At 37.8% G+C, this 70240-nt stretch overlaps 7 protein-coding genes across 29 annotated transcripts in view; 4 read left to right on the forward strand and 3 right to left on the reverse strand.

The window, feature by feature from the left end:
- The first annotated feature begins 4711 nt into the window (after positions 1-4711).
- Positions 4712-11475, forward strand: LOC112186960 (BEL1-like homeodomain protein 2). 2 transcript variants are annotated; one of them, XM_024325541.2, is made up of 5 exons: positions 4712-5082; positions 5389-6801; positions 7904-8289; positions 9142-9202; positions 10546-11475. In XM_024325541.2, exons 2-5 carry the CDS (start codon positions 5458-5460, stop codon positions 11200-11202), a joined length of 2448 nt encoding a protein of 815 aa, XP_024181309.1. In that variant the 5' UTR covers positions 4712-5082; positions 5389-5457; the 3' UTR covers positions 11203-11475. The 2 variants fall into 2 exon arrangements, with proteins under 2 accessions (XP_024181309.1, XP_024181311.1); XM_024325543.2 differs by lacking the exon at positions 4712-5082 and adding an exon at positions 5096-5216.
- A 4851-nt stretch (positions 11476-16326) lies between these two features.
- On the reverse strand, positions 16327-20696 carry LOC112187158 (BTB/POZ domain-containing protein At3g50780). 5 transcript variants are annotated; one of them, XM_024325830.2, is made up of 4 exons: positions 20454-20696; positions 20174-20295; positions 19185-19947; positions 16327-17597 (listed from the first exon to the last, which is right to left on the reverse strand). In XM_024325830.2, exons 3-4 carry the CDS (start codon positions 19833-19835, stop codon positions 16632-16634), a joined length of 1617 nt encoding a protein of 538 aa, XP_024181598.1. In that variant the 5' UTR covers positions 19836-19947; positions 20174-20295; positions 20454-20696; the 3' UTR covers positions 16327-16631. The 5 variants fall into 5 exon arrangements, with proteins under 5 accessions (XP_024181598.1, XP_024181597.1, XP_040370512.1 ...); XM_024325829.2 differs by having other exon boundaries at positions 20174-20306; XM_040514578.1 differs by having other exon boundaries at positions 20174-20327.
- A 3529-nt stretch (positions 20697-24225) lies between these two features.
- Positions 24226-25196, forward strand: LOC112190156 (transmembrane protein 220). The gene is made up of 3 exons (XM_024329573.2): positions 24226-24375; positions 24466-24777; positions 24866-25196. The coding sequence occupies exons 1-3, from the start codon at positions 24285-24287 to the stop codon at positions 24943-24945; spliced, it is 483 nt and encodes a 160-aa protein (XP_024185341.1). The 5' UTR covers positions 24226-24284; the 3' UTR covers positions 24946-25196.
- A 46-nt stretch (positions 25197-25242) lies between these two features.
- LOC112190154 (histone-lysine N-methyltransferase SUVR5) lies at positions 25243-36268 on the reverse strand. Of its 5 annotated transcripts, none has more exons than XM_024329569.2 (12): positions 35846-36268; positions 33449-34008; positions 32567-32869; positions 32283-32393; positions 31330-31440; positions 28226-31054; positions 27466-27627; positions 27095-27211; positions 26893-26996; positions 26672-26809; positions 26157-26244; positions 25243-25887 (listed from the first exon to the last, which is right to left on the reverse strand). In XM_024329569.2, exons 2-12 carry the CDS (start codon positions 33938-33940, stop codon positions 25780-25782), a joined length of 4563 nt encoding a protein of 1520 aa, XP_024185337.1. In that variant the 5' UTR covers positions 33941-34008; positions 35846-36268; the 3' UTR covers positions 25243-25779. The 5 variants fall into 5 exon arrangements, with proteins under 5 accessions (XP_024185337.1, XP_024185338.1, XP_024185339.1 ...); XM_024329570.2 differs by having other exon boundaries at positions 33449-34022; XM_024329571.2 differs by lacking the exon at positions 35846-36268 and adding an exon at positions 35763-35840.
- Positions 36269-39838: 3570 nt separating this feature from the next.
- Positions 39839-42973, reverse strand: LOC112188855 (proteasome subunit beta type-3-B). Of its 10 annotated transcripts, none has more exons than XR_002931595.2 (7): positions 42847-42973; positions 42050-42336; positions 41758-41851; positions 41445-41529; positions 40797-40891; positions 40440-40597; positions 39839-40145 (listed from the first exon to the last, which is right to left on the reverse strand). XR_002931595.2 is itself a non-coding variant. In XM_024328088.2 (7 exons), exons 4-7 carry the CDS (start codon positions 41805-41807, stop codon positions 40025-40027), a joined length of 351 nt encoding a protein of 116 aa, XP_024183856.1. In that variant the 5' UTR covers positions 41808-41851; positions 42050-42168; positions 42273-42336; positions 42847-42973; the 3' UTR covers positions 39839-40024. The 10 variants fall into 10 exon arrangements, 4 of the variants coding, with proteins under 4 accessions (XP_024183856.1, XP_024183855.1, XP_024183853.1 ...); XR_002931596.2 differs by having other exon boundaries at positions 41416-41529; XR_002931594.2 differs by having other exon boundaries at positions 40440-40600; positions 41416-41529.
- A 1695-nt stretch (positions 42974-44668) lies between these two features.
- Positions 44669-45256, forward strand: LOC112185949 (defensin Ec-AMP-D1-like). Its single transcript, XM_024324279.2, has 2 exons — positions 44669-44784; positions 44910-45256. Exons 1-2 carry the CDS (start codon positions 44721-44723, stop codon positions 45080-45082), a joined length of 237 nt encoding a protein of 78 aa, XP_024180047.1. The 5' UTR covers positions 44669-44720; the 3' UTR covers positions 45083-45256.
- A 22999-nt stretch (positions 45257-68255) lies between these two features.
- LOC112190386 overlaps positions 68256-70240 on the forward strand; it is a 5405-nt gene continuing 3420 nt past the window's right edge. Inside the window, exons 1-4 of one of the 5 annotated variants that reach the window (XM_024329822.2) lie at positions 68256-68750; positions 68860-68938; positions 69648-69720; positions 70169-70240. The exon at positions 70169-70240 is cut by the window's right edge and continues 12 nt beyond it. In XM_024329822.2, coding sequence (XP_024185590.1) covers positions 68862-68938; positions 69648-69720; positions 70169-70240 — 222 coding nt within the window. In that variant the 5' untranslated portion in view covers positions 68256-68750; positions 68860-68861. Of the gene's footprint in view, positions 68751-68859; positions 68939-69062; positions 69477-69647; positions 69721-70168 lie in introns of those variants that run through there. The other 4 variants (XM_040515380.1, XM_040515383.1, XM_040515382.1 and 1 more) reach the window with 4 other exon arrangements.

A 70240-nucleotide genomic window follows, 5' to 3' on the forward strand; every position in this document is an offset into this window, starting at 1 on the left:
ACTGGCACTGCCTACAAAGATTAAAACAACTCACTGGATTTCAAAAGAATGCGGCAAAAATTATCGCAACGTTATTTAAATGAGAACCAATTAATTGATGAATTAGATCTCGCTCGATTTTTTATAAATCCAAGTTGATGAAAACAACAGATGCTTTGGTGCCCGACAAGCTAGTAAATACTGTAAATGTGATAGATAAATTAGATCTTGCTCTAACAAAAATTAGAAAAAAGGGAGGAAATGTATGCATGTTATGATAAATATCGCCCTCATTATGATCATGAACTATCACATAATTGTAACTTGTGCTATAAACCCCATCATTCTTTTCATTATCAAAATGAATTTACTAGTTCATAGAGCTAGGCTAGGAGCCAGGGAGCGATGGATATATGCATGCCTATTGCTTATGATGAAGATTGATGTCGGGTAGTATTAGTTAATTTATGAGAGAATGTGCTTGATCGAAACTTGTAGCTAGCCATGCATCACAATTAAAGTTGTTTAATAGGTCCCCTACATAACTAAGTAGGTCGAAAGTTTAATATGTAGGAGAAGATGGTCGAGCGTAGATGGAGGAGATCTATCAATTGATGCTGGCTTTTCTCCATCTGAAAGGTGCTTGATCTTGATCGATGTTATCATGCTAGTACACTAGTACATGATGTGCGTTGTGGGAAAAGGGTGGTAGTTATATAGGTTGTTGCTTCGAATGGGTTGAACCCATTTTAAAGCCAATATATATTCTTGATATCTTATACGAGATGTCATTTTCCTAGATATTGTTTGTACTGATCTGTAGTTAGTTTTCTCATATTGATACATAAATTAATTTTGTAATTCGAACTTGACATGCTTCTCTTATTGTCAATAGTTACAAATATATATCATTGTCGTATTCTCAGAGTGATTAATTAAATAGCAAATGCATTTAATTGATTCCTACAGTTTCATATATAAAATATTTTTTTTTCTTCCTTTCTAGTTGTCACCAAACAAATTTTTGATACAATGGTTGTTGGATGATAGGGCTTTTTGGTCGATATTGTTCTTGGTTAAAATAACATCAAAGTTCTTATAAACTCTAAAAAAAAAAAAAAAATCAATAAAATGCATTTTTTTAAGACGGTAATCATAATCAGACATAGTAGTAAATTATCACATTTGTAGAGAGACTAATTTAATAATTGTGCGGATGCGCTTACTTATATTAACTACAAGATACCTAATGAATCGGACTTGCTATTCTTCCTTCATTAAAATCATTGAACATACATAAGAGGGATCTAGAAGGTTTTTGTCATATATCTATTTATTTGTAAAGCCAAAGCCGAAACACCTAAACTCTCCACAACCATCTATACAAAGGGTGGCTTCTATTCTCTCCCCGTCTTCCTCCCATCCTTTCCCACATTGATCCAACGTGATCTCCATAAAAGAAGAAAGCAAGCAAAAGAGAGAACAAAAGTAGTGTGTAGGTAATTAGGCAATTGGCAACTTCTCCGAAACATTAAACATGCTCCATTCGAGTACCAGACTAAGGTAGCTGCTGCAGCAGCATGAGGTTGCTGGTGGTAGTAAAGCACACGTGCACGACCGACTTTGGCACGTGACTGGAAAGTGAATAATAATTAAACTGTAACAAGCGTGTAAGGGACTAAGAGCTTAATTTGGTGAATTCACGTGACATCATATCCCAAAAGACGACAGATGGTAGAGATGAAGCTGGTTGGGCTGTCAATTATCAATCCCGTTTGCAGTTGGAAAAAGAAAGTTTCAAATCTTCTTCTCAATCCAGAATTTGATGAATTTAAAAAGAGGTCTAAGATTTTTAAGTCGGAAAATTCAGAGAAAATTTCCAACCTTTCCCCATTTGTTTGATTTATAATACAAGTTACTTGCATCCGAAGCAAACAACATTTAATGGGAGGGGATTAAATGATCTAAAATAGATGATTATGTATTGCTTAGCAGCCTAACAATATAACATGTTTAGAGTGTTAAATATGATTATCCTAAATCAGTAAGTATTGAGTTTTTTAAATTTTTCGTCGATATATATTAGATTGAGATGGTGCTAGTGGGATGGCAGTTAAAACATTTCCATCTGAGGTTGCCTGACTCGAATTCATTATGCTTATCTCACAGATCTTTTATATAGACGACGCATATAGCATTTGCATAAAATCTTCGATGCATTTGTGTAACAGAAAGTCAACAGAACTCACAGATCATTGGAACGTTTAACAAAGCTATACAATTGCAATTCTAAACACAGATGAGAACCTTTTTGGGTTATTATGCTTCGTCGGAAACACTGATTACTTGAAAGCTATGCCATACACAGTCTGCTTTACTTTGTGTTACAAGGAAAGTGATCAAGGCTCGAAGTAGGGATGTGACCCCAATCTTTAGACCTGTAAATCTTCGTAACAGTCAAATATGTGAGTTGTATTATGTATACAATGTATACAAGTCACTAATTAAGTGGATTTCGTTAAGATATTTGATTGGAAATGGATGTTTGGTCATGGGCCTAGTTAATAATTTTTCGTATTATACGCGAATAAAACAAGTACTTACTTTTTTTTCAAAAATACTTTCATATTTCGTATTTTTGAAATGGACTCATTAAATTTCCCGTACTTTTGAAGCCAAAAGTATTATACATGTACTATACACGATTTTTCTTTCTTTCTATTTTACACATATTATTGAATAAAAATGAATATAAATTAATATTTTTAATTAAACATTTTAATTATTTAATTAATTAAAAATATTTTACCGAACTTTTCAACGAACTATTTGATAAAATGTCCGAATAATACACGTACGTATTTTTCGCGTACCATTCATGTCCTTTTTTACTAACTATGGTCATGGGGCACAAGCTGAAGCACGAGTACGTGCTTATATATTTGTCTAAACTAACCAAGTTTATTATGCCTTACTTCAGCCAATGATCACTATTCATATGCATGGAAGGCACTTCTGAACAGAAACTCCCAAATTAAAGGGCACAAACAAAGGTATTGGATTATTTGTGATTAAAATAAACTTTAGGGTTTGGTTAATAGAAAATATGCAGCCGCAATAATACACACATGCACGTTTTGGAGGGCAACATCAGACGATCGGAAAGCATGCTCACATGGCCAAATCGAAGCTCCATGCTTTGGTAAGTTGATATTGAGAGAAACGAAAATTTATATTTGCTTTTGGCACCAACATGCAAGCATCTTCAACTTCAACGTACGACCCTAAAATATTTCTCTATCAAACAATTTTATGTGATTGAATACACTAGCTAGTACATTACTTTACTATATAAAGAACATTCTACACTACAAACCCATAAAATAATATTTTATATGTGATTTTTTTAAGCTAATTTAACTAAGTTGTAGCTATAACTCCATTAATCTGTTGGAGAACATATTCTAGGTCATTTTCAGACACAACTATTTGTTATTTCGAAGGATTTCAGGGGAAATGCTGTTTACCAATCTCGATTGTTGCCTCATTGGTAAGGATGCTAGACCTAAAAGATGCAATGGAGCCGAGTGAAGGCAGGCGTTTTTTCTCGATATCTACACAAGATGATCGAGCAACTCATCAAGCGTAGATACAAACTACTCGCTAAAATATTTAACCAATACCGCCTGTTTTTTAAAGCCGACAAAGAAGGCATATATAAAGACAAGGTAACAACCCCTTTAAACCTAAAAGGATAGAAACCACAAATAACATCTGTGGAGATCAAAGGTCACGCCAAAAACCAGTAATGGAATTTCCCCATCTTGACATTGCCAATCCCACAAAGGCGGTTAAGTGTGATTTTCAGACCCAGAAATTTACCCAACTCCTCTTCAAGCCCAACTTCTCGCACGTGCCACCCATCCTTTGCGTGCACGCTTTCCTCGTTAAATAATTTTTTTTATTTTTCATATCCTCCTTCATGATCTCCATCTTACCATGGTTGGGTTATAAATGCCAATGAGCCATCTCAAAATGACCAGAATGCTCTTACCAAACTTATGGTCTTGCTCCCTCAACATAATCATTGGCATGAGTATCATGGTCATTTGCACACATCAAAGGATACCACCGATCATCGAGATGACTTCGTACTCACCTTATCTCTTAATTTATTCCGTAGTTTGCGTTGGTTTCCAAAGGACACCAGTAAATTACAATAATAGGCAGCATCCCAAAAGGGCATTTCGGTCATTTCATCTTAGTAAATGCCAAATTCGAAAACTCAAGTAAATCAAAAGAATTGCTCATCTGAAGAACAATTTTAAGAGACAAATAAATTATAATCACATATATTTAATTTAAATATTGAATTTATAACAATTTAAAGCTCTACATTTATCTTCAGTTGTTAGATATATTTATCTCAACACAATAAATGTAAGATGCAATCATGCAAATTCCACACAAATGAGGACCAAGACTTTTCTAAAATATATGGACGAGAATACCCTTAGTCTATATACTCTAGGCCGGGTATGAAAGGGTCATTTGATAAAAAGAATATTAAATATATTTTCAACCTCTTTTTTCCAATTTTGTTTGATATGCAAATTTGTTTAAAAATATAAAATCTTCTGGCAATTTGAAGAATAAAATAAAATACAATAATGGGGTGGAAAAAAGAGGAGCCTGAAAATAAATAGATGAAGAACAGCGACCGGTTCTCTTTCTCTTTCTCTTTCTTGCTCTCTCTCTCTTGGAGCTTAGCTGCGTTGTTGGCTTGAGAGAGAGATTAGTACTACTCCTACTCTCCCAAACCCAAAAACAAAGCCACCATTTTCAATTTATATTTGCTGAGTTCCATCTCTAAGCTGCAGAAGAAAAAAAAAACACTACTCACTCCTGCAAAAGGAGAAAGAAAAGGAGAGAAAGAGAAAGAAAGAGACGACAGAGAGTCCAGAGGCGACAACACAGAGAGTAGTGAGAAATTAAGAAAGAGAGAGAGAGAAAGGAAAGGGAATTGAAGAAGCTTTCAATACCACAGAAGGGAAAACGATGTCTGAGAGCTTTACATCCTTTCATACTCTGCAACTCCAAGAGGTATACATATAAATATATATTCATCATGATATATGAATATGAACAAAGCTGAAAATGATAAAGGCAGGATGAAAAGAAGAAATTAAAAAAGCACATATATCACCAACAACAAAGAGTAGTAGTAGTAGTAGTAGGTACTAGTACTACCCCCATTGTTTTCTTTCTCTCTTTATCTCTCCCTTTTCATTTTTATTTCTCTTATTTTTATAACCAGCTAGCTTCATGAATGAAATGAAAGACTCAAAGCCCATGATGGGTAATGTTTGTTTTGTTTGTCTCTGACCCGATCCGTGCTCAATTGAACAGTAAGTGGGTGGTACAAAGCGAACAAGGGGGAGGAGAGATGATGAAGAACAAGATCATCACAAGTTTGATATGGGAATAGCAACAGTACAACCACTCTCACCAATATTCTTCTCATCATACTCATCAAAGGGTACTCACAATAATTCAATCCCGGAAAAGTACTCCAATTCAAGTAACTCTATGTCCCAAGACTACCATCAAAGCATCTACAGCTTCCCCAATGGCTTCGAAAGATCGGCGATGACCACCCACCAAGAGCAGCAGCAGCAACAGCAGCAGCAACACCACTTAGCACAGCAGATCCGGAGGGAAAAGCTGAGGGTGCAAGGGTTCGAGCCACCTCCTCCGCCATTGGTCGGGTTAGACGAGGAAGAATCCGGAGGCCTCAATCCAGTGTATGAAACAGCTGGGATGTTGTCGGAGATGTTTAATTATCCTGCAGGAGTCGCACCACCTGCAGAACTGCTTGAACATCCGATGGCTGCCGGCTATCGAATGGCTCGGCCGCAGCAGCATCAATCTGCTGCGGCCGAGTGGTATGGAAGCAGACAAAACATGGTGGGCGGATTGGGTCCATTGGGGGATTCAAATAAGAATCAGAGTGGCCGCGACAACTTAGCAGCTCATCAGCATCAGATTTCGACCATTAATGCGGATTCAGCTGCTGCCATGCAGCTTTTTCTAATGAATCCACAACCAAGATCGCCTTCTCCTCCAGCTCACTCAACTTCTTCTACTCTTCACATGTTGCTCCCTAACCCTTCATCCACTACTTTTCCTGGGGCAGGAGGCGGAGGCGGAGGAGGAGGAGGGGCTTTTGGTCAATTCTCATGGGTGAGTCCAGATACTCATGGCCATGAAGGCGGTTCCACAACTGGTCCTGCCCACCAACTCAACACCAGCAACATTAACCCTAGTGATCACCACCAGCAAGGTCTTTCATTATCTTTATCCACTTCATTGCAACACTTAGAGGCAGCCAAAGCCGAAGAACTACGAATGGGAGATGGTTCCGGATTGTTGTACTACAACAATCCGGAAGGGTCTTCCAGCAGTGCACATTACAGCCAGTACAAGAATCTCGTTGGTCATCAAAGCCAGCAGGTTCACGTCGGGTTCGGGTCGTCATCTTTCGGGGTTGTGAATGTCTTGAGGAATTCAAAGTATGTCAAGGCCGCCCAAGAATTGTTGGAAGAGTTTTGCAGTGTTGGTAGGGGTCAATTGAAGAAGAACAAATTGGGTCGACAGAATAGCTCATTAAACCCTAGCTCCAATCCAGCTGGCACCAGCGGCGGTGGTGCTGGCGGTGGCGCCTCTTCATCTTCATCAAAGGATGCGCCTCCTACTTTGTCAGCCGCTGATAGGATCGAACATCAGAGAAGGAAGGTCAAACTGTTGTCCATGCTTGATGAGGCATGTATACTCTCTCTCTCTACTCTACTTTCTCTCTCTGCCAACACCCCTCTCTTCCTCAAGAGTCAAAGTTTTTTATTAAAAGCTCCATTGCGTTTATTTTTTCCCGAGTCACCGGGACAAACAAACAGAAAATTCCGGCCACTTACATTACACAATGATTTTTTATTTAACTATTTTAAAACTTTGCAGTCTAAAATAGGGAAAAGCCGGCTGGTGATAATAGGGTTCTTTTTTCCTCATAGGACCTGTAGTTTGGTTGCTAGGCTTTTGGTTTAAACATTATTCTATTCAATTCTATTTTATTTCATTGATTGGCTTTGATTGGTGATGGTGAAGTGCCAAGGTAATAGTACTATCGTAGTAGTGTCATCGCAATAAGCAACATAATTTATTTTCTTTGTATTAGGCTGATCATCTCCCTATACACCATCATTGTAAAATTGCAGAGAAGTTAGTTGACCTCCTGTGGGCTAATTCATTAATTTGATATCTTTCTGTTCTTTTTGTTTTTAGTTTTTGAACTCAAGCGTGTTGGCTCTAAATGGACCCAAGAAAACTGATATATATTTCCATTCATAGTTGCCAGCCATTAACAATCATTTCACTGTACCAAGCAGCACCATTTGATATATGCATTTACTCTTCTACTTTGCGCTCCCTTTTAAGAACCGCACATAAGCTTTTAATAAACTGAAAGAGGAGGAAGATGGAGTTCTCTCTCTCTCTCTCTCTGTCTCTATCGGTCTGCTTGCTGGTTTTTCTGCCACACTCATTTCGTATGTTGCAATTTTCTCTCTTACTTGATCTTTCTGGTTTTTAGTCACCTTCTCCTTTTCTTCTGTTTTACTTTTATTAACTACGTACCTTCTCGATCTAATCTAACATGACCTTGACATTTTATCTGTTCCTATGGTTGCTTATTAAAATGCGGCCTCCTTTTAATTGTATTCCACGCTAGCAATATCAATATTTCTTAAAAAAAACAAAAAAATTCACCAAAAATGTGAGCGTTTAAGCCTTAATTAAGTGATTGTGACTAATTAATTAATTAATTAACAAACATAACATTTAATGTACATGCATGGCTATACTAATGCAGGTGGATCGAAGATACAACCACTACTGCGAGCAAATGCAAATGGTGGTTAACGCATTTGATCTGGTGATGGGTTTCGGGGCCGCGGTGCCGTACACAGCCCTAGCTCAGAAGGCAATGTCACGGCATTTCCGGTGCCTGAAAGACGCGGTAACAGCGCAGTTGAAGCACAGCTGTGAATTGCTCGGAGAGAAAGATGGTGCGGGGAACTCAGGTATAACCAAAGGAGAGACGCCGAGGCTAAAGATGCTAGAGCAAAGCCTGAGACAGCAAAGAGCATTTCATCAGATGGGCATGATGGAACAAGAAGCTTGGAGACCCCAAAGAGGCCTTCCCGAACGATCTGTCAACATCTTGAGAGCCTGGCTTTTTGAGCATTTTCTCCACCCGTGCGTTGCCTTTTCACTTCTCCTTTTTTGATCTACTTGCGTTTCATTATCACAATCATAATCATAATTAGACCTAATCATTATATTAACTATTGATAATGTGATCATACCAATTATCTAAGTTGATAGTTTGACAGCATCTTAAAATGTTTAGGGTATTATTTTTTAGCCAGATATTTCATATGTTAGGTTGTGGTCATAAACAGCTAATAAGATTCAAAGTCTAATAACATACAATATAGAGTTTCTGATCACCTTTCCCTTTAAATAAAAGAGGCAAGTAAAGGAAATAAAAATCCTTCTGATCACAAGAAAAAGAAATAGATAGACAGTAATAAGTTGGTTCATTCATTTTCCAAGTTCTAATTACTGCCTAAAAGGACTTAAAATGACTTGTAAATTAATGTGTAATGTCCTTTGGCTGACCAACCAAAACCTCTGGGAAAAAAAATAGTACATTTATTAAAGCATGCATGTGAATATAATATTCATTTTCCAAGTTCTTTTTTTTTTTTCTTTCTGATATATATATATATATATATATATATATAAAGAAACTATTATTATTAAAACTAGCTACCAGAGAGATATGAGTGAAATTTTTTTGTAACTTTGTGCAGTACTAGTCTGCTAGCTCCTGCATTGCTGAGCTAGCAAGTGATCTTTCTAGCTATCGTGTCTTAGATTCTCACGCCCATGCAGAGGTAGTAAAAGAAGAAAAGGTTTTGAAGCTAGGCAATAATAATATCTGATATATAGTAGACTAAGGGCAGCATAGAGGGTACGAAATAGCTTTAAACAGTTAAGGGGCAAGGACTCTAATGTCATTTTCTCTTCTGGTCTCTTTCTCAGGTACCCAAGCGATGCAGATAAGCATCTGTTGGCACGACAGACTGGTCTGTCCAGAAACCAGGTTGGTACTCTCTCTATCGCTCTATCTTTCTCTATACTTGTTCTCGATCTATCTCTACCTAGCTAGCTTCATGTACATAAATACACGCAGCAACACACACACACATATATGTGTGTGTTATGTGTATGTGTATATATTCCATATAGATATAGATATATATATATATATATAGAGAGAGAGAGAGAGAGAGAGAAGAGAGAGAGAGAGAGAGATGAAGCCGCGAGTGATGAGAAGGAAGGAAGGGACCAGCAGTTAACATTGTTTTGGATTATATGTATTTCTCTGGTCTTCTCAAGGCTTTTCTGCTGGCTGGGAGAGAAAGACAATGTGTTTTTTCTGCCCCCGCATGTCCTTTCCGTTCTTTTTTTCTTTGTTAGACTTTGGATTCTTTAATTACTCCTTGACATAAATTCTGATAACAGTGTGAAGGGAAACCCCACAGACACTAATAAAAGAGCTGTGCCATGCAGAGTACACAGTAGATGAGTCTCATCTTTGAATCTCTCTCTCGCTCTCTCTCTTCTCTCCCTCACTCTCTCATATAAAATGAAACCTTCCTATCACATCCATAAACTAGTAAAGATTGATGAAAATAATATAATTACTCTCTCATATAAAATGAAACCTTCCTATCACACCCATAAACTAGTAAAGATTGATGAAAATAATATAATTAAACTTTCTGTATTTCAATACTTAAATTATTGTTACCACTGAGATTATGCCTTTACATGACCTAGTAGCTTCATCTACTGTTTCATTAGTTGGGCCATCATTATGCATTGACTAATATTCCTGTTTCCATCTCATGTGCGTTTTCATTGTACCTTTGCATGAAAAGCTATCATAAAATTTGTGTACTACATGTCTCATCTTTATGAGCTATGTACCTTACCTTTATGAGTCACTGGAGATTATTTCGTGTTGCATAGTTTTCTTCCTAGGTTAAGTTTTCATCTAAAAAATCTGAAGATAAATCTATAATAACTATAATTCGGCGATTCTGACAATTAGGAACGCGAAGAAGTTGTCTCATTTAGCTACCCTCAGATACAATAGTATTGCTGAAGTATGTAGTTAATTACGACGATTTATGCACGTATCAGCACAATGTAATGTTCGGTTACTAGAGATCTGATTTATAGTACACAGATCGCACATTCAAGCAGCGATTTACCTGGATAATGGTGATTGCATGCATCAGTGGCCCAGATTAGCAAACATGATTAATGAATACACGTACATCTATAATATTAAAGCGGGTGTCCTATTTATGACTTCGATGATTTGATTTGTGCAGAGACTTTAATCAATCAATGTGTTTTGTTTAATTGGATCTGCAGGTCTCAAACTGGTTCATCAATGCTAGGGTTCGATTGTGGAAACCCATGGTGGAAGAGATGTACCAGCAAGAAGCCAATGAAGAAGGTGGTGGTGCAGCTGCAGCAGCAGCAGTATCAGTAGATCAAGATCAGAGATCAGAACAACGCAACAACCAAAACAACAACACTAGTGACCACCACGCACAGACTCCAACGCCTCCCACAACGACAACTGCCATGTCAGCCACAACGACAACAACAGCAGCTACAAGATCCGATATCAATGCCTCCGAAAGTGACCCTTCACTCCTCGCATTCAATAGGCAACGATCCTTCTCGGAAAACCAATCCACTACTCCTACTTACCCCATCAACATGTCCACCAGCACCACCGCCACCGCTCTGGTGGCGCCGCCTGTGCCCTACGCCACCACCGCCGACGACACGTGTCGCCGCGGCAGCATGGACTACGGGACCACCTCGGGCAACGCATCATCATCAGCAGTTGCAGGAGATCATCAAAGTCTTCATCATCATGCAGGGTCTACGCTTATAACGTTCGGGACCACCACGGCGGGCGATGTGTCTCTCACTCTAGGGCTCCGCCATGCCGGAGGAGCAAACATTCCCGAGAAGAACACTTCTTCCTTCTCCATTAGAGACTTTGGGGGCTGTTAATTGATTAGTATAACTAGTTAATTATTTAGCCTCCTAATTAAACTTAATTCTCTCTATAGTATAAGTAGTTTAAACAAAACAAAAAAAATATTTTTACGTACCTTCCATTCTATGAAGAAAGATACATGGTGATAAGAATTAAACCTAGCATTAAGAGTAGCTTAGCTTTATGGGGTACAATATTGTAATTGTATAGTAGATATCGTTTCTTGTTATTTTTCTTTTTTCATTCTAAAAATTACTAGAATAATATCATGGAAAATTATAATTTGAGGGTCGGGATTATGGTATTATGATCATAATATTTGTTATTTTTGAATAATGAATGCAGAAGGCCATGGAGGTGGGTTTATTAATTTGTCTCTTTGTTTTACTTGTACATCTAACATGAATCATTATGTATATGATTGAGTATTGACAAGAAACAATTTATGATTGATGGTAAATGATATGCTTAGCTAGAAAAAGAAATTGTACCTCCATAGAATCACATGGTGGAGACCATAGGTGTAAAGACATGTCTAAGTTTGTCGACGAGGTCAACATGTGGACTATAGCGATGTCTTTGGCTATAAATATATAGCTCCAAATTTGAGACTGTTTGTTTCATCGAGTCATTTCTCTTTCATTGGGCAACCAGAAAATTTATTGCCTTGATATGAAGATGGACAAAAATTATGTGGTAATACTAAGCAGTGTATTTGATGAATTGGGACTGTGTGCTAGAGTTGCGAAGAGTAAGAAATCATTTTGTACGCGTAGCTAGCAAATAGTCTTTGTTTTGGTGGTGGATGTCAATGAAAACATTGCGATGACTTTTTGTTTTGTTGGTGGATATCAACGCAATTAAACATTGCGATTACTTATAGATGTGAAATATTGATAGGTTTTGTTGGATCCGGCTCGTCTAAAGTGAGTAAGTCATGAAGTTGGTGAGTTTCATAAAATCTCCGACCTTCATTTAATCTAATGGCTCAAACATATCCACGTTAAAAAATACCAACTATTTGGATTATTTATTCATTTTTATATAAGTCATGTTTTTCTCTATCAAAAAGAAAAAAATATATATATATTGGTTGCCTTTATGATCAAGCGAATTTTCATATCTGAATCCATAAGTTTAAACATGAAGCTAATTTTCTTAGGATTGTTTTCAGCTTTGAATAGCAAAAGCTTTAATTTATTTCTTGACTATCAAATTAATAATTCCAAAGAGATTTTGCAGTTTCCTCTACCATTCATTTATGGGCTTTGTAGTTTATATCCTATATTAATTACTGGAGATGATGGGTTTCCAATTGGCTATTTTCTGGCTTTTGGTTTATAAATTCGTTGGAGTAAATCCCAATTGTTCATGAACTGCAATAATTTTATCTATGTGGAGTATGAAGGATTGAAGGACTCATGGTTTTCTATGAGATCCATGGAAGCCTGGGTTCTTAGAAGCAGAGAATTACGAAGGTGAAGACTGAATAAAGAAAAAAAGAGGAAAAAAAATGCATAGCATCAAAGTTAATATGGAAAAGAAATTTCTAAAATCTTGTTAATTGGCGTGGAAATTTTTGAGCCATTAGATTAAATGGAGGTTTGAGATTTTATGAAATTCACGAACTTCATGACTTGCTCACTTTAGAGGAGCCGGATCCGGTTTTGCTATCTACCTAATAACAAGCACCAGAATGGTTTCCTTAGATCCCAAACAAGAACATGCTAAGCAACAAGTACTGTTTACCTAACGCATGTGTTGTTTTTTCTTTGAGAAAGAATACATAACCAACTGAAAACAATACGTTGGATTTCCTAATTAGTTGTTCTGCTGCAACGACCAAGTACCTATTGTAATCCAGCCATATGATTCCATGCATGTGAGAATGCTATGGAGAATCTTACTATGTAAAGATTCAAGGAAGATATTTGTTAGAATCAAGATTCAAGGAAGCAAACACAAGCTCATTGTTTTATTGTCATATTTGATTTCACTCTCATATTTAGAAAAACAAATAACAGACGAAAGAACGAAATATATGCTATCCGCACTTTGAATTTGTTACCTTAGCTCGGAAAAAGACCTTGAAATGATTTAATAATTAAGTGAATAACAGCACCTAGAAGATAATTAAACTCAAACTTACTTAAAAAAAATGAATTAGTTATTTAGTTGTGCAAGTGAACTATTCACTTACGGATTTTGTCTGTCTCTGCAGATCGACAGGTAGTTATATGTAGGTTACACGTTCCATATGACCATATTGAATCCTATGACTCTACGAGTGGGGTCGCTGAAATCTATAATTTAGAATTGGCGTGTTCATATCAGTAGAACTGTAAAAATTAACGTCTGAATCAGAATCTGGACGAAGTTGATGAATATTCAAATTTAAGTTTTTCACTCTCTTGAATTCATGCAAATATCCAATGTATAAAGGTTGCTTTCTAACGGGGGTGGGGGTTGGGGGGGCTCCTTTCCTGTGAGTCTGTGACACTGTTCATTAACATCCGGACCGACACAGAGAGAGAGAGAGACGTTAAGGCCAAATCAATTCAAGATTCAACTATACTAGGCACTCAATTAATTATAAGGGTTTTGCAGCACAGTGTTCCAGAATCAACTTTTTGTCTTGTATGGTCACATAATCAAGTTACAGATATTAATGTGAAGAAACAGACGAAAATTCTATGCAGCTACTTAATTGTATTTCAATCTTTCTTTGTCAATTAAAGAAGGCCCCATTTGTTTTTCCAGCTACAATACTGCATTTCGCAGGACATCAATGGGGTAGTGGATTGAAACTGCGATGAATCAGTGAAAATATGGTTTAGGGATACCTCATCCTGTTGAGTAGCTATATAAATTTGAACGGTAATTGGAGATGTAATATAAACAACTCTAAATCTAAGCCGTGTCTATCTATATATGAATCCAATTGACCCAGCTATAAATCCAAATTATGTTAGCATACGTACATCGATCTTTATGCAACAGTCTGTAGGATACAGATGTTTTCAGTTACCATTAAAAGCATTCAAACCATTACAACAAAAATATGAATACTAGAAACATGATACGAACTACCACAAAAACAGTATGAGTTACCCGAAAAACAATTCGAGTTAACAGAAGAATAATTCATTTTGATCTATCATCTACATATCTAATGTCTATAATTGAACACAAACACAATATCAACACAAAGCGCGAATGGGGCGTGTCGACAGTCGACTCTATGAATGGACTTCAAATTTTTTGTTGCCCCAACCCACATGGTATGGTAGGGTAGGAATATGTGCTGAATCATATCTATGCAAGATGCTGATCGATCAGTACTGAGCTTGTAATTTAATGTGATAACAGGAAACGAACAATAAGCAGATTGATCTAGGTGCAAATTTCTTTGTCGGAGACATTATGAGTTCCCAGTTGGATTTAAATGTGCATGATATGGTGGCCTTTACTACGGACCCTAGCTCATCACCACCTCCACCACCACGGCAGGGCATTATATGCACAGAGGATACGAATTACAGGCGAACATTCAATCCTGATCCAGCAGTGTGTACATGCATACGTTGGACCACTGCTGCCATTGTTATGGTGCAATAATGGCTTTTTTCTTATTTTGCTAGAACTAGAAGTGGATAAGGAAAACAATGGGATTCCAATTTTCTTCTACCATCTTGGTGAATCCACATGGGAGAACTGGGTAAACAAGTTATCTCATTCAAAACTTTTCTAGCATAAGCAAATACAGGTTTACTCTATACCACATGTGGGATATTCAAGTGATTGGATGAATTTAGAGTCTGATTACCGCAATGGAGATTAACATGTCGAAAAAACAACCTCCTCTAATTATGTGATTCCGAAGATTGCAATCCAACTGGACGACTAAATTTCTGAACCAAGAGCATTTCCATCAGAGTATAACCAAAATCAACTTGAAGAAATATTTGTCTAGTATCTGGAAGTACAATTGAGCTCCATCCGACTAATCAAGATCTCTATGATCATATTTTGGTCTTCTAACATCTTCCGTAAAAGGAATAAAGTTGCAGATGCTTTATCAAACTATGGTTTATCTTCTTTTGAAATGGTGTGGTGGGATTCACCTCCTTCATTTATCCTTTCGCACTACGAAAATGATCAGTTGGGTCTTCCTCAATTTCATTTTCGATAACTAGCTAGAATTTCATTATGCTTGTACTTTGGATTGGAGGGTTTTGGTGTTTAGTCGTCCTCCTTTATATTATTTTTTCCTTTAATCTCATAAAATGATGGAGAGAATCCTCCTCTTCTATCTCTCTCATTACCATAATAAAAAAAAACAAAAAATGACCACAGCTATGTTTGGCTGTAGTGTCTATCCAAAATTTTTCCCATGTTCTTGTCCGTCTGGCAATGTGTCCAATTTTATTTATACACCGCTGGAGACGCTCATATTGTACACGATATGATAGTCACCTTTATTTCAGTACTAGTCATCAAATGAAAGCAACGTCCCTTCGGGGACATCCGATAAAAATGAAAGCAACAATTACAAAAATCAGTTGTTGAAGAGTCTTTTTTTTTTGGATAAGAAGTCATATTTTATTATTGTACATGATGTGATTGTGACCTTTTAATTAGTTTTGTACTGACTTGGGAATTTGAGAAAGCAGCTATATATAACAAGGCTCCAATGACAAATTCTGTACAAGTCACTAAGTCAGTAAACCTTTTGGTCAAGTTCAAGTATGGTTTCAGAATTGACCAATAAACCAGTCACCTAGATCGAAATCAACGTCTCTGTTAAAAGCTGATGGAAACTGGAAAGTTTGATGCACATTTACTTGCAAAGTAAGCACAATTTGCTACCCTAGTTGCACGGAAGAGTCAAATTTATGCACGTACCTGACCTTGATGACAAGTTACATCCACGCAATAAAGCATGACACATGGATTGAGGAAATTGAACAGTAAATCAGCTCAGTCATCTAGTTTGATCTTGTAATATAACAGAAATAATTTCACCAGCAAATCAAAATTTTAAGTGATAAATTTCCTTTAATAAAATCATATTTGGCACTATACAAGTATATATCATGAGCTAGAAACAAATGAATAAACTCACAAGAGGCAACAAGTTCAGTTAAATTTTCTTTCTCCAGATTTTCTGCATAACCAAATCAATCCACATTCATCATTAACAGAAGCAGTATCTTACATCACATAAAGCATTCAATTCTACAAACTTCTCAGTACAAGTCCACCCACTACCAGGTCACTCTTTTGCCCCTTTCACAAAAATCTGCCATGTTAGCCTTCACAAAATGAGAAACATACCAAGTCTCTATTTTCAATTTGAAGTGAACCCACATACTTGTGGAAAACAGCACCCACTAAATTTACATACATTCTTATGGTATTTGCTTAGTCTTTGGTAGGTCTACTAGGATGTCATTGAGCTATCTGACTGGAGTGAATTACCTTGTTGTCCTTCCACATATGGTCTAACAAAAGTTCTCCTCCACCAGACTTCAAAGGCCTTCTGAAGATTTGGGCAGCTATCACCAGACTTGAGAAAACTTCCCAACCAAGAAAGCATAATACTTTGCTGGTCCTCTAGAGGCAGAGTGAGAATTGTCCTACCGATCCCTTCTTCCACAACCTTTCGGTCAAATGACCGACATCCATGTTGCAGCCAATTGTAGTCATTGATCAGTGGCTGTAACCATGTTTGTAGCAACAGTTGACGCGTATCCTTAGACGGTAGCAGCTCCCCTTTTCCAATTCCAACAAACAGCCTTGCTGTAATAATGCTAACATGGTAACGAGACACAAGAGGTAGCTTCATATGCAAGGCTGCCAATTCTTGCTGGCCAGCCCACATTACTGCAAATTCATCTGCCGCTTGCCTGTCAGCCAAGATATCAAGCAACCATGAGAGGTTATCAGACGCCAAAGCTATTTGCTTTACCAGAGGGTCTTTGTTGTCCACAGATTTTTCGGGAGACTCTGGTTCTGCTGCCTGCTTGAACAGCGACAGTAGTAAACTTGAACAGTTTCTGCAGGAGTCATAAATTGTTTGATTGCAGACATCGGATGGACTGGAAGAGCTTGAGACACTGTTATTCTCCCTAAGGAGCTTGAGCACTACAGATTTCATTTCGCGCCTGCCTCTCTCCTCATTGCTTCCAAGAACAAGTCCAATTATGTGGGAAAGTGTGTCCTTTGGGGCTTTAGAAATGTCGGAGGAGACTCGTTTTAATACTGGACTGACCCCAATACCTTCATTCTGGAGGCGCAAGACCGATGAGACCACCTTTTCTTCTTCTTCATCTCCAACCCAAGGGACTGCTTCCAAGTATTCTAAACATGACTGCATGCACGAGTTGAAGCCAAGCACTTCTGCAATCTGAAAGAACAAGCAATTTAGATTTAGGTTAGGTTTGATGGAGCTGGATGTAAACACACACACACACAGAATATATGAACCCTTCTATACATGTAAAAGGAAACAAAGGTAGACTGATAAGATATAGAAAGCCTACCTAGCAACTCTATAACTATGAGATTCAACTTCACTATATTTGTAGTGTATATGTCAAATCATCACAACCATTTCATATTGTCACGAATGAATTTGATTTACATTGTGTGGATAATGCCCGTTGGCTAAAATGACTTGAGACACAGCAACATGCACATACGCAATATGTATAAAACTCAGACCAAAGAAAAAGATACATAGAAGTTTAATATATCAATGAGCATAATCAAGCCAAACTTTCTAGCTCTATAGGTATAAAATGCAAGAGAGCAATCACTTGCAACAAAGAAAAAATTATGATGCCTATCAGAAGTGCCAATACTCTACTAATGATTTATCATATTCTGCAATGAGGAAGTAGGGTGCTCAAAGCTCCAATAAGATGGAGCATGCGACTTGCATTACTTGCTTAAATCCAAAGACACATTTACCTGGGAAATTCTTCCTCAGACACTTATTAGAGCTGAAATAACAAAAAAGTTTGCAATTGGCCACTTCTACCTATACATGACTGTACATGGTTGAAGCAACATCACTTTAATCCAGACTAATCATGTCTAAATGTCCATTATCACCAGGACTAAGAGAATCTCCATCAAAAATAGCAATTACAAAGTTTGTAAATAGATATCTATATGTAATCACCAACTATAAAGCATACCCCCATCGGGATCTCTCTTTTCATTCCCAATCATAATGGACAAAGAACAATCTATGCAAATTACCAGATGCCTTTTAAGGGAGGTGCATTGCAGATTTATTTAATGCGATTGCTGAAAAAAGGGTAAACTTTTATTGTATTTGCTCCATTTTTTTGGGTCCTTTTTGTCTATAAGAATTATATTACAGAGAAGCTAGATGAGATGTACAAATAACAGGAAAAACAATAGGAGAAACGGGATGATTAGAAATAAGAGTCAATTTTGTGGCAGCTTTAATGGGAGGAGAGAAAGTCTTCTACAATGGTGTACTAGATAGGGCAACAAGCTTATATCAACTACATGTCAGTCTGATAGTTGTCAGCTAGTGTACATACTCTGCAAAACAAAAGGATTTGCGAAAAATATCTGTCCAAATAGGAGGAGTTCCATTCAAAGACTAGAGCTTCTGAAACTGCAATTTCTGAAAAAGCCTAATACTCGGCAAAACTTGAAAATATTTCATAAAAACAATACAGCAGTAAGAACTACCCTACTCAGCTATGTCTTTTCTCCTTATTTCAGTTATTTCTTACTGACTAAGGTTTTAATGTGGCCACTATACCTTATTTTCTTTTTAGGTTTTCTTAGACCAAAGTTTTGAATAAATTTCATCTTCTGATAGAAAAATAAATATTAAGAAACAGATACAGCAGTTGAACACTACATGGCATTGAAGCACAACCAACAACAAAACATCTGCAGTCAACACAGAAATGAGATAACTGATGCCTTACACAGTTCTGCATTTTACCTTCAGAATTCGGAGTACACGGGAAACGCTTTGCTTCATCAGCCGTTGCCTCATTTCTTTGCAGTACATCAGCCCAACAGTTTCAACATATATTTCAACATCCTCGCACTCTTCAATTTCAAGGCACGACGAACTAGACTGTTGTTCAGCAAGTTTGTCAGCAAAAAAGTTGCTATTCTCCACTAGAACATTCTTGTGAACACTCAACTTCACACAAAATCCCTGCTTCCCAAGTAAAATCACCTTCATATCACTAGTTCCAGGCTCACCAAACTCAATTGCCACCTTCCTTGGCAAATTTTCGACTTTGGGCCTCGGAACTCTCTCTGCAACCAAAGATGCACCGAGGGCAGGTGCCTCTGGCGCCTCCGGACCAAGAGTCCTTTGACCATCAGAAACTGATCTAGATGGCCCGAAAGTTGGCTTCTTTTCATTCAGAATAGTTTGTTTTCTGTGAGCTGTTGTCTTGGGTGGTGGAGGTGGTGGTGGTGATGAGGACTTGGGTTTGTGTAGAGAGTTATGAGCCTTGAGGGTCTTTTGAAACGCAACAGGAGAAGGACAACACCAAAAACCTTCAGGGGTTACAGCAATTGGGACATTTCTAATCTTGGTTTGGCCTTGTTCTACCTTTGTAAGTCTAATTTCAGCCATGTTTCACAACAATTCACAGCAATCACTATTAGCACATTGATGCAGATATCTCAAGCTCACACAACACAGTTTTGAAAAATCAGGGCCTCTTCTTTGGCACAACTCTTCTTTCCTATCCAAAACAGTCTAATCAGTAACCACCATGAAAACTCACAAGCATGGAAAGCATAAAAGGTGTGATCTTGCAGCTGATCCTAAGAAACCCAACTTGAGAAATCACTAACCCACCACAGAAATTGCATAATAATAAACAAACCCAGCTCCCAATTTCTCTAAAAACATGAAAAGATGAAATCTTTACAAGCAGAATAGCAGAAAGATACGAATTTGAAACTCACCAAGAACTGGGTAATCTGAGAGCTCTCTGAAAATTCAACTCTAATCTCTTAATCTTTGAAGCCCACGAGTGCCCCTAAAATGATTGAATGGGAGCTCTCGCTGTCAAGCATCAAGGGAACCACTGAACAGAGACTTTGAAATGAGGAATAATTACTGCTAGTGACCCCTTTTAATTTGGTAAAGCAGAAAAAGCCCACAAAGAAAAATAAAGAAAAGAAAAGGGGAACAAATACTACAGGCTTGTGTTTTCTACTTGAAACAGTTTTTATGTGAGTCTACCTGTGCTTCTGGTGATGATGAGGATGAATCATATTTGGTTTTTGTGACACTGTGTGGGTTCAGAATTTGCATGTCTTTTTTTTGCCTTTTCCAAATGCTAATGTTCTCTCTCTCTACTCTTATTTCAAAAACACTTTCTCAGATATCAAACAGGCACGCCTTAACACTTGTCTCTCCTCATTTTCTTTCTTTCAAGTATTATTATTTTGTGTTCTTTGCTCCTTTTATGATGGCGTTGTTCCAACGGTGCTAGATTTTCTAGGCCTTTTCAAACATATATATATATATATATATATATAAATTGCAATGAAAATAGACTTAATGCTTCTAGCTTTAGCAGTGTTCTTTCTTGTCAGGACCATCACTATCTTGTAGGGTGATGTGCATGTTTACATTGATCCAAGAACTGAAGTGACTCATGTGTTGCCAAATTGGGTTCACAGAATATACATGAAACGGGGACGTTTTGTGGAGTTGGTGCGTGAGTGTTACATGTAGCGGTATTCAATTATTCATGGATAGAGTTCCGGGGAGAAGGAAAATGATGGCCGAGTGTAACTACATTCCATGTGCCAAGTCCATATCATCCTGAAGAAGAAGGAAACTAAACAATAAGTTTAAAACATTTCTACTAATACTTAGAAGTGTAAAATTGGTTAAAATATTCATATTAAGTTAAATATGTGACGAGACTTGATTGGTCGGTCGGATAAATTTAGTAATTTGACTTCGTTTTAAATTGAGATTAAATATAAACATTGAGAAATTTTATTCACACATATCAAATTTCTAATTACACATTCCACATTTTTTTTATCCCGCATTTTAGTTTCTAATAAAAAATAAATAAATAAAAAAATCATTCTCATACCTTTGACCTGGGGCAAAGGTGAAGAAAATTCAAGCTCAACAATTATCTTTCAAGTGGTTTTAACGGAATTATCTTTGGTCCCTTAACACCAAGTTGCTACTACTATATTTTATTTGTGATTGATTGTTGGGTTTATCATATATACAATAGCCATTGGTAACTAGGGAGCTTCCTGCAATTTTTCAAGATGATTGACGGGTCATTGAATTGTTAATGCCAAATATTGAGGATTTCTTTTATTTTTTCATCAAAATCACCTAATCTTTGTTCTTAGTTGTATAACCAATAAATTTTTTTCTGTCAAAAAATAGAAATAACTTATAATTGTTTTATCAAAAAGCTTCTCTGTTGTAGTTGCCGATGGAGAGGAGAGAGAAAATGGTTGAAGTAAAATGAAAGATGGGGAAGGGTAGAGAAGGAAATATTGAGAGAGAATGTGGCAAAAAAAATTAAGAGATGTGTATTTTTTTTTTAGGGCAATGGAAGACTGATCGATTGATGATAAATCATATGACCTCGCTCGGTCAAGCATGAGGGGTACAAACACCTCTCATATTACAATGCATGCTCAACAAGAGTACTAAAACCAAAGAAAATCCAAAGAACTAAAGTCCAGAAAAACACTAAAGCCAAAAAGCAATAAAATAAAAATAAAATAAAATGCTAGCCCGACAACTCCTTAGATGAAACACCTCCTTGAACATTTCGACGCCTAAGACCCTTGTGGTGTACGTCTCCATGAACAAAAATGCCACGCCTCACCCATGGAGATGTAGAGGAACTTCTCCTAACTAGACCGAGAACTTGCATGCGTATTGAATAAATAGAGATGTGTCAATAAAATATGACATTTTTCATCATTTCACTATAAAATATCTTGTAAAGATTTCTTACTTATAATTTGTGAATGAAATTGGAAAATACAATATATAATTAAACCATTAAATAGAAAACACTACGTAACATGAAGGATAGTTTGAGGAAATAGAAGTGTTCCACATGTGAGATAGATTAATGATTGAATTTGAAAGGACACCTCGGAAAGCCAAGTTTACCAAATAGATATATCTATTCCAGAAAGAGTATTCCAATACAAACACAAGGTCTGTTCATCCATGGCAATACACAGATATGGTTACAAGAGCTTATAGTATAATATAGGTTGCTTACGAATTCAGACTAAGAAAGCCAATTCAATATGCCAATGATGCCATCACATATCCCGATCACAAAGTTTCAAAGCTGTCCCGCGGTGGGTTCTCTGAGCAACCTAGCTATATTAATATGGATACATATGCATGCTGACATTTGTATACACACAAAAATCTTCTTTGCATTTTTGATAAAATTTTCACATTTATTAAGAATTAGAGAATCTATTCTCATTACGTAATTTAATTCTTGAACGATAAAGAAAATTTAATTATTCTTTTATAAAAACTCACTTAAATTTGTGTTAAAAAACACATATGAGCTCACAAAACACCATGATTTCCCTTATTTTGATGCACATACATGTAAATAAACTTGCGTTAAGTCATTATGCATCAACTTCATTGAATCTTGAACAGAACTAAAGGTTTTGTACATGTTAGTTCATTGGGTTAGATAAAAGAACGAGGCAATTTTTTTAGGGAAAAGAAGGACCATAAATCAAAATGTAGCCTATGGGAATCTATAGCTAGTTTATCTTTCTTGATTTGCTTTATGTTTGTTGCTATTAGCTTTAGAAAAAGAGTAGACACCAGCATCCATAACAATCATGGCACAAATTCACATAAGAAAGAGTTGGTAATTAGCTCAAATATCCAAGTTTTGTATAATCTCTTTATGACCTAACATTTGACCCTTTCTATTTCTTTTAGGTTTGTGCCACTATGAAAAGAAAAGGCCATGGAGGGTGTCAACTGTGAGTTGTAGGAATATGCAATAATAGAGCCTATGCATATGATGATAGAATGGAAAGAACGTAGCACGTTTCATCATATCAATGGAGAATGGCCTTGCTGTAATTTGGCCCACCGTGGAATTTGGAACCGCTAGCTTCTCAAGTGGTAGGTCTCCATTTCTGGCTGTAAATTTGACTATATTGATCAAGTTAAGGATGAAGCAAGCTCATGGATGAATCATGAAAGTTTCCACTAAAATTAAGCAAAATTTCAGTAGGAAAACCAGTTATGTCGGCGTAAGATCAAGTTAAATTCTTATTTAACATGTCTGATATTTTGAATGTATTAGAGATATAAACTGTTTATGAGATGATTCATGAAAAATTTTACTAAAAATAAGCAAAATATCTTTAGGAAAAACATGTTATGTCGGCAAAATATCAAATTAGATTATTGTTTAACATGTTTAGTACTTTGAATGAGTTAGATATACAATTTCTTGACATAACAATATTGAATACTTGAGAACATGTCTGATATCTTTTAAGTTCACCTGACTAGCTATGCATGCCTTACAGTCCTACACCTCATTTGATTTTTCAGTGGTTAAAGGCTGATCAAAAGCACCCTACATGATCTGACTCAGCTCTCTGAACTGCTTCATATTCCCCGTTTGTTCCTTCTTTTCTCTTTTCTTTTTTCTCTGTAACCCAACTGATATCAATAAAAGAGAAAAAGGAAAGCTTAAAAGCTGAATTTTACTATTGAATCTCTAGGGTAGTTATTGGATTAATTCATTATGAGACTAATCTAACAATTCGCAACTTTGAATTATTAATATCTGAAGCACTAAAATATTTTCGCTAATCCAGTTTGGTGATGTCAGACTAAAACCATTTTGACAATTAATTAAAAAACTAAAAGCGATCACATGCATCATAGCTGCAAATTTGATTTTTAACAAATAAGTCAGATGAGGATAAGTTAACAAAGGTTGACTAAAATAGTTCAATCCAACAAGCTAGTAAAATATATGGCCTAATCCTCCATTGAAGATCTGAAACAGCAAAAATGGCAACACCCAGCAAGCTATACACATTGTGTTCTCTACTAATGGCAGCACTATTTGCTTACTCAGCTGCTGTTCAGTTAAATGACCCTGGTACTCTAATCTTTGCTACCCTAACCTTTTCTTATTGCAATATTAACTAACAATCCAAGCTAATTTTCTTGATTTTTTTTTTCCTTTCAGATTGGTACTTTTGGTTTCTTCTTTATGCTGTTGCTTGTGTTGTAAATCTAGTGAACTGGGCTATCACATCCAAAAAAATCAACCAATTTGCTGAGGCAGCACTATGGCTTGGAATGTTTCTATTTATCAAGGTTCTAGCTGAAGATTTTGTAAATGGTATATCTGGGTTTTGGTCACTGGATTTGAGTGAGAGAGTAATCAGGGAGAAGATAGGAAGTGGGTTAGTCATAATCTCTATGGTTTTGCAGTTGATGGCATCATTATCATCACCAGAAGCTCCCACACAGAAAAGGCCAAGATATCTTGAATATGGTAAAGACCTTAAACCTACTGGTTTAACTTGATGTGGATTAAATGTTTGATAATTAGGTAATGATTGGTGAAATTGTGATTTTAACAGGCATGGGAATCCTGGTGGGGTTTGGTTATGCACTCCCATTCGTCTTCTTTGTGGTCCTAAAAGGTGAAATGAAGTTCTGAAAGCACATAATGCATGAAGCACGAAACAAAATGGAATCTCTAGTGTGTTGTATGGTCATTGTTTGTACCGGGAATGAACAGTTTACTGTCATGATTTTAGCTCCTTGTAATAGCAGAAGGCGCCAACAAGTTAAATTCCAGAAGGCCAGAATTCAAAAACTTGTCCTTGAATTTGAAACATAGCTAATCTAAACATTTAGCTTGAATGTTTCTACTTCATTAGTCCAATTGAGTAGTGAAATATTCTCAAAAAAAAAAAAAAAATAGAGTAATGACAGATGAGTTTTGGAGCAACAATGAACAAGAAAACAATGACTAAACCACATTGGAGCAACAACAACGGATTTGGGAACTGAAAAATATGTTTCCAACAAATAAGAATAAGCCATTTATAAACTTTACCACCACTAGATCACCTAGAAATTTTCACCAGCTAAAAAATCCATGATCCATCTACTATGTGCTAAATCCTGAACAGCTACATTAAAAATATAGTATCCGAAGAAGAGGAGTCCTAATTTCTTCAAATAAACATGGGCTAGCTAAAAGGCATGGTTTCAATCTACCTAAGGAAAAAATCATACACCGGCTCTGGTCCTTACTGCAGCGGATTCAGAGCTACATCCAACCCTTGTGGCGATATTACGACTAGGCCAAATTTCTTTCCAGCTTGGGCTTAGATCCCATTCTGTAATCAACTGTGGATTGTAGATGGGTTATACTAAGAACTCTCCATTAACCCAGAGATAATTTTCCGTTCAAAACTGCCACTCAAATACTAATGTACAACCACCAAAAGTGTGCACTGAGCAGAGCCCTGTGTTCACCGAAGGTTTAATAGAGCCGGCCTCGGCATCTGGGAGCTCCACAATGGCACAGACATCCTTCTCCAGGAAGGAGTTTATACCGATAGTCATATGTTAATTCTTCACCCAAAGCTATCTGCTCATACAGAATGGAAATGAAATATTAGCAATGTTCACAACATGCAAATTAGTTGCAGAGTGTCATCCTTCCGTGGTAAAACAATCATACATAAAAATATGAACTCCCAATAAAGCTTTCTCAATGATAACTTAGAGACCAACTATGTAATACCTTACTCACCATCTCAAGAAGATAAATGATCTCAAAAGCTTAAATAACAATTTTAACCCACATCCCATGCATTATATGCACAAAGATCACGACAGAAAGAAGAGAGAGCTTACATCACGATTAGCATATAGACCGATATGTGCACGTTCACTATCCATGCTTTCCACAAGAACTTGGTAATTCATAAGGTTTGGTGAACAGCTACATAAAAAATAAAAATGACAGATTCAACAATAGATCAAAAGACATTCGACATCAAAGTTGTCAATTATGTGGAGAATAATTTAAGGAACAGAAATTTGTTTTGTTTAAGGTTTTTTTTATCATTGTGATATCTTTTGGAAAAGTATGATGAATGACTGAAAAGTTGGTATACATTGGGATTGAAGCCATCCTGCTAGACTATTACATAATTTATATAAATTGCTAAATTACTTAAAAATACAGATGTGATCAACAACAGCACACACAACAGACTGCTCGAAAGATTATTAGCAAGGAACAAAATGGTTGCCCGCCATCTAATTGGTCTGAATCAAGGCATCTATGTAAACAATTTAAACCTCCTCCATCAGAAGAAAGTATTAGCAATAAATATATAACAAATCACTCGGTAGTCATTCATTACCTATGATTGATGAATCGTGAAACATTTCCATAGTTTGTAGAGTCGATTACATATTGTGCCTGTCCTTCTACCAATCTGCTCATATCATTAATATGAGCATTGATTTCAAAAAGATAGCCATAACCATCTCTGTCATACCTGATAATTTGCAAGGGGATCATTAAATATAGCATAAAAACTAAAATAAAACAAGAAGCTGAACATCAGAACAAAATTTAAACCTGTTGCGCCTCTTGTTTGCTTCATTTTCGTCTAAAATCTCACCAATGTACTCGCAAATAAAAGTGCCACGCAGGATTGCTTCACCTGCCCTGACTGCCCATCCCTGCAATATAGTGAAGTCAAAACAAGACCCTTCAAATTAAGAAAAACTAAAATTTACCTTTCTATCTGATTTCGTTTAATATAGAAACAAGAATCTACCTTTTTCTCTGTCTTGAAGACTTCCAATTTCACTCTTACTCCATTCTGCAAGACTCTATTAGGACACGTTCTATTGCAGCTGCACATCTGATTGCATTCATAAACGAGGTAGCCTTCCTGCCAATTTCATGATAAAAGAGCAACAGATTATGTGCTTGTATATTTATAACCATCAGATCCAAATAATGTTTTTTATGTGCTGTTTCTGACAGGATCAACATCATGGCAGAATTTATCTTTCCAGGGTAGAAATAGCAGTATGAATGCTGAAGACAAACCAATAACCATCAAGCAGAATGAAAAATAAATAAATCCATAAGATCGACAATAGAAAGATGAGATTGTGATTGGTGATAGATTGCTTATCATACCTCCAAAATAATTCGGCCTCTATCATCATAGGGGAACCTGCCGCACATGGGTTTCCCATAGATGTCTTTCGCATCATCATAGTCATTATCGAAAAGGTAGACATGATCACATGCTTCAGGACAGCATGTAGAATGTGGGCAGGAACAACGCAATTGCAAACTCTGTAAAGATAGGGGAGAACACAAAATTAACAAACAATACCTAAAGTAGCGGAAGAAAATACAGATATGGGACTCTTTTCCTAAGTTAGGTTATTTTATTAGTTCCCTTTGTAATTAAGGTTGTACTATTTAGACCCCATTTAGGATCATGATTGATATATCTCATTCTGTTCCTTTCTCCCTATTTTCTTAATAAGCTATCAACTCTAGGATATACTCTCTGTAAGGAAAATTTATTCTTTCAGAGAGAGAGAGAGAGAGAGAGATCATAAAATGTATACATGTTATTGATGCTAGCCTCTGCCACTTGCTTTGCACGTGCCAATCGGCATGTTTCTTTGAAAAAACATAAAAATGACATGCAGTGATTAATTAGTAGAGGAAAATGCCACTTGTCCAACCAAAAGAAGAAGAGAAAAGCCAGTTGCCTATTCTTAATTCAATTTACGGACCTTTTACTATTATATCCTCACTATATTTACTGTGGTTTTCTAACATTTTAGTTAATCTAGGGAATTTTGAATTTTTTAAAATTTAACCAAAGCCAAGTATTTATATATGTATAGACCAAACATCAAAATCGTCTGAAAAAAGTCACCTCTGTATCCAGTCCAGGGGATTGATCAAGTAATGGCTTCGCAGTATAGGTAAAGTTCTCCCAAGGCATGGAATGTCCAGCATTTTGGTGAGTAGAACTACCTGCATTGGCAGGAAGAGAATCCAAAAGACCTTCGTCGGCTACACAGACCAGGGGCACTAGTTCTTGGCCAAAGCTTATATCATCACATAATACATGAGCCTTCTGCAAAGACCTTTGGCTCAAGTGATTTGAACCAACAACATAGTGACTCTCATCCACCTCCCACTTTTCTTCAGAAGGATCTGATAAAGGTTGAGATTTGTGCACCGTAGTACCAATTGGACGAGGTATCAAAGGAGACGGCAACAAAGCGTTGAAATCCCTGCACCCTTTAGGACAAATGAAACCCTCTTGATGCCAACTTACCTTAATGTTATGCTCACTGCAGAGCTTAGCTGCCTTCAGATACAAGCGTTGTGGCAAGATTCCATATTTTCCCTGCAGCAGGACTTCAAGACTAATCTTGCAGCAAGCAGAGCGAGCAACAGATAAAATGTCCAGGTTGTTGGGCCTACGTTTTGTTTTCTGCATCTCAGAAAACAAAATCCTTGCTACTGCTGAACAATGTGATTCTGCTAACCTACCAAGACTCACTGCCTCAGTTGATTGACTCTGTATATCCATTCCTCCACTGCTAAGTGACTTGGACGCTTGGATGCGTTTCTTTATAGTAGCATTTGCTCTGTTCCTGATCCTATATGATGCTGCTGCCAAACTCTTTTTCAATCTAGGACGGCTAAGTCTCCCAGATTTTAATCTATAAGCATAATAACGTATCCCCCTCTTCGAGGGCCGAGAACTGACTAAACTTGGCCCCATGTGGGCAGCTTGATGGTGGCGGCCAAGATCGGGAAGTAAATCAAATTTCAAACCACAAAACCTGCAAACGAACTTTCGGACATTAGCTAAATTTTGTGAGGTATTCTCCACAGAAGCTGAATTGCACAACTCAAACTTCCTTGGAGAGCCATCATCAGCTGACAGAGTATGTTGAACAGCTTTTGAGGGCCTGAAATCATCAGGATGTACCACAAGCACATGTGACCATAACTCCTCATTATTCCCAAAGTGACTGCCACAAGGGATGCACTGGAGAAGCATGCATTGTTCAACAAATTGCACACGGTGTCTGTCCTGGACATGCGTTTCCAAAACTTTTTTATTAGTAAAAGAATCCAGGCAGATAGCACATGCATAACCTCTAAAGAGCCATTGAGCTTCCTTTTTATGATTTTCCATCCAGTGAGTTCCAAGTGCTTGGTCATCCATAAATTCCTCAGAGCAAATTTTGCACTTGATGGCTCTTTCATCATCATGGTTATCGTCCACAACCCAAGGCAACAGAGCTGGTTCTTCCATGGCAGAGTTCAAAACACATACATCCTCACGTGTATCTTCATCAGTATTAAAGCCCCAAAGTCTTACGAGTCTCTCCTTTTCACTGCAAACCAACTTTGTAAATATTTCCCCAACAACCAAATTCTTAGAAGCTTCAGATAAAGCCCACTGAAACTGAACATCCTTAGGGACAGGATTTCTTAAAGATAATATACTTTTAAAGAGCTTGTAAAAAAGCTCACACGCTTTATGTATATGCAACTTGTGCTCATGTGAGTGGCAATCCTTCAAAAGATCTACAAATACTTCCTTTGATATTATCCTACTCTTACCATTTCTAGCACGTTTCAGCCAGCTTGGGAGGTGTTTTTCACAATATAATGAATGCCTTTTTGGACTTTCCAGACAATGGTTGCTGCTATCTTGCAAACCAGAGCCTATGCAACGCATCTCTTCAGTCACATTACTAGCTTTGGCAGGAAGTTCGGACTTCTCAAATAGGCTCCCCCTTCCATTAAAGCCATCTCCGGCCATGATTCCAACAGGATCCACTTCTAGTGGAGCACCAACATCTCCCACCAATACCATCTCTCTGCAGTTCATGGTATCTAAACTAGACGTGTTCTCCTCATACTTTCTCTTAAGTCCATTCTCTGAAGTATTTATGATTGTTTCCCTCTCAGTTTTTGGTCTATGCTTCTTACAGAATGAAGAGCCATAAAGAGACCGATGCTTACATTTAGTTCCAAGAACAGTTGTTCCTTCACACATTGGTGTATCCATAGAGTGAGATCCCTCTGATTTTGTAGAGCTTCCCGTGAAACGAGACGACAAGTGCACACAACAGTAAACATCACCATCATTCGCCCATCTCACGCATTGCCTTCCTTTGGCTTCAATATAAGCAGTGCACTGTCGATTTTTAGTCCCAGGAACAGAAGACTTTATACCAGCCACATCATTGACCGGTGTCATTTCCACATCTTTGCTTTGGATAAACACAGAATTTCCAGTTGCAACTACAACGTCATCCCATTTATCAGCAACACCACCATCTCCAGTCAGTGCAGCAACATCTTTCATATTTACTTCTTTATCGGGTTCTGAGGCTAAGGTAGCAGAATTTACAGCCTCTCGATTATTAAAGAACTCAGAGTCAATTTCAATGGCTATAGCTTCATCTGAACCCCTAGATTCCACCTGGGAAACATGTGCCTCTGCACGGCGAACTTCAAGCTTGGGCCTCTTCCTGCTAACTTGAAGACTTGGGGTCACAGGGGCATCACTACTGTGCTGTGGAAATTCCCCACCATTAGATATGGGATGAGAGGTTGAAAACCATTTCATAACTTCATGCTTCCAGGTTCTCCACTCAGAACCCAAAGTAGGTTGCAACGCTGCATTCCGAAGAGACTGGACTTCATTCCAGAGAATAGACTCAACCAATTCCTGACCACAAAGAAAAATACCGTTACTTAAAGGTAAAGCAAATGACTCTTTTCAACACAGTGCAGTTTCGTCCATTGTAACAGGTGCATGAGGTGAGTTATGGTATGTCTTCAATCAGTGCCTAACTCAACAAAAAAAAAAAAACAGTAATAACTCCAAAGAAACATATACCTCCTTCAGTAGTTCAAACCATACAAGAAAGTTCACATGTATGACAACTTACTATACTACAGTGTGAACATAACATAAATGAACAGCCATATAAAAACATGTACCTCCTTCAGTAGTTCAACAGTCTCAGCGCTACAGGCATTCTGACACCTCTGCACCCAAGAATGATTTGAATTCTGTAGCCAATTATGATTTATGTAGCTCTGCGAAATCATCTGTAAGGGGAAGAAATGACTTTATTAAATTACTCATCGAAACAAGAAAAAATCTAAAGAATATTGCTCATTAATTTCAGAGCAAAATAAAAATAAAATTATAGAACAGTTCAAGTTTTAGTTTAATCTAAACATATTAATTTAACATGATCACAAAAACCTACAATGTATGCAAAATACAAGCATGCTAAGAAATGCAGCATCAACATATAAAGATGATTAAACAAGTTCCAAAAGGGAGCTTCAGACAATATCAAAATACATATTTCAATGAATGAATTGGAGTAGTTCAACATTTTACTTATGCCACTAGAATTCACTATACAACTTCAATAGATATGCTTTTTCCACACCCACTTTGGGCCTAATTAATCTTGCCCAGAATGATATTCACGACAGCTAAAAGATGTAATACAGTCTCAATTAAGATATCTATGTAATTTTTCTCTAACTCTACTGGCGGATGAACAAATAATACCAGTATGGGTCCAAAATTAGTGAACGTTGGATTCATATATGGGACACGATGCCAATATGTTGGACTACAGCTTCACATTGTAATTAAAATTATCTGTTCAAAAATAAAATCATCACTGATGTGCACAAAACTTTGCACACTCTTGCCAGCATGCAAATCATACAGCTCATTGGTATAAGTAGGGGGTTCCCATAAACCATCAAACATCAGTACAAGCTAATAGTTGAAGTTCATATATATCATTGGAGAATCTTTTAAATTTGATTACTGAATGAAGACAGTGGCTTTACTCATATTGGAGTGAAAAGAGAAATAGTTCTGTCCCTATTTTGAAAATCAAGTATAAATAGATATAGCAGTTTACACTTTGCAGCTTCAGAAGCATCTTTCCCAGATCAGAATAACCGTTACAGCGAGAAGCCTCCATAGCAAACTCCTTCCAGACCACCACATTACGAGCAGTCTCTATTAAAGCCTACACAAGTTTGACCACAAATCTCTAATAAAATGATGTGAAATTAAAGAAGAGAACTAAGGTTACAGCAAAACATGTGCTCCAACTCCAATCTAAAGAGAGGAAAAATAAGAAAAAAGAATGAATTTTGAAAGAGAAATGAGAGCATGAGATTCACACATGAAATCACATACCTCAGTATGAAATTGATCAACTATATTCAGCATTCCAACAGCTAACTTTTGCATGATAAACCGACGTGCAACACTCAAGTCTTCTACCATTCTCAAACCAGCATTATGTGTTTTATATGCAATAGGCTGTGGAATTTCATCGATGGACCGAACAAGTAGCATGTCTGCCCAAGAATAATTTCTTGTGTGGGGAAAAAATATCACAAAATATTTCTTCCTGTCATGAGTTGGTTTTGCTCTCAAAGTTGATAGGGGCCAGTCAGCTCTTGCGCAACGAATTCCTGCCTGCCACTTGCCTCTCCACTATACTTAGAAAAACAGAGAAGTACCAAAATGAAAAGCAATCATTTAGATGTTAATTCATTCAACCAGTCCTCTTTTTTCATTAAGATTAGCAAAGTAAAATGAGAAAAAGGCATCAGGATTTATGAGTCTTCACGTTTCTGTTCACATGTATTATACAACATAAAAAGAAAGTCATTCTCCCACATCCAACCAAAAAGCTGAAATTGTCAGAACTTAAGCCAACGAGTATTGTTTACTATAGCATTCTCCTTCAGGTGGGACTATTTCCATTACTAGAGAGTCCAATACTGGAAGGTTGAAATTGTGAAGATTTCAACTCAAGGTACCACATTGAAGCATACCCAAAAGCGTAAGAATTAAGAGAGAGATAAAAAAAAAATGAATAAAAAAATTTAAAAACTTCAAAAAAGAATAGAAAAGGAAAATTACAAGCAGATTGGGACAACCCTGAACCAGTGAACTCCTATGTAAAGATTGGGAGACTAGACAAGATGATATGCAACATACGCAGTAGAAATGCATAAATAAAATTATTAAAAAGTAAAAGAATTTAAAGTGAAAACAATAAAAAGTTACCTTGACCCACAGTGGCACCGATTCATGACATTCTAGCCATGTGGAGTCTGAATGAGATGACTCTCCTTCCCTACTGTTGTATGGAAGTCCATTTTCACTGCTATCTAATTTCAGACCACTATTGTCAGAGATTAAGGAAGGTTCTGTAGAGTAATTCTGTGCATTTACGTCGTCGTCATCAAAAGATTCAAAACCATGCGAACCACTAGATGACTTTTGGCTCTCCACTTGACAATCAAGACTTGAAGTTCCATTCGGACATCCTTCTGAGGTATGCAATTCATGAACTGCCCCTTTAACTACACCTTGTGTTCCTAATTGAGGCCCTTCCGCATTTGGCAATAAGCCTTCTACTGTACGATCTATTACTTGCACTTGCTTTGCAGGTTCAAGGCAGTTAGATTCTCCATTCACAGGAGTTGTTCCTGAACTCTGTTGGGGGCAGTCAGATTTTTCAACACATCGAACGCTCGAACAAGGGAGCACTTCCATGATTTTACACCAGAAACTATGATGCCATATGATGTATGAGTTAACAAAATATTTTGCCTCCCACCTCTCTGTTCAAACAAAACTCCATTCACAAAAAAAGTCAGATGAATGTATCATGCAATCTAAAACAAAAAATCTACAGATACAACCATATTGTGTGCATACATATATGCATACTTCATTTCTCTAACAAAAATTACCCAAAGAGGAAACCTTTAAGACAATGATGAGAAACTATGATGGCCTGACTTGAACTGACCAAATATATCATAATGAATGGTTTCATACAGGGAAGGTCTTTAACATACCACCCGTAATCATATCATTGTGATCAACAAAGAAATGCATCCTACAATCAAGATGTTTGTTCGGCATGCAGTTGGCACCTGGCAGCATGACTCAAGTTTATTAACTTTCCTGACGAACTAATCGCACTCAAGACATCCTGATTATAGTTCTTTCTCCCAACTTTAACTTTTATTTAAATGTTACGCCTAGTTGCGTGCTCCGTTCATAAGGGAAAATAGTTGTCAAACTTGTATAATCAAGAAAAATACTGTTTAAGGAAACAATGTCAAAGCCTAAATAAATTTGAGGATCGTCTCCATTAAAAATATCCACTGCACTAGATAAAGGCAATGCCTAAACACGAAATAACATAATTGCAAAATTGGAAAAGATAATAAATTAAATACACTTTTGGAAATTAACTTCAGAGCCTCATGCATTCATTTCTTATTTAACAGTAATTCATTTCAAATTGGAATCAATTTCCAGAACTACTAAACTATAGTCTCCTCTTCAAAAAAGTAAAAACAAACAATATTAACTGATACATCTATCAAAACTATATTAATATTCAATAAGAGAAAAAAAAAAAAAAAAAAAAAAAAAAAAAGGCAACTTGCACAAGATCACCTCACCCCGAAAAAGGGAAAAGAAAAAGAAGAACAACGAAGATCATATTAGTTCTCTTTTCTTTTTTGTTAAAACTTAAATGTGTTACTTCAGTATGTACACAAAATCAATGAAATTGCCCATCCAAAAAAGCTCCAATTAATTTAAAAACATACATACTTCCAGTAAAATAATAATCTAGGGTACATACAACTTCTACAAGTATCCATCCATCTAATCATGATTGTGTATGTAATATCATTAAATTATGCTGCCTCAAAAATACATGAAAAACTCTGTTCTTCTAGAAAAACTACACGTCAAAACTGATCAAAAGATAGTAAATTTTGGAAATCAGTAAACAGCTTTAAAAATTTAAAAAAAAATACTATAATGCGGCTCTTCAAGTACAGAAGCATCTGCATCAAAACCTATGTGACAAAAAAAAAACCTAAACAGCAACGAACCCAGTTTCTTTCAGCTCAAAATGATCTCAGCCAAAACCAAATCACAAAAACCCAACTCGAAAATCACCTCAGAATGTCAAATTGATCCATATCTCAGCAACAAACCCTAATCCACTAAACCCAGTACTCCAAAAATCATTAAAGCCACAAACTTTACCCTCAATTGGGTACACAATGAAGCCAAAACCCTAGACAAACACCGATCGGGAACATGCACAGAAGTGGGTACAGATCAAAAATGGTGCACCCAAAACACAACATTAACATTCCCTCTAAAACACAAAACACCCAATTAAAAACCCAAGGAGGGTTCCAAAGCTCGTTCCTTTGGGGGTTTAAAGGCTGTGGTGAATAATATAGATTATGGGTTTTGGGCGGTGAGAGCTAAGTCAGCAAAAAATTGACTGCAGAAGAAACTAAACAAACCCAAAAAAAGAAAAGAAAAAAATGTGACATACATAGATGGGCATGGACATGTCTCAGCCAATTTACAGAGGTAAGAGACAGAGAGACAGAGAGAGTAGTGGTGGTAGTAATGTACCTTTAAAGAAGGGGGAGTTTTGAACTCAGATCACCTTTTTCCAATTGGGGTTTGGGGTGAAATTTTGTTGTGGTACCTTATTTTTGTGTCTAAAAGAGACAGGGTTTTTTTTTTTTTTGTATTTGTTTTTGTTTGGGGTTATCTATCTATCTTTCTATCTATCTATCTAATCTCAATCTGGCAAATCGAGACTAGTGAGAGATGTAATAGATGTGTGGAATGGTAGGGATGGAAGGTTTGCCGTGCCCAAAATGAAAAATATACATAGAGATAGAGAGAGATATTAAGGGTACAAAGAAGTGGTCTGGCTTTGAGTTTTGGTTGAGGTCGATGATAGAGAAGGGAGGAGAGAGGGGACTGACTAAAACTGGGTTGGGTTTTTGGTTGGTGCTTCTTATAAAAGGTTGTACCTTTTGGTCTATCTATATATGAGTTTTGTGGGAATAAAGAAAAAAACAAAGGGGTTGGTTTTTTATATATCGGGGAAGAGATTAGGGAGACTCGGGGTCTGGGAAGCGCGCTTCTATAGGCTGGTTCTGTAACGTGGCCTTTTTTTTTTTTTACCATTCATTCACACCAGAACTGGATTTATTACTATTGGTTAATTTGGTCGTATGACCCAAAAATCCTATCTGGGTTTTGAAGGCTTGGAGTTCGTTTTCCTTTTGGGTCTGTTTGTTTTTTTTTTTGGTAGGGGAGGGTTAATGATAAGTGAGATTCATTATGCATCGAGATGCGAATTCTGGTATTGTTTTCCTTTAATCGAGTCTGGGGTCTTGATTAGACCTCAAAATTGGAGGTGGGTCTTTATTTGGTTTCATGAATTTGTCTTTTGACTCTTGGATTGTGTATTATCGTTACCAGAGATGTTAATTCTGAGAAATATTTTTCCTTTTCAGAGAGAGAGAGTGGTATATACAATGATGTGGGCGGAGGCTAACGCGTGAAGTAACTCCTGGTATCATCATCATCCATAACCACAATCTCCTCCCAAACCAAAAAAAAAAAACCCTTGAATTATACCCTATTTAGTGTATAAAATAACCCATATACCCCTAGTATAGGCATGTACATACTACATGGCATGTGTGGTGATTTCTAGTACTATAGAACATTGAAGTATTTATTATTTTATTCTCGTCGTTTTACGGTTACTTTTTTTTTTAACGCAGTCAGAATTATCGTGTAACTATTACTTTAATTAATATATATTAGCATTTCTCCACACATAAAAGTTTTTTTTTCAGAAAAAAAAATTTAATTATTGTAGAGAAAAGAAAATGGGAGAGAGAAAAGTAAGTTTGTGAGTTTTTTTTTAATAAAAATATATTTTGTAAATATCTTAATTATCTTTGTGATTTAATTCATTCTCAAAATTTATAAATCTTCTAGGATCAGTTATGTCAAAATTTAAGATTTTGGCTAACAAAACATTTTCTCTTAATATTAGTATAGATATATGTAAATTAAGTTTGTTTGCATTACAACTAAATCCTAATACAACTTAAGATATCCAATTAAGAAAGGTCTATAAATATTAGTGTCATCTTTATCTACTAATTTTAGAGGAGGGTTTAAAGAAAAATTCTTCTATATATCGGCGATGCAAGTAAACCAACAAATTCAACAGACCTCAATAAGTAATTTTTATACTAACTAAAATATATACTTGATATTCAACCATTGATTTTTGTTAGTGCAAGCGCACTTCGGGGCATTGAACATTCTCTCGGGTTTAGAGCAACTCCAACAAGTTACCTATAATTTCTGTATTATAAGGAAGTAAAAGTCAAAATTTTAACCTATTTTTCTTCTTCAACTCCAACAAATTCTCTATTTTATAGCAATCTATTCTTCGTTCAAATTTTAGAGATTGCTGTAAATTTATGGAATTGTGTTTTCACTTTCCTCACTATCTCTAAAATAGTGATAGTTATAGGAAGTCTATTGGAGTAAAAAAAAACTTTTTTTTCCCTTAAAATAGAGAAAAATTAAAATATAGAGAAGCTATTGGAGTTACTCTTAGAATGTTATAAACAATAGTTAGGGATATCTTCACAAATGGTGTATGAACTTTAGACATTTCTACACTTTGGTGTATCAACTTTCATAACTATCAGAATGGTGTATCAAGTTTGCTCCAATATTTCATTTTGGTGTACGCCGTTAAATTTTCCTTTATCTTTGCAAAAAAAAAAATTATGTTATCTTTCCTTTAGCTTTGTCAGTTTTTTTATTATTTTTTTTTTTTATAAAGATAACGGAAAATTTAACCACGTACACCAAAATGAAAGATTTGAGCAAACTTGATACACTATTCTGATAGTTATGAAAGTTGGTACACTAAAGTGTAAAAATACCTAAAATTCATACACCATTTGTGATGTTTTCCCTACGGTCGATCTCAAGTGGTTGTTTAATTTGGTAATTGACAAATCAATTTGCAATAAATATATATTAAGACCCAATTTGGTAGGGTCATCTTTGCCCGTCCCATTCATGTACTAGATGAAATTTCTCAACTAACCCTGCCTATTAAAACAAAATTTCTTATCTCATCTCTAACCCTGACCCTTGAAAGTTGAAACGATATCCCTTTTCTTTGCGAATATATTTTTTTTTTGGGGTCTGATTTAACTAAAATGTGGTTACATTCAGAATCCAAACAGATTGAGAGCTACAAGCCTACAACTAAATGTCTTGACCTAGCCATTCCAATTTGAAAAAAAAAAAAAAAAAAATGTCTTGACTGGCTATCAGCTCGATCAGCTTCCCATGTGACCTATAAAAACTACTCCTGCAAACTGTTTTCTTATCTTGGTATTAAACTATTAACACTTCTGCAGTCGCTGGAATGTCCTTATTCCTACTCTGTGTGCGTGTCTGTATATATATTATACACATCCATTTCAGCACACTCAAAATCTCAAAACAACCAAATTGGTGGTAAACCATTAAAGAAATAAGATACCTGCTTGGAAGTAGAAGGACAACAAGTTCTGAGAGACTGAGGCTTCTTCCTCTGACCTGTAGGATTCCCGTTTCGTACTTGTTTTGTTTTTACATGCTTTTCCTTCAAACTCAAATTTCGGGACCTCTAAATTTTTGTAATCCATGAAGCAGTAGTAACGGTTGTAGATTATTTCTTGTTTGATGCCAAGTTAGAACTCAGTACTGTACTGTACTATACGTACAGCTTAGCCTAGCTTGCTTTCTGATATTGACTGTGCAGTTTTTTATTAGACTGTGCAGTTGACCGTCAGTTTCAGCCAATGGCTACGAACCAACCAAATGTGTTGGAACTAGGACTTGAACCAACCTGTAGCATAGTACATTTGTCTGCAACTCTGCAAATGCTATGTCACAAGTAGCTATCAATAATTAACTTTCTCAATTGAATTATTGTATTCTAGCAAACTTTTCTCTATGCCAACTAGCAATTTTCAACTCTGGTGTAGCAACTTTTCAACTCTAAAAAACTCCTTATTATTGATTGCATTTTGGGAAAAGCTGCTATTCCTTAGCTTATCAAGACTCTGATGAAAGACATCCAAAAGTTTGCAACTTTCTTCCAGTTTATTAGATTGTGACATATATTTCGTGAAGCTAATTTTAGGGCTGACAAACTAGCTTCTTTTAGTCTTAGAGATAAAGATTTTGCTGTTTAGCATATTTGTCTTTCCCTTTCTGTGTTCCCAGCGTTCCATCTGGATCAGCTGGGAGAGAATGTTTGTTGAGGCTTTATGTTGTAGTTTGTTTTCCTGTTTTCTTTCGGTTAATCAAAAAAAAAAAAAAAAACCAATTGTCAACAATCATATTTTTGTTACATTTTCTTTATCCGAAATCAGTGTGTTAGGAGGTAGAAAAGAATATCAACACATTTATATGTTTCCCGTGAATGAGCAAAGAAGTCACATTTAAGTGAACACAGAAGGCAGTCACAATTAGAAAGCTAGAGAACTTGTGAGAAAGACTAGCTAGCTGACACAAAACTTAAAAACAGAGGCTAATGATGTAATTGAATGAAGAATAATCAAAACATACTAAAGTGTATAACTTGAAGTGCATCAGAATTCCAGGTGACAACATAAATTCAATCATCTAACCATCTGTTTGTCTCTAGCCACTGGCCAACACATAACAAGAGGCATATCTTCACTGAGAACAGCTTATGGCCGCTCAAGTCAAGTAAACTTGAGAGGGGAAAATGCAGCCACTTGAAGAAATTTCGAGGAATTTGCCATATACAGTAAGGTCAGTCCATTGTGCCTTACAAGTCCTTTCTACCTCAGTTGGTGTTCTGCAGCACAGGGAATACACAGTTTAAACAGTAAGTTGTGACATGTTGAGAACGAAGACATAATAAGAATATGTGAGAAAAAGAAGACGAATAAGAAACCCCACAACAACGATAACTGATTACTGATCAATTCAATAGAGGGAACAAGCTTCAATTTTATAAACAATTGAATGCATGATGGTAAGACATAAGAATAGCCATTTCGGATGTCTAGTCTATTCTCCTTTCTAGGCAGCTTTCAGCAGTCACAGCAATCATTATAATAATATGGTATGTAGAAGTGTAGAACCATACAATGTGGCTGCTGGACAAGTCACACTCAGTTACTTTCGTAACATTATGCCGAAGCGGACATAAACATACGAGCTTTATTGTCTGAATTCATTGCATCAACAAATTCTTTCCCTCGCTGAATTCAGCCAAAACAGACATAAACCTAGTTGCTTTTCAGGCTGCTAAGAAGATGGAAGAAATGAATTCAGAAGCTTATACTGCTCAATTCCACTTATGAATAGGAAAACAAAAAGGTAAAATTAAAATATTATGCTGGATCAAGAGTCCTCTTTTTTGATCATTAGGTCTCATAGTATATACAACATAGCTCATATAAAATTGCTTATAAGGAAAATTCAGGAGCATGAAAAGGCTTACAACACATAGAAATGGCATCCCCACTCATTCAGACAATCACGATCTACTGATGATAGCAATGCTTCAGATATGGGCTCAAACAAGTCCTCTTGCTCCTGAGAAACAGTAACAAAATATACTGTTAATGTTGAGTTGCTCCCATTAGTGAGAAAACTTAAAGGGGGCACCAATTAAGGAGTACGTAATAAAAACAAATCACCAACACAATGATTTCTATCTGATTAGCGAGTACTAAATTCTACACTGAGTCCCCATTAACTTTAAGGCTCAGTTGTGATGGAGCCAAATGTTTATCTCCACATATGTTTACGCGTACAGGACATATGTTTATGTACCACTTAATTGGCTGCTGATGAGATAAGACAGTACAAGACAGATAGTCTCTCGATCAGTAATTTTTTTCTTGAATTTTTATAGCTCCTTTATCTGTTACTTATGCTAGATACCATGAACATAAAATTATAACATTACAAAATGAATCACATGCATGGCCTGTGACAGTGTGGAAGTCAAGTTTTAAATTTTAGTTATATTAAACATAGATGATTTGCCAGAATATCTAAAAGTACATAAAGTATTTCATATACAGAAAATATAGCAGAGAATAACAAATGCTGACCGCAGTTTGGAAAGAATATAGCAACAAACCATATCAGGCTTGAACATCGCCTCACAAGCACCATAAAGGGGCTCTGACCCAGAGCCAGCAACATGAAAAATTTTCGCTAGTTCCCTGCATATACAGAATAAAAATAATTTAACCATAATAAGGAAATCAATAAAAACATTAGAAGCATATACATTCAAAATAGCAGTAAGCATGCAAATTTGTTTGATTGAAAGGTTAATGATTTTTTTGTTTGTTTTGTTATTCCTTGCGGTCCTTAACATCTCAGAAGCTTTTAAAAGTTAAAACTGTGAGAAAGTCAGAAAAGAAGAGGAAAAATTAAAACAAACTTACTTTGCTAGCTCCAATTGAATCCATAGTGCACAGGAATTGCTTGTGTTCATCTCCCAATCCAGCAATTACAGGCTGAATGAATTATGGACCCAACCTAAGTCACAAGAGGAAGCAAACATTTGCAGTCATTCTTATGTTATTAACATGCTTTAATGTTAGCTAAAATAGGTAACAACCACGTAAAGACAGAAAGACGCTTAGGAAGTGCAAGCAGTAAAATGAAATTGTTGGCAAAAGCAGTAATATGTACATAAATTGATGAATATTAGGTGATTAGAACCAGCAGCCAAACCTTTTTTTGTTTTCTTTTCTTTTTTCATAAAGAATAGCAGAGACAAGGCTGGCACAAGTCTTTGGTTTCATATCTCTCTCTTCTCACAGTTGGCACAGCTTGTGGAGGAACATAAGTCTCTGATAGGAAACTTATAATTAAAACATGAAAATGAATGTACCATCCTTCTAGATTGTACCATGTAAAATGTAAATTGCAACCTAACGACATGAAAGATAAGTACACTGCATCCCTTTGAGTGAAGAAACCGACAATACAATTGCTAAAGGGCCGATTTTGTTCACACCCTGAAAACAATTTCCAATAATTAGATACACATATACATCCATACACAAAACATCTGATATATATATATATATATATATATATATATATCAACAAACAAGTAATGAACTTCCAGGTAGTTATGGTTACTTGCAACTTAAATCTTGCAACAGACGATATACTATTGATACCTAACATATATATACATTGTACAATACCAGTTTCATCTCTAATCACTCAGTTCACCTAGTAGTAGATAAGGAACATAAAGTTTGGACCTTCTCCCTAAAACCATTAAACCTCCAACAAGAAACTCACTGCATGCTAGGCAACGTTGGCTATGTTCAGGTACAATACTAAGATAATGAAAGTCAAAAAATTTTGCAGTAAGTTAACCCCTATCACACACATGACCAGAAACTAAACATAATTAAGGGCAACTAAGCACCAGAATTTATAAAAACAGTGAAAGAGCTGTAAGGTTTGGCTTTCGGACTATGAAAGGAAAGAGGGAGAAAGAGAACGCCTTCTACCTTGCGATCCGATTAACACAGTGCAGTGGACCAGGAAAGCAAGTCTTCGACTACGGTGCAGAAACTCTGTTTTTCCTTTTTCTTTTTAGTTTTCTTGGGCCACACATTTTCATGGGCTATAGCTTAGTCCACTCCTTCAGGATAAATGGGTCGACACTCACCTTTATTTATTTTTTTATTTTTTTGATTAAACCGATGCTAATTTTCAATCAAACTTACTCACTTAAGGGACAGTTTTAAAGGACTGTGAAAGATAAATACATTTCAATCACATATATTAAATTTAAAAGCTGAAATTATAATAACTTAAAACTTTGTATTTATTTTTAGCCGTCAGATTTACTTATCTCTCACAATTCTTTAAAAACTTTCTTTTAAGTAAACAGATCTAAATTTTCAATTGCATTTTTTTAATATAACTGCAGTTTGAGCACACATAAATTTGACTCTACCAAAACCACTTGACCCTTTATCATACTTATAAGAAGCCAAATAGAGTTCAAAAATGGACTGATTACAACAACAAAAAGAAAATGGTTAACGATAGTTGACATAAGAAGTGACGGTAGTTCACATAAGAACAGCTCCAGAAGAGGAGGAAAAATTAAAAATTAGGATGAGATAGTTATATCATGGAACACGTTTGATCCATTAGTATAAACATTATATTACTTTCATTTAGAGCATATTTAACAGACTCTCTATTTTGGCTCATTAACTATTTTGGAGAGCATGTTTAGCTTTTTATTTATTTTAGCAGCTGCACAAGACTCCTAAGTGGTTCTCTATTATAACTTTTAGCTATCTCGCTCCTAAATATAGAGAGCGAGCTGAGGCCCTTTATAATTTAAATCATTCATTTTAAGTTATTTTATGTAATTTATAAATACATTTGAACTATTTAATCTTCATTAAAAAAATAATATAAATTCAAAAATAGCTAAAATAGAGAGCACTGATGCAAACATATTTCTAAAGTGCTTAGCTAAAATGACTTTTTAGCTACTTTAACTAAAATTTGACTCAACAATAGCTAGCATTGCTAAAGATGCTCTTAGTTCTTTATCTAAAATGCTCCACCACCTCCACGTCATATATGGAAATACACTTAATACTTTCATATTGGAAAATTATTCTATGCATCAGCAGTGCAAGTGACCCAACACCTCTTAGGCTCTTAATATTTGTAGTCAATTTTTTTTCACGCATACTTTCATACTTTCGGCGCTTGATATTTGCAGTCTTTTTTTTTTTTTAATAATAACCAAAAACTACTTGATACTATCCAGCATTTCATTCATGTTGGTATAAATACACGTCGGTGCTCTGAATCTCTTACCCTCTATACCCACCCCTGTCTAGCACCTCATGGTCCTCATTCGGTTGGACTAATGACGTGGTACGGTGGCTTGACAGAATAAGAGATTCATTTGACCTTACTTAAAAAAGTTTTGGGTGATGTTTGTAGAACGACTATCCCAAAAATTCCAACCATTGTTGTGAACCTTCTTAGAAAATGATAATGGGTCAACCACAACCTGCTTCATCTACACTTTCGGACAACATTGGTCAATTTTAGAGTGAAGAAGAAAAACAGTTTCTTCTTTGAAAAAAAACAGAAGCAAGTCAACTATGCGTGAAAAGAAAAAGTCAAATTATGAGATTTGTCATTCGTGCTTAAAAATGTGTAGAGAGACGTTTAACTCGAATAATTGAAAGGAAGAGCTACTCTATTTCCTCAAATATAGGAAGCCAAAATAAGAGCTCTTTATTTCGGTCACGGAACTCTGTTTATAAGGACCTTGCAATGTTCCAATCATTCGTATCACAAGCTCGTTCTTCTTCCATAGTTACACACAAGAACAGAGACCAAGATGGACCGCTCCATGCGTTTGTTTTCAGCTGCTCTCATCCTAGCCATTCTTGTAGTGGCTACAGGTATATTTCCTTGGCCTCTTCTTAATTCTCTGACTATATGGAAATATAGATATAGAGGATCGTTCTAGATATGTACATGTATAGTATCTTTATGTTAACTAGTTGATACATGTTAATATAAGCAGAGATTGGACAAATAGCTGTTGAGGCAGGTAGGACATGTCAGTCTCCGAGCCATAAGTTCTCCGGAATGTGCTTCTTCTCCGGCAATTGCGCAAAAATTTGCAAACAAGAAGGCTTCCTCGGAGGCGATTGCGGCGGCTTCCGCCGTAGATGCTTTTGCAACAAAGAGTGTTAGTATCGCAACATGACATGTGTTAGTTTTTAGTTCGTGGACTGGCTTGTAGGTAATGAGAATAAATAAACCCATATGCAATGAGGTTTTTTGGTCCTTTTTCAAGATATTTTGTATGTCAATTTCGTGGGACTTCTTTGTAATTTTATAAAAAGTCAATATTGTCTCTATTTTCTACTACAGTTTTCTTCCCAATATCCTATATTGTTTTTTCTTTTTCTTTTTCAAAAGGAAAAATTATCACTTTAGTCATTCAACTATAACTCAATTGACATTTTGGTCAATTTATTTTTAAACATACCACTTTAGTCACTCAACTTTAAATTTATTTTTTACTTTAGTAACTGTCGTTAAATACTCCATTACACACTATTAAAATTAGGGACATTTTGGTCCAATTACTAAAAAATTAAAATTTGGGATAATTTAAAAGAGAAAAAAAATACACCATTAATTTTGGGCTTGTTGAAGGAAAACCTAATTTGTGTTTAGCCCAAACTCTAGGTTACTTGACCTAGTGGTAATAGAATTTAATTAGAAGGATCTAGAATCCTAATCAATGTAGAATTACTTTCCTTGTATGATTGAGATTCTATGCATTGTAATCATCTATATAAAGAGGCCCCTATTATCAATGAGAATACACAGCAAATTCCTCTCAAATTCAGTTTCTCTACAACACGTTATCAGCACGAAGCCCTAACCCTGAAATCCTAAATTCGTAGCCTTCAAATCCCAGAAACCACCGCCGCCCACCTTGAAGATCCCAACTCCAGGAGTCCAGAACCGGCGGCCTCACCCCCAGAACCGGCCTGCAAACCACCGAACCGGCCACCGGAAAAAGCAAAGGTTTCCCTGCCCGGTTCAAAGCTTTTCTCACCACCTCCTGCAGCCATACTCGACCACCTGCAGCGTCTCCACCCCAGAAACCCGGAACCGGAAATTTCATCACCGGAACCGGCCAAAATTTTACCGAACCGGCCACCGGAATCCTCCTAACCTGAACCGGCAGAAGAAGAGAAAAAAAAAAAAAAAAGGGGACCTGTGCAGCCCACCTGCTGCAGGCCCAAACCCACAGGTTGAGCCCACGTGCAGCAGGCCCCAACCCAAGCTGCCAAGCCGCCAAGCCACCTAGCCGCCAAGCCGCCAAGCCTTCTGCCACGTCAGCACTGGGCCTGCCACGTCAGCACCCGGTCAACGACCGGTCAACCCTCCGGTCAACGACCGGTCAACACTTTCCGGCCAACTTCCGGCGACTTTTCCGGCCACTTTTCTGCAGTTTTCCGGCGAATTTTCCGGCCACTTTCCGGCCAGCTACAGTAACTTCCGGCGACGACTTTTCCGGCCATTTTTTTAAGGTACTTTTTCTAAAAGTTCCCGTTTTTGTGAAGTTTTTTAATTTCTTCTTCTTTTGTCGGGACTTCCAAAATCCCTTCTTCTACCCCCTTTCTCTACATAGGGGAGACCAAAAGCCGAACTGTGGGGGTTCGCGCTCACTCCAAGCTTGGAGCTTGTAGAGTCCTCCAAACTTAGAGTTTGTTGAGAAGAAAACGATCGACCATATACATCGTCGTTTCTATCTAATCCAAAACCCCTCTTGGAATTCGATTTTCTTGGAAGCGACTACGCTCAGAAAATTCCTAATTTCTTGGAAGCGACTATGCTCAGAAATTTAATAGTTTTTCGTGGTAGCCTTTTTCGCTCCGAAACTAACCCTAATCTTGTGTTGTTTTTCAGGATGAGTTACCTGAACAAGTTGAGCTTTGTCCCACTCGAGACAACTGGCGCAGGATACCATAGGTGGGTCCGAGATGTGCGCCAACATCTTAAGGCTGATGGAATTCTGGAAACCATCCAAGAGCCTGGTCAGAACGTGCTCTCAATCGAGCAAGCTGCTGCTTTTGAAGCAAAACAAGCTAAAGCCATAATTCTCATGACAAGGCACATGAATGTCGCGCTCCAAAATGAATACCTCAATGAGGAAGACCCAAGAAAGCTATGGGTAGAACTTGAGCAGCGATTTGCCAACGTTCGTGACTCCCTGCTTCCTGATTTAGAAGTGCGATGGCATAGCCTCCGCTTTTGTGATTTCAAGTCTGTGCTTGATTATAACTCGGAAGCTTTTCGTATCAAGTCTCTGATGGAGTATTGTGGCCATGCCATAACTGATACGATGTTGATCGAGAAGACTCTCTCTACCTTCCCCGTCTCTGCACTGATGATTTCAAAGAATTATCGGATTGATGTAAATGCAGGACGTATCACAAGGTTTCATGAGCTCATTGGCGCCATGAACGTAGCTGAAAAGCACGATAATATCCTTGTGAAGAACTATAATGCTAGACCCGTGGGAACTAAGCCTATTCCGGAGTCTAACTATAGTCGCGCCCCCAATGGAGGCCGCAAGGAGCGAAACCCTAAAGATAGGGACAATTCTGGACGTTCTGGTCCATATATTCGCCCTAAAGAGGAAGGAAATCGCCAAGAGAGGCGTGCACGGAACCGTAGAGGTCAACGTGTGAAGAGAGAGAGAGGCGGAGCCTCCGACCATGGTGGTAACGCCACCAAGAGGATAGGTCGTCCAAATCGCGCCCCAATGGCGCCTCGATCAAGGGAGCCTGACCATAATGATGTTTGTTTTCGATGTGGATCAACTGAACATTGGGCCAAAACATGTACCGCACCCCAGAATGTTGCAAACGCATACAAGACGTATCGTGAGGCAAGGGAAGCAAATTACATGGCACAAGAAGATCAAGATGGTGATCTAGATCTAAGGGTGGAAGACTACAAGGATCAAGACCCAGAAACTGGCGATTTTGATTAAGTCTTTTTATTTTCCAAGAGATGTAGGCGATTGCCATATTCCTTTTTATTGGATTAGATTTTCTTTGATCATAGAAACAATGATGTATTTCGTTGGCTTATGAATAAAATTTCGAGTTCTTTTCATTACGACTCAATTTTGATTCTGAGCATATGACTTTGTGACTACGATGGCTAAACCATCAGTATTAATTCAAGGACATGGAATAGCCCAAGTTCCACTTGCCAAATGGCACCTTGATTACTGTTGTCACAGAAACTCTCTACACTCTTAGGGCAAATCGTACCCTATGAATAGCCAACGAATTCCATGCGAAAATGCATGTAGAGAACGGAAATGAGTTCCTTTGCATTACCTCTAATGATTGCGAACAAAGACGCATCTTAGAGAAGTTTATGTGTCTCTCTAGTGGATTCTATGTCACTATTCGAGCTATTAAATCCAATAAAGTTTTGAGAGAAGATCTCTTGGATTTAGACACATATTGGCTTTGTCACGACAGGATAGATCATCCTAGTCATGATATGATGATCCGTCTACAAAAGACTTCACATGGACATCATTTCTTTTGAGCAAAATGAAGCAAGATGACGCCATAAAAGGCGCCAACCATGGGCATAACGCCATGGTTGTTCCTCCTTGTGGCCATGACGCCATACATGCTAATTTCCATGGCTCCCAAGCCATGATGGGAGATGTAGTCACATATTTTGCTTCTAATAGCGCTACAGACGCTTAGGCCTAACCAAACTCCTCATTGGTTGCTTCTAAGGCCTCTCGCTCGTTTTACAAAGCCCGTTCCTTAGGGAAATTAGGACTGAGACCGTTCTATGCAAAGGATATGACAATACTCATTCTGTTCTTACAAAGAATCCGTAGGGATATTGTGGATTGATTCAACCAACTTGCGGACGCTTAAATATTTCATGATGTTGGTTGACACGCAAATACGCCGATCACGTGTTGTGCCATTGTCCACCTATAAATGCTACTTATGCTACACTCCTAGCACATATCATGTGACAACGGGCTCACTCCTCGAATCATCCTATTCAGTCAATTGGATTTGACTATGCTAGAGAGTTTACATCGAAAGACTTTCGATGGATATTGCAATGGGTTTGATGTTGGACATCACATTCCCATGTACACACCCAATTGGTCTTGCGGAAACGACTACGATGGTAGTCCGAACATTGGTAATGCGCACCAATCTTCTTACATCCGCTTGGGGTGATGCGATATCGCATGCAGCCTTGCTAATTCGTCTACGACCTACCGCCACTCAATGTACCTCTGCGTTACAGCTAGTGACTGGGTACGCGTCTTTTGTACTTACGCACAGTTGAGTGAGCTATTTATGTGCCAATTGCGCAGCCACAGCGCTCTATGATGGGTCCTTACAGACGAATGAGCAACTACGTTGGATTTGAGCTTCCAACCATCGTCCGCCGCTTACATGCCCTTGCTAGGCGATCTCCTTACCGCTAGTTTTGCGGATGTCATTTTGATGAGACAGTCTTCCCGTCGTTAGGGGGAGATAAGAACAAGGATGTTCAACAGGAACGACAGGAATTGTCGTAGTCTGTCTCCACTATGTCTCATCTCGATCCCTATTAAAGTGACGAGATCACACAATTATGCTGCAAACATGCCTGCAAGGAAGAACGTCCCTACGAGAGGACGTAAGCGCCACCCTACACGGAGGTAGGCATGGCGCCAATGCCAAAGAGAGTGGCACTCTGACATTACAGGCCATGGCCCCAGCTAGGATGCGTGGGAGGCCCGTGGGTTCGAAGGATACTTTGGCACATTCCAATCCTTTAATCATCAAGACTCAAAATCCGTCTCATGAGTATCTTCCGGGTTATGGTTATCGTTGGGGGACGCCTCAACGTCAAACCCTATTCCTGAGAATATAGAGCTCTATGAAACTTACACTAGTGTACATGAGACGTGGGATATAAACTCCATCAGAATTGATGATGTAGTTGCGTATTTTGTTGCGCATGAGTTTTTGAGTTAGATGATGTCGAACCACGCTCCGTTGATGAATGAATACCAACGTAGAGAGTTTTTGGCCTAAATGGAAAGATGCGATCCAGGTTAAGATGGATTCTCTAACGAAGAGGAAGGTTTTCGAGCTAGAGATGCCAACACCTCCTAACATAAAACCTGTTGACTAATGGGTCTTCGTTAGAAAGCGTGATGAGAAAAAGAGATGGTAATCTCGCCTTATGGCGCAAGGCTTCTCACAAAACGCCCTGGAATCGACTACGATGAGACATATTCTCTCGTAATGGATGTCATTGCACTCCACTACCCTGTCAGTTTGGTAGTTTCCGAATAACTGAACATGCAGCTTACAAATATGGTCACTACGTATCTCTATAGGGATCTAGATACGGAATATACATGAAGGTTCATGGTGAACTTCATTTACCCAAGTCAAGTGGCTCTAGACCATGGAGCGCGTTTACAAAGAGGTTGAAACGCTCACTAAAGTGACTACTTGATTGGGAAGGGATATGCCCACGCGTTTCTATAACAAGTTTCGGATTCCATCGCGGTTCATGTTGGACATAATCTTCATTAGAAGCCCTTAAAGAGTTAAGGGAAACCGCTGAACACTTGAAATCTGAGTTTGAGATGAAGGATTTTGGGAGAACACGATTATGTCTCGGTTTGGAACTTGAGCATCGTGTCGATGGATGTTTAGGCATTTTGACAAGGTCAAGCCTTCAAGCACCCCCATGATCGTCCATAGTCTTGATCCTGAAAAGGATCCTCTTCGTCGAAAGGATGATGACGAAGATGTGCTAGAGGCAAAAATGCCTTACTTAGTACAATAGGCGCATTATTGTACTTATCTCAATGCACAAGACCGGACATCTCATATGTTGTGAACTTGTTAGCTAGATATAGCTCTGCGCCAACGCGACGCCATTGGATTGGTGTAAAAGATATCTTTCGATACTTGAGATGTACGATTGATATGGGTTTGTTCTATCCCTACAAAGAGATGATGGATTCGGACCCATCACACACCAGAAACGCCGCCAACGCTGGCCTGCGTTCTCTATCCCTATCCCAAAACGACATGTGTTTTGGAAGGTTTTGCTGATGTTGGGTATCTCTCTGACCCACACAATGGTCATTCCCAATCCGGTTAAGTGTTCACCATGGGAAAAGACCGTGACATCTTGGAGGTCTACAGAACAGACCGTAGTCGCTATACCTTCGAACAATGCAGAGATCATTGCTCTTCACGAAGTGGTTCGTGAATGTATATGGATTAGATCCATAATTACGCATGTTCGAACAATTGTGGTTTGAAGTCTACCACAGATGAGCCTACGAGCATTTAGGATAATGCTACTTGTTTTGAACAAATGAGGCAAGACTACATCAAAAGCGACAACACCAAGCATAATCAGCAACAACAGTCACTCCTCGAGATCAAAGTGAACTAGGTTCGATCTGAGGACAGTGAGGCAGACTTGTTTACTAAGTCATTGTCCAATACCACGTTCGAGAAACATGTGGCAAGAATTGGCTTGCAGAATTTATCTGAACTCCCATGATCGTAGTCATCAGGGGGAGGTGCAGACATCAGGGGGAGATGTCTACATGTTCGTCTCGAATCGTGAAGGGTGTGTTGTGCTCTTTTTCCCCTTCGACCGAGGTTATTTTTGTCCCACTGGGTTTTTGTTACTCGGCAAGGTTTTTAACGAGGCAACGAGAGAAGCACCGCGTTTGGGCAACACAAGGGGGAGTGTTGAAGGAAAACCTAATTTGTGTTTAGCCCAAACTCTAGGTTACTTGACCTAGTGGTAATAGGATTTAATTAGAAGGATCTAGAATCCTAATCAATGTAGAATTACTTTCCTTGTATGATTGAGATTCTATGCATTGTAATCCTCTATATAAAGAGGCCCCTATTATCAATGAGAATACACAGCAAATTCCTCTCAAATTCAGTTTCTCTACAACAGGGCTATATTTATTGGAAAAGCTAGAATGATCAAGCTTAGGCTTAGTTTGGGATTGGTTTTGGAGGTGATTTTGAACCTGCTTCTGCTTTTGGGCTTATGCTATGCTGTTTGGTAAAATGTCTAGGAGTGGCTTTTGGTCCGAATTGATTCTCCAAGAAGCTGAAATTGAGAAGCAGCATTTACCAGCTTTGGGAAGCTGATTCTGAGAAAACACGGAGTGAACAGTGTTTCATTAAATGAAATTTTCTCTTTTTTCCTATTATGTCCTCATCTTCTCTATGACTTTACCTTGACCCAGATAGGGTTTTATTATGCTCAGCTCCTCTCTTCCCAGCCTCCTCTGCCGTCAAAACTCAAACCACCTAAGCTCATAGATTGATCTCTTCTGTATCTTCAAAAAACCCGATTCCTTCGCTCCTCCGCCACACGCCCCAAACCCAAAGCATTCCCGGACCCCAGCTTCTTCAACCTCCTTTCGTACTTGGTAAGCTCCTCATCAATTTTGCATAATCACATCTTCGCAAGCCTACCAAGAACCACTCTATCACCGCCTCTCTCTCTCTCTCTCAAACCCAGCAGCAAATTGAGCCGAAAGTTTCTGTCTTCAGCGAATCAAACCTCGGACCAAGGGTGGGATTGCCTTTTTGGGCATTGATTTCCTTATCAGTGTCTTAATGGCTTCTTTGTTTCTGTTGATCTGGTACTTTATCTTTGATTCTGTTGGTTCTTAATCCCTATAATTCTATATCCATTTCACCTATTCCTACTGGTATTTGATTAGTCACTCAGTCACGCATTGACAAATGACAAGTGCGTGAATGGCTGAATGGTTGAGAGTTAGTTAAGCAATTTTCAACTTGATTTCAGAGTGGTTTCTCCTGAACTTGTCGCGTTTTATTGCTATTAGTTATATTTTCAAGTGACTTCGATATTTTATAGTTGCAATGTTTTTATTGACTTGATTACAGTTATAAGTGCTAACGCAATGCAAACTGTTTGTCAGTTCATATGATTATCTGGGTTGGTTTGAATTCAGTTACTATATACTGCTATTATTTGTTTATAGTATTTGCTCAAGGATTGTTTGTTTGTATCTTGAGAATTTGACTTGGGCACCCAAGCTGTACTCTTTTCATCTGTGAAACACTACAATTGCTACTTTGCTTATAACTATTGCTGGGTTCTTTTAGCTGGTTTACCGATTTTCAATTGGTCTTGTACTTTAATGGGTCTTCTACTCTTTGTGTCCTTTTAATATAGGTTGTTCTGGGATGCAGCTTTGGTTATATTCCTCTGCTCCCTTATGTATTAGTTATTGTGTCTTGGTTTCTTTTTATGGGTGCAATTTTGGTCCTGTCCTCTGCATCCTCTTGTGTCTTTTCCTTGGCTCAGTAGGAATAAAAATTGAGTTAGAGATGAGTCCTCCCTTTGATATGTATCTACATTATGCATATACATGCAGTTCATTTTTTTTGGACATATTTCACAGTTCTTAGCTTCATGTGTACTCTCCTAATTTTATTTACTCTTCTATTCAATAAATTTAAAATCCCATCTAATGTAGTTCAATACAGTGCAAGATGCTCCAATTGTCTATATGTAAATGCCTTAGTGTATATTCTTATACCTCATCGTAATCATGAAATGGAAAATGATCTGACTAGTCATTTCAAAAAGGTTGTTGCTGATCAATGTAAGCCTAAATGCATTTAGAACATTAGATTTACCCTTAAGCTTGGAAAGATTTTTGTTATTTTCATTGTTGTTTTAAGTTCTCATTTACCAAGTATATCTCTATCTATCTAATGGGTTTTGGGTCACTGTAACTCTTTTTGGAACGTTTTGGTTGCTGATTAAGAAGATAGATCAGTGAATTGGTTATAGTTTTCAGTTTCTTTGATAAACTCTATTTCTGTTATAGTTTTCTTTAGGGTATCAAATGAATGTATGGGTTGCCAAATAATTCTATTAACTGTTATTAGTAGTGACTTAAATTGATGAATCCAAAAATGGTATTTTTCTGTCCTAGATAACTCTGTCTATACCCCCTATTAAGCCACAGATTCGCTGTCTATATAGGATAATAGAGCACCCAAGAAGGCAAAAACCACACATGAAGTTTAACCAATGCAAGCCTCTGCATCCCAACCATTTTATGCATCACCACCCAAGCCAACACAGCCATCTGTTGTGCAGCTATGAACTGCAAACCAGTTCATTCATCCCACAACTGCGATAAAGATGAAGACCAAGTCCCTTGCAAAGAGGAAGAGAGCTCCAGCAGAGAAGTAACTGAGTCCCCTGCTAAGATGAAGCATTTTGGGTGTAATTTCAGATATTTCAAAGCATTGGGCTTTTGTTCACTTTATAACAAATCATTTGTATCGGAACTTGGTAACTGATCCAAGTGCTTGAAACTCTGTAAATGATGCAATTGTTTGGTAGTTTGTAACTAATCAGTTGTTTTTGGAACTTGGTAAGTAATCCAAGTTTGGTAGTTTGTAACTCATCAGTTGTTTTTTGAACTTGTTAATTGATCCAAGTGGTTTGAAACTGTAAAATGATCCAATTGTTTGGTAGCATTTGTTTTGGAACTTGGTAGCATGTATGACCATTTTGGTAATTATACCCAGCCAAAGCACTTTTGCCTTGCAACTTACCAAACACCTAGAAATTGCTTTTGGACCTCACAGCACTTTTAAAAACAGTTTACCAAACACCTCAGCTGCTTCTCCTCACAGCCAGTTCGGAAGTGCTTCCTCTCACAGCAAGTTTGGAAGTGCTTCCCCTCACAGCACAGCAATCCCAAACTAAGCCTTAGTGTCTCTTTGAGAAGAGTAAAATAATCTCTGAGAAAAGTTATAGCAAAACCTAATATATTTTCACAATGACCTAGCTCTGCTACGGTTTCTCGACGGCAACCGTCTTCGACATAATTTCAACATGGCCGGTAATGGTGAATTTGCGACTAGGAGGTCGGGGTTTTGTTCCCTTTTCTTTGCTTGTTGGATTGAGAGCCGTAGAGACAGAGATCTTCTCCACTGTGTCTCTCTAACTCTGATTCTTTTGTTTTCTTCTCACTTTGGTGACATTTTGGTAGTGGTTGATGCTGCTCATAAATCCGTTGATGATCCTTTAGCATGGGGTAGGAGCCGGTTTCTAGAGTCGGCATCCGGTTTGGGGAGAGGTCTCGCTGCAGATGCAGTGGTGCTTGGTGTTTGGCCAGATCGATGGTTGAAGGATAAGGGCAGTGGGAACCCGGTTTCTTCTTTTGTTGGTGGGTGTGGATCTTCATCTACATTGGAGGGGCTCGATGGTCTCTCTCTACAATTCTGGGACTTCGACACTATCGGGACCACTTGGCTTGAGATATTCAGATCCTGGCGCAAGGTGGGGGGATTGAAATCTGGTGGCGACGGTCGAAGGGTGGTGTCAGCTTGTTGGGGCTTCGACGATGGCGACATGTTTGTCGGCGATCATCCACTACAGGTCATGGGGCCGCGTGTGATGACGCTGGTGTCTTGATAGTTGGCAGCAGGATTCGGATCCAGGATCCGGGTGGGAATTGGGCTTGGTCTGCGGCCCACTATTTTTGTTGGGCTATTTGTCTTTTGCTAGAATGGATTGGGGCTCCTGTGCTTTACTGGTATTGGATTAAGGACCCAATTCTATGGTATCTGTTCGTGAAAGATTGTTTGCCAACATGGCCATGTTCTGACACTCTTGGTCGGCTTCGATCTTTAGGTGGAAGAGTGCCCTCAATTCTGCATCAAATTGACTTTTATCAATTTGCGCGTTGGATTTGCATGGGTAGTCAAACTACTCAATTCACTACACGGTTGTATTTAATAGTGTAAAATCAGCCATGCGTTTCGACGCTATTGCTATTGCCTTATTTATTCTTCCTTATATTCTAATGCAATTTTTGCATCTTTTCCTTTCGTATTGTTTATTTTGGTTATTGATGTATTTTTGCATCATTTCATTGTAATATTTCAATTTCAATAAAGGGCTGACCTCAGTTTACTAAAAAAAAAAAAAATCTCTGAGAAAAGTTCAGTATTTTTTTTGGCCAAAATATTTTGAAAAAAGAAAAGAAAAAAAAAAGGAGTTCGGGACCAAAATGCCTCGAAAATATGAGTTATTTACAAGACTTTAATAGTGAAGTTGATGGCAGTGACCAAAGTAATAGATATTGTTTAAGTTGAGTGACTAAAGTGAAATTATTAAAAGTATAGTAACCAAAATGTGGACTGAGTCATAGTTGGGTGACCAAAATGATAAGTTTTCTTTTTTGAACCAAAAAAAGTATAAAAAAAAAAACAAATAGAGTTCACGCCCAAGATTGATTCAAATGAGACATCCAAAGTCCAAATTTATTGGCCGAAGAGCGCCCTAACGAAGTCATAGGGCCTGCCAGAAAACTTGCTCCACACCCGCAAGCAACGCAAAAAGGCAATGTATCAAAGTACAACCCCTTCTTGTGGAGAGAAGAAAACTGTGAATACCAACTTGAAGATACCTAAATTGGATGGAGTTATGCATTTTGTTGTTCTTTGTTGTAGGAGAATAGAATTGTGTTTATTATTGATAATAGGAGCCCTTTATATAGGGAGTTTACAGAGTACACAAAAGGTAACAGAATTGGAATACAATTAGTATACCTAGGGTACTTTCCTATTACAACTCTAAACCCTAGTTTGTAGAGGCACACATTATGTCGATATCCTTCAACACTCCCCCTTGTGCCGCTCAAACTTGGTGATGACGCTTTGATTGTTGCCTCGTTAAAAACCTTGCCAGGTAACAAAAACCCTGTGGGACAAAAATAACTCTGGTCGAAGGACAAAAAGAGCACAACACATCCTTCACTCTTCGAGATCGAACATGTAGACATCATGCCTCCCCCTGATGTCAATATCTCCCCCTGATTGCTACAATCATGGGAGTTCGGATAACTTTCTCAATCCGATGCTCTTCACATGTTTCTCGAAGGTGGATTTTGGTAACGACTTAGTAAATAAGTCCGCTACATTATCCTCTGATCGGATTTGGTTCACTTCAATATTTAGAAGTGCCTGTTGTTGCTGATTGTAAAAGAACTTTGGCGATATATGCTTGGTGTTGTCACCCTTGATGAAACCTAACTTCATTTGCTCAATGCAAGCTGCATTTTCTTCATAAATGCATGTAGGTTTATCTGTGGTAGACTTCAAACCACAAGTTCCTCGAATGTGTCTAACTACAGACCTTAGCCATATGCATTCTCGCACGGCTTCATGTAGAGCAATAATCTCTGCATGATTTGAGGAAGTGGCAACAAGGGTCTGCTTTGTAGACCTCCAAGATATCGCAGTGCTTCCCATGGTAAAGACATAACCCGTTTGGGAGCGACCTTTGTGAAGTCAGAGAGATACCCTGCATCAGCAAAACCCATCAAAACATCGTTGTCATTTTGATGGAAGGGAGGAGGAGCACGGAAGGTGGCATTTTGCCTTGTGGAGTCCGATCCAACACTTCCGTTGTTTCTCTTCTCTCTGTAGGGATAAAACAAGCCCATATCAATCGTACCTCTCAGATATCGAAAGATTGTCTTTATGCCAATCCAATGGCGGCGTGTTGGCGCAGAACTATGTCGAGCTAACAAGTTCACTGCGAATGAGATATCCGGTCTTGTGCATTGAGCTAAGTACAATAATGCTCCTATTGCACTTAGATAGGGCACTTCAGCCTCTAATAGGTCTTCGTCCTCATCCCTTGGACGAAACGGATCTTTTTCAGGCTCAAGACTACGACCGATCATGGGAGTACTCGTAGGCTTTGCTTTATCTTCATTAAAGCGCCTTAATAACTTTTGAGTATATGCTGACTGATGGATCATAATCCCATCACTACGGTGCTCGAGTTCTAATCCGAGGCAAAACCGTGTTTTCCCAAGATCTTTCATCTCAAATTCAGATTTCAAGTACTTAGCAGTTTCCTTTAACTCATCTAGAGTTCCAATTAGGTTCATGTCATCGACATAAACTGCTACAATTGCAAATCCGGAACTTGTCCTTTTTATAAACACGCACGGGCATATTTCATCATTGACATATCCCTTCCCAATCAAGTAGTCACTTAGACGGTTATACCACATTCGTCCGAATTGTTTCAATCCATATAGTGAGGGTCTCAATCTTATTGAAAACGCGCTCCGTGGTTTAGAGCCACTTGACTTGGGTAATTGAAGTCCATCTGGAACCTTCATATATATCTCTGAATCTAGATCCCCATAGAGATATGCTGTAACCACATCCATAAGCTGCATGTCAAGTTTTTCGGAAACTACCAAACTGACAAGGTAGCGGAACGTTATAACGCCATTACAGGAGAGTATGTCTCCTCGTAGTCGATTCCAGGGCGTTGTGAGAAACCTTGCGCCACAAGGCGGGCTTTGTATCTAACAACCTCATTTTTCTCATTACGCTTTCTAACAAAGACCCATTTATGGCCAACAGGCTTTATACTTGGGGGTGTCAGCGTTATAGGCCCAAATACCTGTCTCTTTGTTAGTGAATCCAATTCAACCTGGATCGCATTTTTCCATTTAGGCCAGTCTGCTCTACGTTGACATTCTTCAATGGAGCGAGGTTCGATATCATCATGTTCTATAATTCCTTGAGCGATAGAATATGCAAACACATCATCAAGGATAATAGAGTCTCGACTCAACGTCTCATGTACACTAGTGTAATTCATGGAGATCTCTCTATTCTCTGGAATTGATTCTGACATTGGAGCGTCCCCCAATGATGTCTCTTGGACATAACCATAATCCGGAATATCTTCATGAGACGGGTTATTTATGTCGATGATTAATGGATCTTTTTGTGCCAAACTCGCTTTCTTTCTCAGACGAGAATCCATCGAACCTTTGGGCCTCCCACGTTTCCTTGCTAGGAGCCCAGCCTGAGCCACATTGCCATCACCATTACTGATGGTGGCGCCATGCTCAATACCTCTAGAGGTGGCGCCATGTCCACTATTTTTAGGGACATCAATCCTTGCAGGCGCGTTTGCAGCAGGTATATGTGATCTTGTCACTTTAGCGATATCAGAAAACGCGTCAGGCATAGAGTCTGCTACGTTCTGAAGATCGATAATTCTCCGCACTTTAATTTCGGACTGTGCGGTTCGGGGATCAAGATGAGACAAAGTGGGGACAGACCACGACAATTCCTGTCGTTCCTGTTGAACATTATTGTTCTTATCTCCCCCTAACGATGGGAAAACTGTCTCATCAAAGTGACAATCCGCAAATCTTGCGGTAAATTGATTGCTTGTCAAGGGTTCCAAATAGCGGATAATGGTTGGAGAGTCATATCCAACATAAATGCCCAATCGTCTTTGAGGACCCATTTTGGTGCGCTGTGGCGATGCAATTGACACATAAACTGCACACCCAAATATGCGTAAGTGTGAGACATTAGGCTCATACCCAGTAACCATCTGGGATGCAGAGAAGGGTTGAGTGGCAGTAGGCCTCAGACGAATAAGCACAGCTGCATGCAATATTGCATAGCCCCAAGCAGAAACAGGGAGATTGGTGCGCATAACCAATGCTCGAGCAACCATTTGAAGTCTTTTAATGGTGGCTTCTGCGAGACCATTTTGGGTGTGAATGTGAGGAACAGGGTGTTCAACCTCAATCCCAATGGACATGCAATAGTCATCAAAAGTTTTTGACGTAAACTCTCCAGCATTGTCAAGACGAATTGACTTAATGGGATGATCAGGGTGGTGAGCCCTTAACTTAATGATTTGTGCTAGGAGTTTAGCAAATGCAGCATTTCTGGTGGATAAAAGCATGACATGTGACCAACGTGTCGATGCATCAACCAACACCATAAAATATCTAAATGGTCCGCAAGTTGGTTGGATAGGTCCACAAATATCACCTTGGATTCGTTGCAAGAATGGAATATTTTGTTTAGTGTCCTTTGCATAGGATGGTCTCGATCCTAATTTTGCTAAAGAGCAGGCTTTGCAAAACGAAAGATGGGCTTTAGAAGCAACCATGGAAGAATCCGGTTGAGCCACGAAGTCACAATTGACTTTAGAAGTAGAGAAAGGAACCAAGGAGGCATTATTGGTGTCAATACCACTATTGGGCCGCAGGGGGTAGGCGGCTCTGGCCCTACCTTGGACTGAAATTTCGTTCTGACTTCTTTTCGTTTTGAAAAATGGATGTCCGTGTGAAGTCTTTAGTATACGGATCATCATATCACGACCTGGGTGTCCCAGACGATAGTGCCAAAGCCTATATGTGTCAGAATCCCATAAGTCATCTCTCATGATATGGTTGGATTCAATGACTCGAATAGTGGTTGCATACAACCCACTAGAGCGACACATAAGTTTCTCTAATACTCGTTTATGTCCGTAGTCATTAGAGGTGATGCAAAGGAACTCTTGTCCATTCTCACAATGTGTTTCCACATGAAAACCATTGGCTCTTATATCTTTAAAACTCAATAGGGTCCTTCCAGCCCTAGGAGCATATAGAGCTTCGGTGACATTAATACTTGTGCCATTTGGCAACATAAATTGAGCTGGTCCTCGACCATGAATCAATTGTGATGGTCCAGCCATCGTAGTCACAGAAGATCGACTAGGCGTCATGCATAGAAATAGTTGCCTATGTCGCAATATAGTATGTGTGGTGCCACTATCAACAAGGCACTCCAACTCTCCAGGAAACATACTGAGAAATAATAAAGTTCGAAATTAAAAACATGTCCATGACATTGAATAATACGATACTTTATTAATAAATGTAGCCAATGATTACATCAAATGGTCCAAAAAGGTCTAATCCAAAATAAAGAAAATCAAACTGAGACACATTGTAGTCACTCTATTCGTTTGGCAACTCCAATCGAATATGACCAGGAAAGTAGAGAGAGGGGTTGGTGGAGCGAGGCTCGCTTAAGTACCAATTATCTCAATGACTTTCCTAGACATCATATTTTATTTGGGTATGCCACATAAGAAAGAGTTAACACAATTGTCATTTATTGACTATTACATGATTCTTGAAAAATAAAGAGGACTATTTCTAATCAAAGTCTGCAGCATCCTTGTGCACTTCATCTTCAGCTTTGAAATCCTCCATGGTGAGATTAACGTCTCCACCATTTTCTTCTTCTTCTGCAAGGTACACTTCTTGCTCCCTCAGGTCCCTGTATGCCCTGTATCTTGAAGCTAGTTGCTCGCTTGCCTTGCATTGCTTGAACCAATGCTCACTAGATCCACATCGATGACACATATCATTGTGGTTGCCTCCCTTCAATTGAGGTGCACGTTGTGGGCGTTCCCTAGGAGGATTTGCGCCTCCACCACGACCCATGGCGCCACCACCACGGGCTATGGCTCCATTACCACGGATAGGGTTGCCACGACCCCCTCTCCCACGTGTGGCATTGCCACCACGTGTATCCGCTCCAAACTTGCGGTTTCCTTCCTGATTAGGGCGGTTATATGGACCCATACGTCCCTCATGTCCCTTATTCCTAGAGTTCCGCTCCTTGCGCCCTCTTTTGGGTGCATTATAATTCGCCTCATGAACGCTCTTAGTTCCAATGGGCCTTGAATTATAATTCCTCACGAGAATGTTATCATGTTTCTCAGCTACAGATATGATATTGATAAGCTGATGAAACCTCGTGATCCGTCCAGCATTGACTTCAGTACGGTATTGCTTTGATACCACAATGGCTGAAACAGGGAAGGTGGAGAGAGTCTTCTCAATTAGCTCTTGCTCTGTGACAGGTTGTCCACAGAATCTCAACATGGATTGTAAGCGAAGAGCCTCTGAATTATATTCAGCAACAGACTTGAAGTCAGCAAAGAGCAGATTGTTCCATTGAACCTTCAAGTCAGGGAGGAGGGAATCTTGGACATTGCCAAAACGCTCTTCTAGCGCTACCCATAGCTCTCTTGCATCCTTGATCGACATATACTCCAATCTGAGTGCCTTGTCCATATGGCGTCGCATCAAGATAACTGCTTGAGCATGCTTTGTAGATGTTCGGTTGAACAAAAGATCCGGGTTAGGTGCCTGGATTATGGGTAATATTCCCTTGGAAGTGAGATGATTCTCAACATCGGTTACCCAACTGTGGTAATCCGAGCCTGTTGAGTCAAGCATGGGAAAGTCGAGTCTAGGTTCATTCGACATCCTGAAAATAAGAAGAGAAAATATATTAGTTTCGGAGTTAAACTTCCACGAAAACTAAAATAATGCGATTTCTGAGCTATGCTTCCAAGAAATCAATTTCCAAGAATCTCTTTTGGATTAGACCAAACAATAATGTTTTAATATGGTCACAATTTGATGCTTATGGACGCTCTTAGTCCAAGCATTGTGAACGCTCTTAGTTCACACGAACACTCTTAGTTCGTTTAATTATGAACACTCTTAATTCATACGAACACTTTTAGTTCGTTAAGCGTGAATCCCCACAATTCCGCTTCTTTAAATATCAAACTCATTTGGCAACATATATTCCAATTATTTGCAGAAAATAAAATGAATTTAAATACAAGAAAGCAGCAACTTTAATTATAAAAACTTACGTGATTATTCTTTGCTTTTGAAGACACGCGCGTGTTGGAGCAGGCGTGTTAGGGCAGCAGCAGATTTTTTCTTTATTTTCTGGGCTTTCTTCCTTTTTTTTTTCTCTGGGCCGAGTCCCTCCCTTTTCTTTCTGTTTTTTTTTCTTTTCGGGCCGGGTCCCTCCTCCTTTTTTTCTTTCGGGTTTCTTCTCTTTTTTTTTTTTCGGTCTTCCTCTATTCTTCCTCTCTGTTCTGCAGATAGAAGATGCTGGGCTGCGGCGGGCTGGTGTGGCGGTGTCTGGGAGCGGTAGGCAGGTGCAACGCGGACTGGGCTGCGGCGGCGCACGGCAGAGAAGGCGCGGTGAGTTGATCTGGGCTGCAGTGGGCTTGCGATGCAGTGGATGGAGGCTGCGGCCGGCAGGAAGATGAGACTGTGCGGCCGGCAGGAAGATGAGACTGGTGTGCAGTGGGCTGGAGGCTAGGCTGCTGGGGTGAGGTTGGTGCGCGGAGCTACAGGGCGAGTAGCAGGGGGGGCTGCAGTGGGGAGGCCGGCTGGAGTTTTTTTTTTTTTTTTTTTTTGGCGGCAGAGAAAAGATTTTTCTTCTAGGGTTTTTTTTTTCTGAAGCTAGGTTTAGAACTCGTGCTGATAACGTGTTGTAGGAGAATAGAATTGTGTTTATTATTGATAATAGGAGCCCTTTATATAGGGAGTTTACAGAGTACACAAAAGGTAACAGAATTGGAATACAATTAGTATACCTAGGGTACTTTCCTATTACAACTCTAAACCCTAGTTTGTAGAGGCACACATTATGTCGATATCCTTCAACATTCTTCTCTTTTGGATGGATGATGTTTTTTTTTTTTTTTTTTTTTTAGAATTGGATGATGCTGGTACTTCAGTTGAAGAGAATATTAAAGATAGGGAAACGGCACACTAGACTGGCCTTTAGCAAAATGCAGTTCTACAAAAGGACATATACATATGTATCCTCCGATTCCCTCCATACAAGGAAGCTTTAATTCGTAACCAAAGCTTGGTCCAGTGGCCTGACAGCATGGACCAGCTAGCCTATCCCACGCGTATGAAATGCAACAACCAAGAGATTAATTGACCGAAAACAAATCTTACACCACCTCATATGGGTGCATGCCAAATAAATACGTAGTATATGAAAATAGATTCGTCCACGATATATTAATACACCGATACATTAAGTTGACTAGTTCGATATAGAAGTAGACTAGTTCGATATAGAGTTTGAGATCAAGTCAAGCTAATCTACTTATGCATGGAGTCGGTCTACATTCGTATCAAATTTAGTGTACTTGATGTATTGGTACAATAATGTACCATAGAATTTTCCTACTAAAATATGAGTGTGTGTGTGTGTGTGTGTGTATGTATATATTATGAATTGGTTTTTGAGTCGGATGATTTAATTTTAAACATGATATCAAAGCGGCACTCATGAGAAAATCACAATGATCACTTTGTGACTAATGCCCTAGCGTCGGAGAAATATCGGGTGACTCTAGCCCGGTGATGAGGGTGAGGTTAGTCAATTAAGCTCCACATCACCGGGATACCAAGGACGTATTTCTATCAAAACTGCTACTCTACCTATAAATGTACTTCTACATGTGCAAAATCCCAAACAAACCTCAAGGTAATCTAAAAAAAATTAGCGATTTAGACTGGAAAGTATATGCACACGATGCAATTTCAAACCATAGATTATTGTATTACATCATTATCGATTAGCTAGGCAACTCCACCCAATTACCCTTTTGGAATTGGACAATACATTATGAGAGCGAACTAGCTAGCTAGGAGGGAAATGAGATGCCTTTTGCTGGTTATGATTGGTATTGACTTGCTTGTCCAAATGTCTTTGGAAAATTGTGCTTTTCCTGTCTCACTTTGTGTGATTCTCTTCACCTTCCCCAACCCAAAACAGAGAGTCTTTGCAGAATATTGCGCCTCTTCTCCATCTTATCTCCCACCATCAACAAAAGTGTCCCTCTGTGCCCTTCATAGCTAGGCTAGCTATTAGCTAGAGGACATTTTTGGTGGATTTTTAGTTTTTACCAACTCGAGGCAGCAGCTCACTGACTCAGTCCCCACGTACTCGTGACAGATCGAGAAGCATTGATTCTGCAACTTCATGTCTAGCTATCTGATTCGGGTACTTCGATCAGTTTTTCCAATAATGAAACACCTTTGTTTAGTCCTCTTCTTGGTTAAGATTACCTAGTTTCTTTCACTCTCTAGTTCTAAGATTATACACACCGTCTATCCTTGGAGTGGAGGCTTTTAGCCCTAGTTTGATTCACAGATTAAACGTTAAGAAACATGATGCATGAAAAAATAATGTCGCAAAATGGATGAAAGTAAGTTGGAATCATTCGGACCCCTTCAGTTTACTTTTTCCCTTTTAGTTAAAATCAAATCATTATTTTCATTTGAAACGAGGTTTTGTAATATGAGTGGTCTTCGGACCTCTCATATTTAACCGAGTGAGGTCGTATGATTTAATATCAATGGATCAGTATTCCATTGCCCTAAAAAAAAAAGTACCATAATTTATTAATATAATATTAAAATTTTAATTATTAAATTTATAAGTCGTCTAACATATAGAACAAAATATAAACTCAAGCTAAAGCTAGCTAAAATTTCTGCAATTGCATTCCATCTGCCAAAGGTAGACCATATGTATTGATATCATGACATAAAGAGAAAAAGCGGCAAATTTTTTTTTTTTTTTTGAATGCAGAAACTGTTTATCTGCATGCCAACGATATTTTCAATGAGAAATATGTTCGATCACAATGATGAAGTTCTTATATGGTTTACATGTGTACAAATTTTTCCTTTCCATGATACAGATCATTCTAACAGAACACCTACTATACTTACTTATCTTTGCATATAAAAATGGAGAAATATAGTGAAAACAACAAAAAAAGTTTAACATGATTCAGAAGCTGCAGTTTCCTTCGAATTTCATGAGCTTCTTTTGAATTTCAAATATATTTCACATTTCAAGTACTTCTAATTTGTCTTCTTTAATCATTCCAGTTGCATTTCGAGCTTGACATCTTGGTAAATGTAAATTGCAGCTTCTGTCGTTTAAGCTTTTTTTTTTTTTTTTTGAAGATAAAGTTTTTTTTTTTGACAAGAAGAGAATTCATTAAACAACCAAACCAGATTACAGCAGAAGGAAAAGACGAGCAGCAGAAGGGAAACAAAACTACTACCTAAACTAAACTGAAACGAAATCTGGAGTAGAAACAGCATCTAAGAGAAGGAAGTAAGATAAGGAGGAAGGAGGATGATTCCACCAATCATCCGGACACATTCTCCTACGAGCCAAACAAGCTAAGTGATCTGTCGTTTAAGCTTAACTATATGACAGACAGTATATTGATTTAAAATCCACAATATAGGGTTATCTAACCTAATCTTGTGTTTGGATTCTTGGAAAACTAACAACTTTCCCAGAGAAAATCTCAGTAGCATGGAGCTCTGTGGTCCATGAGTTAAAGAATACCATTAATGCAACTTATAAATTCCAAAGTTTTATGAAGCATGTCTGTCAGTTTTGTTTTGAATAATAAGAGATTCTCCTATTATTAAATTGAATACGATTTCTTCCCTTGGAATTCTAATGTTATTGGCTTTGAGAAACCATCCTTCTGACTTGTATAAAACTATAAACAGGTAGATAGTAAGATAAAATAGAAGTTTCATGAATTTGTTTTATTTTTGGGGACTAAACATTTCAACCCCTAGTAATATTAGCGGCTTAAACCTGCAGATAGATCCAAAAGGAACCATGTTTATATGGACTATATATATTCTGTCTCTACCCACAAGTCCACAACCCCAAATGAAGAATCCCAATTCAAAAATAATATTGAATACCAATTATATCTGATGCTAACTAAACCAAGCCTGCATGTGCAGTTAATTGGTTAATTAAGACTAAAAGTCATTTTCATTTCAGTTGAGAACTTGAGATTACTATTTCACCATCAATGGTCAGTACCTAATTAGTTAGACCAGGAATCCGTGATGGAGTCTGAGAGCGTGGTAAAGAAGTTTATAACACTAATATATGTGCATATGTGATGTATACCTTAGCACTTCCAGTTTACGAAAGAAGTGTCTTGTTGAACACTATGCATATCCAATGACAAAGCAACCAAAGTTGCATATTCACTTAAGATTAATACAACAAGTTAGTTTAGATCAATTGACCGGACCCTATTATACGCTCATTCATCACAGCGAGTCATACATAATCTTCATTTAAAGAAAAAGCGATGATGAAAGCAACATTCTCGAAAATGGGGGTAGCTTTCAAGTCATTCTTCTTACCTAGCTGCATCATCTCTTGAGTAATTGGACTAGGTAACTAAACCAATGTTTTTAGTCTAATATAAACGCACCCTAATCCTAGAACCTATAGATTACCTTGTAGTTACACTATGCTTTTGGTTTCTGCAATCTCAAAATGAAAAGGTACCCAGTAAACAAAACAATTCAATGGAAAGTTTCTACCAAACAGAAAAGGTCTCCCTCGGTGCGGTGAAAAACGAAGCATTTCCCTTTTCTTCTCTTTTCCCTCCCAATTTGCCAATTAGGAGAATATGACAAAAAAAGAGACCTGGCCACCTTAGCAAAACTGCCATTATCTTTTTCTTTCTTTTTTTGTATCGTTTTTGCAAAAGGTCAAGCTCCAAATGATATTATATCATATTTTATTGTCTGGATTCTGAGACAAACGTTAGTCTCCTAAACACTGAAGGACAATCTGGGCAATTTGGGCATCTCCCATTTTTCTCAAAAGAGACTTTGACAAAGAGAAAGCTCACAAATTTTCATTTCCTTTCAAGCATCCTATGCCTCCTTTATCCTTCACCTTTCATCCCTTTTGAGGGCTGCTTTGCTTTTTCTTCTAAAACCAAAAAGTTGGACTTAACCCATTTTTGGTTTTTGCTAAAAATTGTCTTTGTTTAGATGGATTCACTAGTTGTTCTTTTGATCCTTCGTAATTCAATATCATCCCACAACATGTATTTCTACCGCTCCAAGTTATGTCTACTTGTAGCTATGTCTGAATTCAAAGTTATGCACTATCATTTGTGTTTTTGGAAGGTTACGCGTTCGTGTAGTTGAAAACATTTATCTCGAATTTTTGACTGATTGTTACTAGTATCACTTAGTGGCCGAATCTTCCCCAATATGCATCGAGTTACTTGAGGCTTCATGCCCTTTGTCTTGGAATATTACTATTCTCAAAGATCTGTCATATAAAGGCTGATGTACCATCTCCTCTAACCTCAAATGCACCAAACTAATGTGTCATTGATTCTCAATAAAAGCAAAAAGTGTGACAAATGTGATATAATTATGAAAGCAGCAATATATATTGTTTGCATATGATACAAACCAACGCAAGATTCGTATATTTTTTTAGAGAACATGGATATTACTATAGCTCCATTGTTTAATATGACCATTTTTCTGGGCAACGCATACGTTGACAGAAGCATAGGGCGAACGAGACCATGGATACTAGTATGGGACAAAGGTGGAGTGGCGGTCACCAACTCCCACTTGCTTCCCAAACAAGAGAAGCGAATGTAGAAAATTGGGTTTGTTATTTTGTGAAATATAAATACACATTTTCACAATGAAAATATATATATATATATAAAATAATGTTCACTCACATAGAGTAGCCACTATTTATCTTCCTCTCATTTGTCCTCTGGTTGAGTGAAGAAGAAAGAAATTTGTCTACTTTTGGGTGCTTTGACATTCAGGGTCTATACCATTATTTGTACTACCACAAGTCTCATGCCAACCTTTTCCTTCTTCCATTTTCAGAACCCACGAGCTGGTTTTACTTCTTTTCACGAAAAGCTAAAGCTCCTCCTCCATTGCTAAAGCTTCAAAATTTACAGCCGAAAGACTCTTTGGTCAAAAGGGTCTTCTTTTCTGAGTCCTGTTTTTGTGGGTTTCTTGACCCATTTCACCTCTCTGCTTTGTTCAGACTCTGTGGTTACTACTTACTAGTACTACTTCCTGGAAGCTCTGGTTTTTCTGAAATGCTAGCGGACAAGTTCAAGTCTTGGAGTCTAATTGGAGGCATTTGAGGACTATTTGGTCTCATTTTGACTTGTGGGTCGTTTTCTTCCATCATATTACTCCTCTGGCTTTTCTGGACTGTAAATGGTAAACTACATTTTTTAAATTTTCCTCTGCATTTTTTTGTCCCCTTTTCTTCTGCCCTGAAGATGTTTATGTTTTTGGCTCACTGAAAATTTTACTGCTTGGTTTGTAGAGATGGGGTTTGAGGTGAATGGTGATGGTAAAATGCTGGGATTATTGAGAGTGAATCCAAGGCACAAGCGTTCGAAAAGGTAACTTTCGAATTACCATGTATTTGGTGTCAGCTAGCATTTAACTATTTTGTTAGTTAGCAATCCGTGTTGTTCACACTCTTTCAGATTTTGGTATTGTGTACTTGGTGATGATCTTAAACTGGGTACACTTTCTGAGATGGCTTGTTGGGAAAAATGGGAACCTGAGCTTTCACAGCTATACCTTCTTTGTCAATTAGCAACACTGATAAGACGTAGTTCACTGTATCTTAACCTCCATTTTGGGGTTGTTTCCTCTTCTCTGATCATTTTATTGTTCATGGTGGGAAGCATGAATTATTTTTTCATGTTTGAATTTGAAAGTTCAAGAGAGGGGTATTACTTGAGAGTTCTCTTAATTTATTGAGATGCATTGAATTTCACTTTCTTTCTTTTTTCAGCCATGAAGTTTTTTCTCATCTCTTAAAAGATTTTTACCCTCCCCAAGTTCTTTTTCTTTTTTATTTTATGATTCATAAGCAGGTAGAAGGTATTGGAAGTGAAAAAGATGTTCAGATGTAGTCAAGGGTAATAGAGGGTATTGAATATGAAAATTCTTCTTCATTTTCTTCTTCTAGGATAATACCTTGTTCATAGGCTTGTAAATGGAAAAGAAATCGTGTAGGGAGTGGTCTAGACATGGAATCAGAGAAATCAAATGTGGTCTTCTTCTATCCACATCTATTAATCCTTTTTGTTGCATTGGCAGCTTTCCTGATAAGAAAAGAGTGCAGGAAGATGACTTGGATAGTTCTCATGAAGCATCAGACCGTGTAAAGCTGGTAAGATAGCTCTCCTGTTCACTCTCCTTTGCCAATCGTATTTCAAAATCAGAAAGAACGTTAGGCATCATTAGCATAATGATCTCATTATATATTATTTGTTTGACTACCCCTTATAATCAACTCTTAATTTAAGATTTTAGGCAAAGTGCCAGGAACGTTAGCATATAGGCCCCTTTATCTTTTGCACCCTTTTCAGAGTCCAGACAATTAATCTCAATAGTAATTTTGTTATAAAGTTACTATAAAGTAAAGGGCGTAGTGATTATAAACTTATGTCTTTAATTATGGTCCTTTAAGTGTATGATGACATAAAGCTTTGCCGAGCTAAGTTGAATATAAGGCTGGTGATTTTTTTGATGATTAACAAAATTGAACTCGGACTAGGATTGAACTGCAATCTGGAAATAATTTTACACACTGACATATGAATTGGATCTGGAAACAGGATTCGGCACAGTTCAAGGGCCGTGTTAGAACCAAGAAGAAACAATCTCCTACCATGGAAGTTCACAATTCT

The sequence above is a fragment of the Rosa chinensis genome, chromosome 2 (genome assembly GCF_002994745.2).
Source record: "Rosa chinensis cultivar Old Blush chromosome 2, RchiOBHm-V2, whole genome shotgun sequence".
Lineage (NCBI taxonomy): Eukaryota > Viridiplantae > Streptophyta > Magnoliopsida > Rosales > Rosaceae > Rosa > Rosa chinensis.

Excerpts from the sequence above, each read along its gene's own strand:
- LOC112188855 (XM_024328088.2), bottom strand. The coding sequence starts at position 41,807 with ATGAACACAAGCAATTCCTGTGCACTATGGATTCAATTGGAGCTAGCA. Across the intron at positions 41,530-41,757 it reads ATTCAATTGGAGCTAGCAAA|GGAACTAGCGAAAATTTTTC; the intron begins GTAAGTTTGTTT and ends CTGTATATGCAG. Across the intron at positions 40,146-40,796 it reads GGATGCCATTTCTATGTGTT|AACACCAACTGAGGTAGAAA; the intron begins GTAAGCCTTTTC and ends CCTGTGCTGCAG.
- LOC112190156 (XM_024329573.2), top strand. The coding sequence starts at position 24,285 with ATGGCAACACCCAGCAAGCTATACACATTGTGTTCTCTACTAATGGCA. Across the intron at positions 24,376-24,465 it reads TGTTCAGTTAAATGACCCTG|ATTGGTACTTTTGGTTTCTT; the intron begins GTACTCTAATCT and ends TTTTCCTTTCAG. Across the intron at positions 24,778-24,865 it reads GCCAAGATATCTTGAATATG|GCATGGGAATCCTGGTGGGG; the intron begins GTAAAGACCTTA and ends TGATTTTAACAG.
- LOC112185949 (XM_024324279.2), top strand. The coding sequence starts at position 44,721 with ATGGACCGCTCCATGCGTTTGTTTTCAGCTGCTCTCATCCTAGCCATT. Across the intron at positions 44,785-44,909 it reads CATTCTTGTAGTGGCTACAG|AGATTGGACAAATAGCTGTT; the intron begins GTATATTTCCTT and ends TAATATAAGCAG.
- LOC112186960 (XM_024325541.2), top strand. The coding sequence starts at position 5,458 with ATGGGAATAGCAACAGTACAACCACTCTCACCAATATTCTTCTCATCA. Across the intron at positions 6,802-7,903 it reads TGTTGTCCATGCTTGATGAG|GTGGATCGAAGATACAACCA; the intron begins GCATGTATACTC and ends ATACTAATGCAG. Across the intron at positions 9,203-10,545 it reads CTGGTCTGTCCAGAAACCAG|GTCTCAAACTGGTTCATCAA; the intron begins GTTGGTACTCTC and ends TTGGATCTGCAG.
- LOC112187158 (XM_040514580.1), bottom strand. The coding sequence starts at position 19,835 with ATGGCTGAAATTAGACTTACAAAGGTAGAACAAGGCCAAACCAAGATT. Across the intron at positions 17,598-19,184 it reads GTGTACTCCGAATTCTGAAG|ATTGCAGAAGTGCTTGGCTT; the intron begins GTAAAATGCAGA and ends TTGTTCTTTCAG.
- LOC112190154 (XM_040515125.1), bottom strand. The coding sequence starts at position 34,336 with ATGCTGCCAGGTGCCAACTGCATGCCGAACAAACATCTTGATTGTAGG. Across the intron at positions 27,628-28,225 it reads CCCCTGGACTGGATACAGAG|AGTTTGCAATTGCGTTGTTC; the intron begins GTGACTTTTTTC and ends CTATCTTTACAG. Across the intron at positions 26,997-27,094 it reads TCTTCAAGACAGAGAAAAAG|GGATGGGCAGTCAGGGCAGG; the intron begins GTAGATTCTTGT and ends ACTATATTGCAG.